This window comes from Pezoporus flaviventris, unplaced genomic scaffold (assembly GCF_033815535.1).
Source record: "Pezoporus flaviventris isolate CSIRO_AGI_PZ_B2104156 unplaced genomic scaffold, CSIRO_AGI_Pfla_v1 ptg000023l, whole genome shotgun sequence".
NCBI lineage: Eukaryota > Metazoa > Chordata > Aves > Psittaciformes > Psittacidae > Pezoporus > Pezoporus flaviventris.
This window is the reverse complement of record NW_026892571.1, coordinates 15,248,225-15,309,172: the sequence shown is the minus strand read 5'-3', so window position 1 is coordinate 15,309,172 and position 60,948 is coordinate 15,248,225. Positions and strand designations below refer to the sequence as shown.

Below are 60,948 nucleotides of genomic sequence, written 5' to 3'. Positions count from 1 at the left end.
ACTGAATAACTATGGGTTTAAATAGACAAATTTTTGTACAGGTCACTTCACTTGCACACATCCCACCAGGTCATTGACTCTGAACTACCAACACAAGATCTGAAGCAGTAAATTACCTAAGGCTGGCAAGATTAATGGCCCTGAGCTCACAAATACAAAGAATGTATTTAATGGCTTTCTGTTGCTGTGGTGAGCAAACAGTGTGCCTGGCACAGGAGGCAGCAAAGGTCCAGGCTCTTCCTGTGTTAATGCATTACCCTTAATTATTTGTAAAATAAAATGGAGACCAGTGGAGTCAAGGTACTCACCGTTCACTGCAGCCAAAAGACTCCCAGGGACTGTTACCTTCCCAAAGTCCTAATTAACAGGGAATTAAAGGAGAAAAAAGATCTGGTTCTGACTGTTGTAACCACAATCACACATGTCCTGAACCCATGGTTACACATAAGATCTTAGAGGAGAAAAAGAATGGAAAAGACTTATGGACACATGAAAAATCTACTTTAATCCTTCTTAGCCTCTGCAAAGGCTTCTGTGTTTGCAAGGGCCCTGAGCATCAAAGTTACTCAGCTCAAAGTCTTTACATCTGCTTCTTTTGCAACGTCACTGGTACCACTGCCCCACGGCACCTCTCATCCAACGCCCTGAGAACAGCTCCATACCTAATTAATCAAGCACATTGTTTTACAAAGGTTAAATTAACTAATCCCTCCCATACAGTGTTGTATGGCTGAGGAGCAAACTTCAAACACCAGCTCAGTGCAGAACACGTTACAGATTTGTCTTGGACAGTCGATGCGCTCAGCCGTGCTGGCAGAGATCACACACTGAACATTTATGGCCAGGAAACAGGGAAGGATTTTATCTTTTCCGAGAACATGTATGGAAATAAAAGTGTGGATAAATTTAATTAATAAATTACTGCACAAAATAGTATTTGATCAAGTGCAACATAAAGTTTGATTGCAGCAGAGACTTCATCAATAACTTCCCAGGCTTTCCTAAGCCTGTCACAGTTTGCTCTGAAAGCAAACCTCCACTGTGATGGCTTGGAAGCAGTCATTTCTATAAGCACTTTTACCCCAATTTTATCTGAAATAAATTGTGTTCAGCCAGCGTGCTGGAGCAGTAACTACCAGGGAATAGAAAGGCCAAGCCAGCAGCTATGTGAAGTAGAAAGGCAAAAGGTATTCAGAGAAAAAGCAAAAAGGGGAATAAGTTAACGGCAATCCAGGCTTCACAAATATTTCAAGGGCTCTTCCCTTACTTTCTATCTGCCATAAAGAGAAGAAAGAAACAATCTATGGGGAAATAAAAATGAGCAAAAGAAGAAAATCTCATGTGTGCTAAACCCATTTTCTTCAAAGCCCCGGTGGCATTTCTCTGCCACAGCACCCCACATCTACCCATAGGCTTGAGCCAGAGAGCGGATGCTGGGTTACTTCAATCTCATAGCATGAACTTGTACTCCTTGCTATTCTCAATCTGTCACATTCAACAATCACATGCAAAAATGACTCAGGCTGCCAGTTGTCTCAGTGTTGTGCTTGTTGAGCATTTGCCAGTTCCTCAGGAGCAGGCTCGATATTGAGAGCCACACTTCAGGAAACGTGATTTAGCCTGAGGCTGCTGCATTAGGCTCAAAGATTTTGACTTTTGTCCTACAGCTTTGTGTTCTCTTTTTTTAATCTCACAGCCCAACAGTTCTGGACATAGAGAAAACAACAGCGGGGCAGGCCGGTGGCTCGGCCAACCTGGCATTTTGACCTCTTGAAGGCATTTATTTTAAGTGTCTAGTGTTTCAGAAGGAGTGGAAAACCCCTTACTGCACCACACCAACCACCAGCTGCAAACGCTGGACAGATTTTCTCCCTGTCACCTGCAGCAATCACCTGAGAAGCAGGCAAGGATTTCCATCTTTCTCTGAGCAAATGCCATTCTGTGGTGCAGCCTTTTAGCCAGTGCAGCTCCAGACACTGAGTCACCCTCTCCCCTTTGCATCAGTGAATACCCTGCGTTCATTCAGCTCACTGAGGTCTCCTGGTGCTGGGAAACAAACCTCTTCCAGTTTCATAATCTCAGCTCCAATGCTTGCCTTCAAAGCCCCAAAAAGGAACCACAGCCCCAAGGATGTGTAGTTGTAGCCTCCACTAACTACAGGGTTAGCTTATGGTGAGCAGCTCACACACATATTTCCCTGTGCTTATTTAGGTGAATCCTACTCCTAGAGCAATGGAACCAGCTCTACATAACAGAAATGATCTAAGATGTAGCTCCATGAGAAGCTGCAGAGATTTAGCATGTAATCATTTTGGCTGTGTTGGGGTTTCATCCAATATTTTGTTGTGTCCCCCCTCTGCAAACCTAATGTCCTAAGGAATGAATTCTGTCAATGCAGATAACATAGAAACATCCACACGTAACTACTAGACTAATTTATCCAGTCATTTTGTATTTTTTGTAACTACCAATGGAAAAAAAATAATATTAGTGCCTGTAACAGCCTCATGATTAAAGTGTACTTTATAAATTCAGTGGAGGTTTTATTTCCCCATTAGAGACTGTACTCAGCCAAAACTCTTCAGATGAATATTCATTCAGCAATGAGGACATTTAACATATTGGAAATGTATAACAGGTAGCAAAAGGAAGGCTATTTATAACTGTAATTGGAAATTGCATGAAGTCACTCTTCTGTAAGTAAATTTGGGCCTAAGGTTTGATGCAAGAAATAAGAAAATTGAAGAGACTGATCCTAAAATCTTCACACAACCATTTTATGGTTATTCAAAGTTATTAAACTGAGTTACTCATTTACAAAAAGTACACAATAAATCACTCTTTCCGTCTCTCAAATATCAAAAAGTAAGGTCATGGGAATGACAAACAAACTTCTAATAATGTAGCAAATGGACTTTATATTCAAAAAGCCCCCATAACTTCTCCCAGTTGCATAGATAGCTGTCTGAAAGCATACGGTTTGTGTAAAGACTGCATATACCATATGCACATATCACTTCACTTGCCACTGAAACAGTTGTGTCATGGGTGGAATGTGGCAACTCTACCCACACACAGTAATGTGATACAACAGATGAAGATAGTGGAAAGCCGTGAAACTGCATGGAGAAATTTAAGTAGATTGAGTCCATCTCTACTTCAATGGGAATTAGATCAGGCCTCAAATGAGAATTTATGCATGACAGCTGGATTAACATATGTATTTCCTGAAAGACAGTACCTTTATAAACTGAAGAGTTCCCTAGTGTCACACTGGAGCATTTGCTCATTTTTTATTAAGAGAGAAACCATCATTTTGTAATTCATGGTAATTTCCTCCAGGACATAGGTCTCCTTCATTATCTCTTTTGAGCCCTGATCCTACTTAATTTGCAAGGTATGAGACTGCAGCGGGGACAGCTTAGTCTGTATTTGAGTTATAGTACCCATATATCCTGGTTCATGAGCAGGAAACAGTGCAAGTATGAGAAGACCCAATTAAGTTAAAAGTTCAGCAGTCTTCCATGTCACTGAACTATCACGCATCAAATGATTATAGTGTCACTGCATGTTCTTACACAAGAAAAACCACACACCCTCTTTTTATTAACGCCATGCCCAAGTGACAGTACCTTGCCCGTCTGATCCACAGTGTGGAATCCTGGCACTCCTGAAGGCTGGAGCTTCCGAGCAGTTGTACCAAACTAAATCAGACATACAGTGCCACGGCAGGGGGAAGCTTTACAATGCAGGAGCACAGATGGGATCAGCTTGCAAGTAAATATGTTTCTGTTGCTGGAGAAGCAAGACTGAATAAAGATGGGGAAATAAGATGCTGACAGAAGAAGGGAAAAAACCTGCCAAAATGGGTACAAAGAGGACACTTTAGAAAGGACCAAAAAGATGGATGGGTAGCTTGAGCAGCTGGCTTTCCACTAATGTGAATCCTTCCATCTTACATCAATAATGCCATTATTTGGCATTTATCCTCTCAGTTGTAACTCCATAACTGGGCATTCAATTGCTATTTCATAGCAATTTTCACTATTCACTCACATGCATAAAAGCTTGTGTCATGAAAGGCAAAGCTTTGTAAGCTCCTTTTGCAGTGCTCTGAAAGCAACCAAGAGCTCTGCCCATGTAATGAATGCACGCAGGTCGTACCTTCTACTTTTTCTTTCATATCATTAACTTAGTTTTAATATGAAAAGATGGTCATCCTCTTGGAGAAAGGTCACCAAGAGTTGGAGAGGTGATTCTAGAGATAAAAATGTGTAAGAATCAGCCTAAAAAATAACAATGAGGAAAACCACATCATAGTTCATGAGTCCAGCTTCTTAATAGTATTCAGATTTTAATATTTGATTAGGACAAGTAAGAATTATGGTCTTCTTAGATCTGTTACTTCACTACTACAGTATAGCACAAATGCACACACATTAATGACTAAATGCTCTATAGACCTGCAAGCTTAAGGCAGAGAACAGGATTCAGTACATATTTTAAACTGCTACCATCCTGATAACAGATCAAACATCTAAATAATTTTAACAGCCGTTTCAACATGGCACACAAGCACCTCAGGTGGTGGCAGAATAATAGCATCCATAAGTGGCAAATAGGAGTTAGAAATTCTTCTCTCACCATGGAAGTCTTCATACTAAATGCAAATATTTCCAGAAAGAAAGCTTTTGATCATATTCAACTTCTTTTTAAGTACTTAGACCATTTTTGTGTAACAATGCATATAAAAGTAACGCTAAGGCTGCAAAGCCCTTACCTACAAATTGTGCCATCCCAGGATTAAAATTCCTTAATTCAGCTCTGTTGTGGATATGCATAAGGGGAGTCTTCAATTATCTCTTTACATGCAAGTCTTCTGGAAACCACTGAACTCCATTCCATGCAGAGGAAAGCAGGAATATTAATTACCTCAATGCTTTTTGATGGGGCTTTCACTGTAGTTTTAATGCTCAATAAACATCAAAGATTTATTGTTACTATCTAACTGTGACAGAAGATGCTCTTACATTCACTCAGTAGATGGAGAACAGGCCATAAAACTTAAGGCTGAAATCATTAAGCATGCAATGATTTCAGATGTGCAATATGAGTGTTCCAATATGAGTGCTTCAAGCCCTCATTTTTCAAGCATACCTGTCATTGTAGGAATATCCCATGTTCAGTGCAGTGATCCCACTGCTCTCAATAGCTGTGGAAGTTCCCCTGCAGTTCAGTTCCTGCCTCTCTACCTGGATATATTGAACACGTAGACCATAGTTAAGTTCTGTCCTCCTACTGGGATGACTCTACTCCTGCCAGTTACTCCCTTCTTTCTTCCACATTATCTCCCCTGCTTTGCTATAACTCTGCTCTCCTCCCCTGCTTCATTTCTTGTCTCTCTTTACATTGGGCTTTTCACATTTCCAGAGGGAGCAGAGAGCACTGGGCCTTGCCTTGCTCACTTCTTCTGTAAGCCCAGACATGAGAGCTTTCACAAGCCATGACAGCTCTGTACCTACTCTCTCTCAGGACGGGTGATGTCTCTTCAGCTCACCCACCATGTATGAACCATGCAGGATGAAGACTACACCTTTTACCACAAAGAACTTAGAAGACAAATAAACCTCTCCTGCACAATCTTATGTAGGTATTTCCAGAGTGTGCCTTCACCAAATTTGGCAATTTAAACAAAGCAAAATGTACCATAGCTCAGCCACAAAGACAACTCTTTACCACAGGTTTCACATCCCTCTGTCAGCGCATGGTGGCAACAGGACCTCAAAACAGCTGTCAGCATTCATAAGGTGGACCAAGTACCCCTCCTCAAGCCCTCTGAGGCAAGTTGCAGCTCCTGACTTGGATGTATGCATGGAGGGGAGACACAAGGGTGCTAAGAGGTTTTAGCTACTCATAGCAAATACTCTATCTCCATGTGTAAAGGCAGGAAGGTTGTCCTTTTGTGGGACACAGGGTTGTGTGTCAAAATCAGCATTTGGCCCAGATGAAGCCTTACTGCACAGCACTAAAAGGTTTCAGGGTTAATGAATGAAAGCTTACACTCAGAGTATGGTAAATTTAACATTGTGTTTTAAGAGGTGACTTAATTTCTGCTCTGATTGCCTATAAGAGCAGGACTGTCCCGAACTTGGGATAATGGCACTCCACATAACACAGCAGCTCCTGAGATGTATGGAAACTGCCACAGGCAGGTAAAAAATTAATGGGAAGGGCTCTTCTTTTGATTGATGAATCTGTGACCTTGAGCAACAAGAGCACTTGCACCAAGTATATCTGCCATGTGAGACCTACAAAATGAAAGAGGCTCATGTTACACTCTCAGATCTCATTAAGCACACAGACCAGAAACACTGATACTGGCATTGGCCATCTGCTCCGCTGTTTGCCTGGTTACAGGTCTGATAACACTTTCAGGGAGCAAAAGTTAATCATACGTACAGATGAGCAGCAGCACTTCTGCACAGGAAACGCAGTGGAGCGTAACAGTTGCTAAATAAAACCCCCACATACCTGTTTTTGCTTTGCTCTGTTGTCTCAAACCACACAGGCAAGCTGGCAGCTCAAAGGAAACTGTTGACATAAAAAGCTGTATCTTTAGACTCCTCAAATATTGCTGGTTTCTTTAGAAATACCCTGTGAAGTTATCATAAAGTTAATTAACTTGAATCTGCCAAGTTGCTGTGCTCTCCTGTTAGTCTATATAATGGGCAATAATACAGAATTATGTTTTAATTGCTTTAAAATCATTTTCTCTAATGCTCTTTCTTGCTTATCTCAGTTATCTGGTATTTTCTGCCATTTGTTCTCCACTTGCAGGCCCCCACCAGTACACCCTTCCAAGTCTGCTGTAATATTACCCCAGCATCCATCCCTAAGGAATGAATTTTCCCTGCAAGCATTTTTCGAGACATCAAGAAAAATGATCAGCTGAATTTTCTTTGCTGAGCAGCAATTCCTGGAAAATCCTGCAACGTATTCAAAGACTTTCCTACTGCTTTTGGAGAATTAGCTCCGGGCAAAACGATAGAGTCTATTGAGGCCATATCTGACCTAGAAAGTATTAACTGAAGAATGTGGGGGACAGCTGGTTATCGGAAAGAAAAGACACGCAGCGCAGGAGCATGACATGTAGAGCTGCTTGAGTTAGTTCTGAATGACTGTCAGCTCTGCAGAGCCAGCCAAGCCTGGGAAGCAGATACGGCACTTCTGCCAGAGCCATGCCGCATCCCATAACGGAGCTAGCTCAGATATCTGTAGTGCAGGACTGCGCCATGCGGCGAGGGGATAGTTTATCATCCGAGAGCATTTCGGATATGTGATATGATAAGGTTGAACAGAAATCTGAAGTATAGCAGGATTATTTCCAACAAAGCGCCAAAGGGCTCAACCTTCTGACAGAGGACATTTTGCAGTTGCGTTTGGCACGGTATGTGCCAGGGTTATCTTTTTTAGAGCACTGCTCCTTATGCTTCTTGGTGTTGTTCCTCAGAAGTATGACCAGGTATCACCGTCCTTTTTAAATCACAGGCTGCTTTGGGTTGGAAGGAGCATTAAAGATCGTCTAGTTCCAAACCCCTGCCTGCCATTGCAGGGACACCTTCCACTAGACCAGGTTGCTCAAAGCCCCCTCCAGCCTGGCCTTGAACACGGCCAGGGATGGGGCAGCCATCACATTATGATGTTCAAAGAGAGCATGAGTGCCATTTATTTCCAGCTACGTATCTGGTTACAACTAAACAGATGAGGCCTCAATTCTTACTTAGCTTTTCCAGTTCAGAAATAGGGTTGTGTATGTGAGATAATGTCTTTATTATTCCTTTCGATGAGGTGGTGATAACCAAGCACACATTTGCTGCCACAACATTTTAACCCTGACAATCAGAGGAAACCCTTCATTTGGAAGTCACTATTAATGATTTTGGCCAGTACTACACCAGGGATGGCACTTCACCACCCATCACTTCACCTCGCATCTCTCATCTCACTGTAAAGTATCGCTGTACAGGGGCAGTAATAACAAACCAGGAACTTCCTTTATTCTTCCAAGTACCTTGGTACACATCCATTTATCGGTTCAAGGGAGAAGATGATGAGAGCCATACCCTGAGCTTCAGAGAGGCGCTGATGGCAATTCTGGTGGCCATTTCATGGTCAACACTGTTCTACTGATGTCATATTAAAGGCGCACACATACAAAAGAGACTCTCTTTCCTACAAAGCGTTGGTATCACACCTTCTGCATTTTCCCTGAGCACATCCCCTGCAAGTTCGACTTCCAGATCCAGACTTCTGCAGGAGAATTTAAAGTTCTTTCTCAAACAAGTGCCTATTTTAACCAGGCTTCCTCGGTCTCCTGCTGGAAACCGTTTCCCCGCGATACACCATTTATACCAGTTTCGCCTTTGACGATGCAGCTGGCGCGCTGCCTGCACCCACTTTCCTGCCTCCCCCGGACCTCGAGGTACCCCGAAACACCCTTCCATGGCCACCCCCAAGCCTTTATCCCCCCCCCATGGCCTCCCTGCACCTCCCGGCCCGCCCGAACCTCCGGCTCCCCTCCAGCCCGGTGCTCCCCACCGCGGCCGCGGAGCGTGCGCGGCCTGGGCAGGCGGGGCGGAGGGAGAGAAAGAGGAGGAGGGAGAGGGAGGGAGGAGGAGGGCCGGTCCGCCCGCCCGCAGCCGTCGCTAGCGCCGCCATGATGCTTGTTTGCTTTCAATGAGTGTGAGGAGGAGGCGGGGGGGAGCTGCTCTCCCGTCCGGCCCGCGGCAGGAAACAAAGAGCCAGGCAGGCGGCGGAGCGAGGGCGGCGGGGGGACGGGGATGCTGCAGCCACAGGTAGGGGCGGCCCCATCGCGGGGGGCGGCCTCGGAGCCTCGCCTGGAGGGGGGGGGACGGACACACACGACTCCGGCCCCGGGGGGGGGGGCAGCGCTCCTCGGGGGGAGCCGCTATGGGGGAAGGGAGCGGCAGCGTTACAACGGGGGGAGCCTCCCTCGGAGTTGGGCAGGGGGGGTGCGACCCCCGCCCCGCGTCGTTTGGGGGGTGTCATGGGGGGGTGAGGCCCCTCTGGGTGTGAAGGGGCTCCGGAGGGGATGGGGGGGGGGGGTTGGGGGGCACCGGAGGAACCGCTGAGCCCCAGGCAGTTGTTGCTGTGGGGACGCCCCGCTCCCGGGGGAAGCGGGTAGGAAACGCTTGGTATGGAAGGGGGGAGCGGCGGGGAAGGGGGGGCTCCGCCACCGGGAACTTGCCCGGCCTCGTACCCCGGCCGGAGGCCCGTAAACACCCACCCGGCGTGCGGGAGGGGGCCGGGCCGGGCGGCGCCGCGCAGGGAGCCCGGGTGTGTTTGCATCGGGAAGGCAATTAAGCGAAATTAGTGTGATGGCATCTGGAAGCCTGGAGTTTTTTGTGCTGTTTTGGGGTTTGTTTTTTGTTTTTTTTTTTTTCCCCTCACTGTGCAATTGAGTTTAAAATAATTAAACAAAGGCAGAGGGAAATGACATCAGGCTGGTTAGCTGCCCGTCCGCCCTCAGCGCACGGCTTCCAATCCCCCCCCCAGTCCGAAGGCCGCTCAGGCGCTCCCACAGCGCGGGCCGCGCTGCCTGTCAGCGGAGCTGCCGCCACCGGCGGCGGGAGCCGAGGCCGCGCTGGGGCCAGGAGCGGCCTTGGCTCGTTCCGGCGGAGGGAAACGGCGGCGCTGGCGTAAGGCGTGATTGTCAGCGCCGGCGGCCAATAGGAGAGCGCGGGAGGCGGGCCGCGCGCCGGCACGTGAGACCGCGGGACGGACGCATGCAGGGATAAACAGAGGGGAATTGGGGCGGGGGATGGCGGCGGGGAGCGAGAGGCAGGTACACGGTAATTAAGCTAATGAGGAAGAGGGGGATTTGTTGTTGTTGTGGTGGGTTTGTTCGGCTCGGATTGCTGAGCAGGGGCTGGAAGCCTGGAAGTGGTGCGGGATTCCTGTATCGCGTGCAGCCTGCGGGCGCTCCCGGCCCCCACATCTGCCGTCGTGCTCGCAGGACAAGCTTCTCTCCTTTAGAGTTTTATGGAGAATTTTAAGCCTGGGATCAGACAAGGCTTTAGGAAAGTAGGTAACTGTGCACCTGTCTCTCTCCTGATGTACGTGTGGATTGTGAGCGTGTGTTTTATCAGCGAGTTTTGCACAAACTAAGAGTCCGTGTGAAAGCTACTTCGCTTTGTGCGATATAAGGAATATATTCAGAACAAATACTGTAAAACAAAGGGTTTGAGGGTTCTTTTGTGTTAGTTTAGTTTGGTTTTGTGTTTTTTTTAATGCAAATACCTATTTCCACAAACACATAGAAAATTATTTTACTGAAATACACTGTGCATTGCTGAAAATAAGGTTCACAGTTTTGTTATTGAAAATACAGCTTCACAGAGGGGTGTTTGCTTAGCAAGGGGAGTTGCAGCTCATCTGGATTTTTTTCCTTTGACTTCTGGGGCTTATTTTCTTAATCTAGATTTCGCCACAATGGGCAAGTAATTCAGAATTCAGGGGATTAAGAAATACCTGTGGTATTTGTCTGGCTTAAACACGAAGATGTGCAAGTGTTGACTGGTAATTGTATTGTATCTTGCCCTTTTTTTTTTTTTTATTCTAGAGCAGGTCTCGTAATTGGGAATTTATCAGCATTTCCACTGGGGTAATTTTACAGGATTATCCACCCTCTGTTCTTCCTGCTGGTTCATCTGGACTCGGTGGAGTTTGCTGCTAGCAGTGAAGCCTTCCGTGGGGGTTTATTTATGCCATTACTGAAGTCCTTCGCATTTGGATTAACTCTTTGTTCCCTTGTCATCTGAATTGCTTGGATCAATCCATTTATAAAAAGGATACTACCATGCATGTCTTTTCTGTTTTCATTTTGAAGTTGAGCTCTGAATTCCGTCTTGATGTATTCAGGCCTTTTACTTTGCTTGAATTTTAGAGGAAGAGCTGAAATAGAAAGATGAGACTGTGATATTGCACGGGCAGGTAAATACTTTTGATGTTTTTTCATGTGAAGACTTGAGAACATTCTGTGCAGAGTCAAAAATTGAATGAGCAGAATACCTTTCAAGGTAAAAGTCAGTAAGATCAGGCTGTACTAGATATTAGGAAGACATTCTTCTAAGCAAGTGTAGTGGTCATAATGGAAACCACTGTCTTTAAAATGGTGTCGAGTGCTCCCAAGTCTGAACAAACTGAGAATTCTTTCCCAACAGATGAGCATAAGCATCTGTTTTTAAAAGCATGGCAGTATAAATAATAATGGGCCTGTTAGTCTAGCACCAAAAAGCCAAGTATTTTTGTTTAGTGCAGTGTGCCTTATTGCTTGAATTACCACCATGCCAGGGGGTGAACTAGAATTCAGTTGCAGAGGCCCTGGTTCTGTTTGCTGACAGACTTGAATTTTAAATTATTTTGTGCTTTTTGTCATGTAATTTTGGCTGTACACGTGTATATGTGCAGGCTGTACTATGACATCCCTGCCCCAAATGGTGCCATGTTAAACAAAGATTACATGCAGGCAGTATATGAATGAAGATGCCTTTCAGTCTTCAGAATTGAATGAGTATACAAGAAGTGTCACTTATTTCCACAGCTGGATTTTTTCTTGTTAGGAGGAATGTATAGTATTCAAAGGTTACAATTGTGTATGGTGATCTTGAAAAAGCTACCATTAAATCCACGAGAATAATCTCAGCAGACCCTACCTCTGTATTTTAGTCCTAGTTGCATGAGACAGAGGTTGAGCCTTGCCCTATTTATTGCATAAACCTATCTGGGTTTTTTTAATCTATATATTGAGATTTTACACTACTTCCAATGTCAAAATACGGATGTTACTGAATCCAGTCTAAATTTAGGCTTCTTCATGGTGTACTTTGGAAAGCTTTATACATAAATTGCTCAAACTGAGTCACTGCAGGATTTCGTCTGTTTTGTATTCCTTCTTCAGTGGCTTCACATTTGGAAGTGTGATTATTGTACAATATCTTGCAAGATTATTACCATTGTATTAAGTGACATAATTTATGTTCCTACATGAAAATCGGGTTGTAGAAGTCCACTCAGCAGGGAAGTTTGGCATAAGCTTGGGGACCTGCACTCATAATTCCTACCCTACAGCTGAAGTCTTGAAGAGTTTACAAATGCTTAGGCAGGTCCCATAGAAAAAAGCAGTTTAAATGCTTAACGTGTACTTTTGAGCTGCTAATTACACTTCCAAGATGGTGCTTATTTAAAGGAAAAAAAGTTGGCAACAAGTCAGTTTTTTCTTTTGTAAGACTGCAACATGAATCCTTTTGTTAATGCCTCCGAGGGCTTTTCTTGAAGTGAAGGAGTTAAGGTAGAGATGTAGTTGTTTACTTTAGAACTTGCTGTTAGTATTCCAGTTTATGCTGTGGTGGAGGTCTGCAAGAAGAGGCTGGGGTTTGGGTTGTTGTTTTTTTTAGACTTGGAAAGCTGTGGGGTATGTTATGGAAGCTGCCATCTCAGCGTTGTGATCACAGCCTTGATGTTTTGATAGCTCTCTTGTCCGTCTTACTTAATTTTCCTGATATGCAACCTTTACTCCTCAAGTAAAGTGGCTTCCCACCTTAAGGCTGTCCTAAAGTTTCTATACTGTTTTATAATACCAGTATCACCAAGGCCTCCTTCAGCTTTTGGAGCTTCCCCCTTTCCTTATCAAGGCAGCAGTTTCAGTCTGGAGACTTGGGGCTTCTAGAACATGCTGAAGCAATGTGAGTGATAGCTTATGTCATTAAGGTACAGCATCTTGCCATGGTTAGAAGACCATGAAGTATGACATAATTTAGTATACTGCATATTATAAATTATCTGTGCAGCTTTACTGCTTGAGCTATTTTGCAGTGTATTGATGAGTGAGGCGGGGATGCTGCAAGTTATTCTGACATAAATGGTGCTCCATAAAAGTATATCTCTGCATAGATCTGTTGGTAGAGTCAGGGATCAGGAAAAAAAACCTCAGCACTGGCTGTGCTTCAGAGACATTTAAATGCTTTTTAGAGCAAAACCCACATTGAACCAACACCTACAAAGACAGGAAGGCTTGAAACTAATGTAAAACACCACTAGGTTTGAGTGTGTGCTGTCTGTGTATCACCGGTCAGAACAACGCGATGGCATTGTAATGGCTAAATACTAAAAGTATTAAGATGCTTTGTGGAAAACTCTGATCATTAACACTCTTGATATTCTTTTAAAGAAGTTTTAACAGTTGCCCACCTAACAGAAGTGCTTTACCTGACCAAGCAAAGGTCCTGTGGGCTAATATGGTGGAGTTTCAGTGCTGCCTTAATCACAGTTCATCTGTAAATAAATAAGAGTACTTTCTGGAACAAATGATCTCTGTGTGTGAAGAATAATTAAGACTAGGAAGGCATCATTGCTTTGCTGAGCAACATCATGAAAGATTCACCTCTGGAGATTTGAGAGCCGATCATAAAGTAATTGTCAGTCATGGCATAGGTGCTTTTGGTGTAGGGAGCAATGGGCTAGATGACCCCGTGGTTTCTTGTGGTATAGGATGTTGTGACTTTTCTCTAGAGGCAGAACATGGAAAGCAGCTGTTTTGGTTGCTCATTAACTCCACATAATTGACATAAGTACAACTGTTGTTGGAGTAATGCTGGAAAACAACCAGTGACATGGCTGGAGTGGTGATACTTATTTTTGTTTTGTTTTCTTAAACCACCAACAGTATATAGCATTGGTTTTCAGCATCGTCTCACAAACAGCAGCATCAACACAACAGAGAGAGGTGATGAAGTGGTACGTGGGGACAGGAAAGAAATGTCAAGCTGGCTTTGCTGCACAAGCATGTGGTTGTGGAACACATTCTCAGGCTTGTTCATTTAATTTGAAGTAAAAACAATCTATGAATAGTCTGGTTGCTTCTATCAGGATGTGGCTAAATGGGTTAGAGCGTGAACTGCATGAACAAGTTCTTTAGTATCTTGAACTTCAGATAGTTTAGCAACTGTAACATTAACAAGCATTCAAATACCTAGAAATTGTTTTTTTTTTTAAAGCCCCCATTTCTGGGTTTAGATACTGACTTATCAAGCTCTTGTTCAGATCTATAGCAGGAATGCTGAAAATGAGCTCATGTCCAAACTTCATTTAAGGTAGCTAGGTTATCTCTTACTCCTAGGTTGTCTTGCAGGGCTGAGAAGGAGAAGAATGTTTGGTGTGGTGACTTCATGTTTTTACCCACAGAACAACAGAAATGTGGTTAAGTATTCTGCAGACGCATAAAGGAAGATGTGGTAAGGAACCTTGTGGTATATGTGCTGGTATTTAGAATAGCTTACTGAGCTGGCTCTAGATGAGAAATTGTGCAGTAGTTACTGTAAACAAGAATTAATGTTCCGTGTTTTGTGAAGAATCATAACTGTATTGTCAGGTACGATTTCTGGACACAACCAGTGGACTGAGAGTTGGTATGTATTAATGTTGTGACATGAAAGACCATTCTCATCTCTCCTAAAGCTTCTTGTAGGTGAAGCTTTACACCTTGGCCTTATTGTGTATCTGCATTTTTAAACCTTGAAGCTGTATTCTTTATGATAGAACTCTTCCTTTTAAAGTTGATCTCTTAGGTTCCATCTTATTTGTAGAGTATCTAGTTATGTAAAGCAAATAAATCCTTAAATTAGTGAACCTGACTGATCTTTTAATGTATTGGCATTTCAGCATACACTAAAATAGAAACTGCAAAAATGTGACTGTTGTGTAGTACTCGTTAGCTAGCCAAAGCGTTTCTAGGGATACCAGTTAAAGGTCAGCCTTTGCTTTGCCATTTGGTTTTGCGTTAATGTTTGTTTTGCATACAGCAGCCTTTTACTATAGGCATAATTACATACAATTGCTGATAATTAAGCACTGTTCTAATCGTCTAGACTGTGCCTATACTACACTGAGAACGTTTGGATATAGTATTTGTAATCATTAGATGTTGTGTAGGGTAAAGGTTGGGAATTTGAGTTCTTTATAATGAGTCAGATAGATCTACTTTATCTTGTAGGTCCGTCTAGGAGACGGAGCAGTCAAGGGTGTCTCTGATGGTTTATGCCTTTTGTAATCTGACCATTTCGTAGTCTCTTTTGAACCCCAAATGGTCTTTATAAAACTGAATGTGGAAGTGAAAACAGCTTCTTTGCCCTCCTGAAACTATGATAGATTCACGCCTGTCAAGGTTTAGGGCATTACATGTACACCATTAAGTATTGGGCTGCAGGTTGCTCATCTGATAGGAAATGGTGACTGCAAGTGGAGTGCAGGGGTGGAGAGCTGGGCAGGAGAAGTAGAGGTTTGGAAAATGGCAACCTCCCTGTTCCTACTCCACACCTTGTAACCATCCTGTTTGCATTTCTATGAACAAGTAGTTTAGAGGGACAAAGAAACCTTAATTATATTTGAAGTACCTCTAGGTCAGAACTTAATAATCTTAAAAATATTAACTGTTTTTTTGATTTAACAAAATGTAAAGCCTGATCTAGGCAGTGCTGTATAGCTCTGTATTCTGAGTTTTCCGGAGCTGGAAATGGCAAATACATCCTTTGACACTTATGGCCCAGTCGATCTGAACTGGGATACTTAGATTTCCTTAATTTTCAGGAGGGTTATGTCTCATTTTAGTCAGCTTTGGCTAGATTAAGGGAACTTCTACAGCTTGATAAATGTTTATCTTTTTAAAGAATATTAATGCATTTGTGAACTTCTGTAGTAGGACTTATATGTGCAAAATCAATCAACTCCTCTGATTAGTCATATTCCAGATATACTCGCATGAACTAATGCATATTGACTTAATCAGTGTCTTGTATTTATCATTGCTTATTTGTAATGCATGTTCACATCCCACTGCGTTATCTAAGTCAGAAAAAGAGGAAGGGTAACTTGTGGTTTTGTATTGGCAGTCATGTAAAATTCCAGTTTTAGAAGTCCTCAGAATACGATGAAGAAGCATTACTTCCCTGATGAAGCCATTAAATCTTAATACGCTAACAGCCACTAAAATGTGATCCTACCAAGTGAAGAAGCACTTGGAATGAATCAATTGACTTTGGGTTGACTCTACAGCATTTTTATTTTTTAATTTTTTAGATTATTCCAACGTCAAGCTATAAATCGGGTTAAAGGGATCTTGACACTTTCCCACATGTTATAGTTCAGTCTCTTGGGGATGAGGAGTGTTTCAGGAGTCATTCTTGCGCTGCTCCAGTTCTGCTGTACACACAGCTGTGATGCACCATCCCTTCCCACACTGGGTAAAAGGAGTTTTCCAATTCACAGCATGTATTCTGAGAAATTCAGGTGTTAATATTTAACTAATTTCCCAGTTGGATTTTCCTACTCTTACTTTTTCATTACTATGTCCTTGCTGTGAAAACAGCAAAAATTACTTGGGAGCAGCCTTTTTTAAAATGAAACACCAGGAGCGTTTGCACCAGTCAACAAATAATAGGTGTTTATACAACAGGCTTGATATTTACCTAAAAGTATGGTACTGGTAGGAAAATCTGTCTTTCCTTGCAACAGTGATGTTTTCTTTGCATATATTTCAATAGGGCAATCTCATTCACTTCTAGAAAGTCACTTCTAAGGTGGTATTTCAACAGATAGGCAAGTCCCCAAATCTCTGTTTGTTCAGTGTCAAAATACCTGTCATTTAGTTGTAGCGTGCTTTAGTATGGATTCCTCTATTTTGAGGAAGCTTTAATTTAATTAAAATTAAAGTTTAATCCTATCAATTTGTTTTCTTTTAGGTGATGGCTTACACCTACATTTCTGAGCTTTGCTGTATCTACTTGCACAGTTGTGTATTGTAGCAAAATACAACCAGAAGCTGTATTTCATAGCAGGATGCAAGTATTTTTTCATATTATGGTGTATACCTGCTAGTAGCTGGGAAATCCAGAACTGTGGGTGTATGTTAAGATTTATTGAAAACCCCGAAGTTATAATTTAGTATGTTTTGAATAAGACATTGATAGAAACAAGACTGATGTGAAATTGAGAAAGCTTAGTAGGAACAGCATCAGGCATACAGAAAGTTTATGTCTAAGGGGGGTGGTCCCAAATAATTTTAAGAGCTTTGCTGAAGTACATTAAAATTACATCATGTGGCACTTAAGATTTAGATAGGTTCTTGTTTGCTTCCTTTCCTCATTGTGGTATTTTGCCCATGAAAATTTTTTTCCATCATTTTTCAATATTAAGATCACTGTCTAGTTTGCCCGTGCGTGGTACAGACTGAAGATAAATAGAGTCATTGGCTCAACTGACGAGTGTAAATTGTGTAGGACTGACCTTTATCATAAGCGTGTTCAAGGTTCTGTTGCTTTCTGTGAGGAGGAAACAGATGTTGCTCCTTGTCACACCAGCCAGGGACAGCCTTTATGCAGGGTTGTTGCTTCACTTGCCTGTACTTGAGGCTGAAATGTAATTAAGTTCCCCTAGAAATACGTATCTTGGTGGGTAAAGTGCCACCAATGATAGGAGAGTAGAAGCAGTAAGCTTGATTCACTGTGGAAAAGCACTTGTTTAAAGAATGGGCAATGGGTCTTAGAGTGGAAATGAGCAAATCTTTAGTTTTATAGTAAAAAGCGAAATATACTACTATGAAATTAACTTAACGGCTTCTTTCCCAAAGCACAGTTTTTGTGCTTTGGGTGTACTGCTCCCTTTGAAGAGGGTCACTGTTTGGAGCTTAAAGCAGTAATTTCTTCCTAACAAAGCTCAACAGTAGAGATTAACTCTTTAAATACAGGCTGACATTTCTGATTAGCCTGTACATTGCTCGAAGTGCTACAACTTTAACTTATCTAAAAAGCAGTGTACTTTGCCTTCAGTTAGGATTTCAGACTTTGCCCAGTGTTACTATTTAACCGATGCATGGGTACTTGGAAGCAGGATTTTGCTTCCTGCTGTGTGAGAAGAGATTTCGGGGTAGGTGTGTCCAGAAACAATTATGTTGTTGTCCTGATTTTAATCCCATAAACAGCTGTGCTGCAAGTCCACACATACATTACAGCTATACAGGAATAATGATACAGGAAGCTAGGCACCCTCAACAGTTTTTCCCCCCTCCTCCCCCTTAGCTTTTGGCCAGTTTAATTCTCTTCAACAGCTCCTTTTGTTATCAGAGAAAAGTCAGTGCTGATGCAAGAGTGAAGTGGAAATACACAGTCCTGAGGAGGGAGGAACTGCAGCAGGGCCAGCTTAGTTCTGCTTCATGTGTTGTAAAACCACAGTGCATGTGGCTGGTGTTTGGGAGGTAGGTATGTGATGAGAATTCTGGATTAACTTTGAATTTGGGATATATCGGTCAATCTAAGAAACGCATTTGTGGGGGAACTCATCGGAACCCATTTTCAAATGAAACTTTGGATTGCATGGAAACAGCTAAAGGCACAAGATTACAAATGAATGGTCTGGGATGAGCTTCCCCTATTTGAAGAAAGAAAGAAAGAAAAAACCCTCTCATATGTGCTATCATTTTCTCATGGAATCTTTGAGTAACTTAATGGTTTATAATGACTAGAAAGTACTGTAGATTGCTTCCTGTCCTGCTACCCTTTCGTAGTGAAAAAGTCATTTATTTGGCAAGTTTATTTGTGCTGCATCAGTAAGTGGAAAATCTACTTCAATTAACTTGTTACTTCTAACTTTGTTAGCTCTAGATTTGTATAGTTTATTCACTGTTTTTAATTAAGGCAGCAAGAAGTTGGAGTAATTGTGCACTTGATTAAGTGTAGTGCTGCTTTGTTTACTTCCTCCTCCTGGCTATCTCCTGATCTACATTAGCTTATTAGTGATAAGTAATATCAAGTAAGGAGGGAGGGGAAGTCGAAAGAAGTCGTCAGCATGTGTCAAGAAGTTTCATCAGCAGAGTTGTAATGCTTCAGCATAGTGATCTTGAAGTATTTCTAAAGGTTCTTTGCATATTTGTAAATGGGATTTGTAGATGCTACTTAGTGAGTGTTGAAATAGGTATTTCAGAATAGTTGATTAGATGGGATAAAGTTGGGTCTGAACATTAACCCCTGCTGCTGTCACTTTTCATTGTTTTCTATGAAGTTTGGGAATTCAGGTTTTCTTTGCCTCATTTAAACTTTGCAATGGAGGAAGCTGATCTTAGGGGAGTTTTTTGGGGGGAAAATTTTATATCTACATATAGCAAAGCTAATACTGTAAAGGGTCGATGATACTTGGCCTGCAGGAGTTGTCTAATACATTCAGTTTTAAAACAGTTAGTTTATTTGTGGTATTATAGAATGCATTTCAGGAAATTAAGATCATCTGTGGTATTTCTGTTGGTGTTTTGTTTTTAAAAACAATCACCTTACTGCTTACTCGGAATACCTGCTCACCTGCCTGGTTTGGTTAATTCCTTCTCCCCATCATCTTCTAAATCACATGAAAAGAGGAGAAGGGAAGGACAGGAAAAACGTCACCATCTTTCCTGCTCTGTTACAGCAGACTATAATATCTCCACTTTGGAGGCATTATTTATTGGTTGTTTACTTAGTCATCTGGAGCATTAACTACCTTGTAGTCCAGCTTCCACTTCACACATGCCCATAGCCTGGGAGAGTTATCATTTCAAAAGTCTTGCCAGGCAGTTGTCTGAACTTCATTATTCTGTAGCTAGCAGTGCAATTGAACAGCTTGGCCTTTGAGCAGCTTCTACTCTATAGACCACCAGGTCCTCCTGATGCCATATCCCTAACAGCCCTGTTGCTGTTGGCATTCCTTTGAGGTAGAGCAACAGTCATCTTCTCATCATCATCATCCTTGCCCTGCATTTTTCCCCAGAGGGTCTTTTCTGCCCCTGCTCTCCTTTTCCCTTGGTACCTTTTGCACAAACAAGGGTTTAAAACTGTGTCTGCTTTGAGGACTCAAGGTCTAGTTCCCTGTGTCAGACCTGTTGCACTGTTGACCTCAATGGCTTCATTTAGCTCAGTTTCTTTGGGGTAAAGAGTGTTAATTCAGTGTTGGGACTCACTGACCAAGGTAGGAATGGGCAGCCACATGTGAACTCTCAAGCTCTTCTGTTTTCACAACCATTTAAATAACAACTTTAATAACCTGGTACAAGATAGTCAGCAATTTGCATTCAGACATATTTAAATGGCCTCTTCGTTAGAGTTACACAGGCTGGGGTGTGTTCTGGACATCCACGTCACATCTTTGTTTATAAAGTTTTTCTCCTTTACAAGCCAACTTGCTGTATGTGATAACAGCCTAATGCTCAGTGGTGCTTTCCACCATCTGCACTGTTGCAACTGAAAATTACAGGTGGTGTAAGCTCTTTCTAAAATGATTGTCATGGTAGTTTAAAGGTGCAGTTATCAATGGCTCCAGGGTTGTTCAACACCATTTTATGGGTCTTGCTAAAAATTGCTGGAGTCTGGCAAAACTGTTGCTTTATCTCATGTTTACTTCAGCTTTTAAGTGGAACTGTAGCCAGTAAGTTCAGATGTGGGGAGGTGGAGAAAGGAGGATTTGTAAAAGAGAGTGATTTTCTTGAGCTACTCCATGCTGTGAAGTTTTGAAATACAATTCAAGGTATTGTTCTTGTGTTTAATGATGACCTGTGAAATACAGCCTGAATTTAGCCTTGCTGTCAGATGCTGAGAAATACTGAGTGATGGACAAAGATGTGCTAACTCCTGGTATGATGGTATCCTTGGTGTCCTGATGTGGCTGATGTCAGTGATCTTGGTCATTGGCACCTCCTTCACCCAGGAGGTTCTCAAGCATTTGTCCACCCTGAAATGCAGGAGGTGAGGAGGGGAAACCATCAAAGGAAGGAACTTTAATGAGAGGTAGAGCAGTGCCATGGATAGACTGGGAGGGGAGGGGGGGGTCACCAGGATCCAGTGTTAAAACCTCAGATTCTTAAATCTCAAATTGTTTTAGCACACATTAACAAAACCCACTAGAAAAGTATGTCATCCTCTTCTGATAGTGAGGAGCACCACAGGATGGTAAGGCAAGGCTGTTAATTAGTGCATGTGATTGAGTGTGCTCTGGGGAACACTCGTGTTTCTGTGCTGAATGAGATCTCTGTCTCTACTATACCTGCTTCATTTCCTGAAAAATTGGAACATATTTGTTAATTCAGGGAGCTGCAAGAAGAGAAAGCATCAAATGCCTGAGGAAGGCAAATGTCTCCTGACAGAAACTAGAGCATTTCTATGTGGCATTGGTCTTTGTGAGTTACATATAATTGTATATAGCGATTTCGGAAGAGATGCTCTATATGACACTTTATGTATTATTGCGCTAGTTGCACAATTATTGCAGGGAGAAGTTCCTCTTTCACCTTTCTGGTAGTTACAATGCAGTCTTATCTCCTTTAATTAGCTTAGTTTGAAGAAGAAAGTGTTACACTTGGTGATTCCAGTACCCCAGGTACTCAAGTGCCTTCATTCTTTAAGGAGCTCCACCTAGCTCTATTTATAATCTCATCCTTTTACCCACAATTCATTTTTTAAAGGGGAATTTCTTTTCACTGCAGAAATTGGTTTTGAGCAGTGGTAGCAGTGGGAAGGGGAAGGAGGAGTATGAATTAGTCAGAGTTGTTGCATTAAAGTAAGCATGTTAGTATCTAAAAGCTTTATTTTAAGTAAGGTGCAGAATGAACTAAAAGTTGGGGGGGGGTATTCTATTGTTTTTTTTTAACACAACATTTTCCACTAAATTCAATAAACAGCTTCTTCTTTATTGAGTGTTTTTTGGGTAGTTATAATGCTGTAATGCATGAATAATATTCTGCATAATGAATAATATGAAGCATAATATTGCTTGTAATGTGTTTGTGAATGTGATTTGAGCCAGCATTGTTTGATTTCTTTATTTATATAAATAATTTTGTAGGTTGCTGCTTGTGCCCTTTTGTATGTATTTGGATGTGGCAGCTTTAGATGGTGAAATCTTAGCCCAAAAATCTCATAGATAGATGTGGGGCAATGCAAAAGCATTACCCTTATTTGTGATAAATGCAATTTATATTGGAAGGCCTATGTAACTTGAAAACATGGAGCTAATTTGTGTATCAATGTGCTTATGTAAAGTTTATATAAAGTGTTTTTCCTCTTAAACTGACTAAAACCCTGATGCATTTCACCTGGGACAGAGGAGAGCTAGCTCATGGTAGAGGGAGGGTTATGGCACAGGTCTTTATTATGGAGCCAGGAATTTCTCCATGGAGAGGAATTTTTGCCACTTCTCTCTCACGGTCCCTATTTGGGTATGGTAAAAATAAATAAGGAATTCATAGAATCATAGAATAGTTAGGGTTGGAAAGGACCTTAAGATCATCTAGTTCCAACTTTCGTGTGAACAGGAATGATGCAAGAGTGAGAGAACTGAAGTTAAATGTCAGTGCTAAACACCTGGGTGAAGTGTCTAGGTCAGGTATAATTTCAGACTGAAAAGAGTAGGATGAGATTTGGATTAAAAAGATGTCATTTTGCAGACTTAAGGAATTGAAGATCTTTTTGAAACCTTAATTCTTTTCTTGGATGCTGAATTGTGTGTAAAGTTGAGAATTGCAGTAAACCTGGAATTGATGCACAGTCGAGGTTATCAGCAAATGTTTTCTTTATGGTTTCTACGAGAGAGAATGTGGTGGTGATTGTCACTTTTTGAAGGTTCATTGTTGAAGAACGATGAGCCTGCAGTAGGATGGGTTGATCTTGAATCACACAGTGACATAGCCATGAAAGGTGGCAGGACGCAACCATTATGTTGGGTTAGAGATTTGGCTGAACTATTGAGTGGGAGGTTAGGTTGTCATCTGCCATTCTAGGAGCATGGGGAATCTGCGGTGGTTTAATTTTATAGCCTACTCAGTGTAGTTTGTGAACGGGCATAGGTTATCTTTATCTGAAGTTTGAAAAGTATTTGGAGTGAACATCCAACACAAAACTTAATTGAAACGGAAATTACCTTTTAAATACTTCTCAGTATATATTTATCTGTCTTTTTGTCTCAACAGGAATGCCCAAGGAAAAGTACGATCCACCTGATCCACGGAGGATGTACACAATTATGTCCTCAGAGGAAGCAGCCAACGGAAAGAAATCACACTGGGCAGAGTTGGAAATAAGTGGTAAGAAACTGAGAAATGGTCCCGTATTCTGAACTCATTGTAGGTTAAGAGTAGCCTACGTAGTAATGGCTTGGACGAGAAGTCTGGAGTGGAGTTACTTAGCTTGAAGTGAGCCAACATGCCAGCAGAGCAGCTGCCAGCTTCTGGATGTGCTGAGGGAAAAGGTTGGGTTGGGATAAAGTAGAGGGCTACAGGAGAGGTAAATTGTGAGCGAGGGGAATCCTAACATGGCACGTGGTTGGGGAGATGGATGTGAGGTCTTTGTGTTTTAAGAAGATGGAGCAGGTGGGAGCATGGGTTTAAGATCTGATTTGTCAAAGAGAAGAGGGTGAAGCTGGGGTTGATACACAGACATATCCTGTTACTTTAAAGTAATGTAACAACAATGTTGTACTAGTCCATGACACTGGAGTTTCTATTAAAGCGGAACTTTTCAGTTTAAAAGCAGTTGTAAATCTTTACTTTGTTTTTAAGATTTAAATTAGAAAAAATCAAAACCTCCAAGAACTGTACTAGATTTCAGATCATGTTTGACTTTTGGATCTTTCCTTGAAAATAAGATAATGCTCAGAATTCCTAAACATGAAGTCTAACTGGTGTGGGACACCAGTCTCTCTCGATTTGTAGAGTAAATTCGGATGTTGCTGTGTAAATTGTGTTTACAAGGAAATTCAAGCAGATATTTTAAAAATTAAAAAATTTTGTGATGTAAAAGTCAGCTTAAATTTTGCTTAAATATGGAGATTATTGGAGAGTCTGCAAAAATTGCCATGTGATGTTTCTGAGTGACTGTGCAATAGAGAAATTTATGGAAGGAGGAATACAAATAGAGTTCTTTGAATTGTGGAGAGTCTTTCCATCCAGATCATTGAATCCCTGTCTCGCTTCAAGTGCCACGTGCCTTAACACGTGAATAGCCTTCTTTACTTGAAGGTTACAGATGCAGAAACCTAGTTAAATGCTGCTTCAGGAGTCGGCATTATGTATCAGCATTAGGCTTGGATATCCACTTGGGCATCTGCTGCCTTTGCACAGGAAATGCATTAAGCAATGGCTCTTTCCTTTCATGCCTGGTAATCTTGCTATAGACTGATTCTAGCCAAGAGAGATGTAGGTAGTCCAGGGAATGGATCAGTGATGTTGATGGAAATCCTTTCAGCTACGAGGGTTTCTTTGATCACGGTCACCTTTTTGCACTGGGGTAAGGAGGAAGAGGTGTTTATTCAGTTTTAAAATGCAAAGAACTATTAAATTGTACTTAAAGCCTTTCAAAAGACTTCTTAATGAGCATTGCCATAGCATGAATCCTTTAAGAGCTGTATGCATTTGCCTCGCAAAATAAAATGCGACAGTATGTTTGTTAATGTTCACACTGACTTTTCCTTGCAAAATACTTGGTCATCTAGTACAGAAAGCCACAAATGTTTTAACTGCTCTTGTTTAAATCACTAGCCTTTTCACTGCAGGCTCTTTTATGCCACTCACTTTCTTATAGCATGCTGGAAATGATACCTGCATTAAACCTTTTGTTACCAGGGGTTGAGTCCCAGATATATGTGTATCAGTGTAGCTTTTCCTCAGGCACTAAATATGACTTTTGTTTTGAAGATAATAATTTAAGGAAAGGAATTGTAAAGAGTGTATTGGGATAATATTAACCAGACCATTCTTAATATTGGTGAGTCATGGTAGGGTTTTAAAGGCTGTCACAAGTAGCTTTTTGCCTTGGAGAAACTGGCATTGGTACTCTTCTTCTAATGCTTTTGGTACAATGAGATGACTTCTGTAAATGAAAAAGGATCTGCTCCTTTGGTGTTGGGGGTGAATCTTGGAGAGAAGAAATGTTTTGAGACCTTCTGATGATATCTCACATTCCTTGCGTGCAGCAGCATAAAAATCTTGATTCTGTCACACAAACCCATGTTTCCACCCTTCAGTTTATACAAAAATCATACAATTTTTTAAAATATCTGGCAATAGTTTTATGCAGCTTTTAGTTGAATGCCAGATGGATATCCATGTTCTCAACTAAGCATCTTAGTCACCCTAAATATAGTGCTTCTATCTGTTCTTGGCTGGATTAATGCCATAGAATAAAGATTTTTGGTTTGAAAGATGTTGCGCAGAAATAACGGGCAAACCAAAGCAGTGTCTTTGATCTTAAACATAAACTAGAATTGAGAAAAACCCTGTTTCTTACAATTCTGTTAATTACTGAATTCATGGACGGTGGTAAATATGTCTTGTTTTGTATGGAACTCGAGAATGACAGATGTTTAAACCTTTAAGTATGGATTGGGGAAAAGAAAACCAATCTAAGCATCCCTGTCAGAACCCTGTATCTTCTTACACAGTGCTGTTTTTTTTTTTATCTATAGAATTGGTGATTAATGGAATTTTCATTGAATAAAAATAATCATAGAACAGCTCCCCCTCAAGTGGTTCCACCCCTTACATCCTCACAAAACGTGTAGTTATTGCTAAACCTCTGTATTGAAAATGTTCAATCTTGTTTTGTTATCTTCCTTCTGCAGGGAAAGTGAGAAGCCTAAGTTCATCATTGTGGACACTGACCCATTTGACAGCTTTGCATCTCAGTGACAATTCCTTATCCCGTATTCCTTCAGACATTGCCAAGCTTCACAATCTGGTATATCTGGACCTGTCCTCTAATAAAATTCGCAGTTTACCAGCAGAGCTCGGAAACATGGTGTCACTCAGGTATGTAACAAGTTAAAATTGGTCCCTTAGTAGCTTTGTAGCAACGGTTTAAATTCAATATAATTTTTACATTCTAGTAAATGAAAAGCATAAGTGTATTCCCCCTTCCTCACTTCCTTTTATCTGTCTCCCTGAATATTTCGTATGGTCTGTGCAGCTATATTAGTGCTGGCTTGTCTGTGATCTCTCGTTGTGATGTATGACAGTATGGAATGAGCTTCAGAAGCACTCAGTTTGATGGCAATCACCCATTTTATATTTTTCCAAGTCAGGTTTTTCTCTCTTGAGCTTCTCTTTCAAGATTCACACACATTTTTATGGGGCATTTTCTCTACAGAGTACTGATGCACAAAACAAAATTGCTTTTAACTGATAGTAGGGTAGGAAAAAAGATGAAGCATTCGTAATCATGCTAACTACAGCTTTTCCATCTTTATTCATCTTTAGTAGTTCTTCTTAACAATAGTTTATATTCATTTTATTTTACAACACCTGCAACTTGTCTAATATTTCCTTCCCATTTCTACTGTTGTGCAGTTGCATTCCTGTGTAAACTAGGGAGGAGGAAAAAAAAACGTTCTAAATGCACCTTTTTTCCTTTCGATTTTACAGTGCTAAGGTGTGCAGAGTTTGCATGGAATGGTACCTCCTTTTGGAAGGGAAACATGAGTAGTGATGCTTAGATTACAATTAAAGCTGCAGCATTTCACTTTGAAACAAGTTATGTAAATATATAAATCATTTATTTAGGAGTAAATATTTACAGGCAACATCTTCTGCCCTTCACCCAAAGGAAGAGCCTTATTTTAGGTTTGTTAGGCTGTTACCAGTAATTGCCTTCATTGCTTTTAATTTTGAAGACATTTATGGGCAACTTTCTCAAATCCAGAAAACAGTCTAAAAGTAACAAGAACATTATTAGAATTAAAGAATGAGACAATAGAGAAATGGGCTGCCAGCACAGCTCTGATGAAACTGGAAGCAAAGCAAGTTTGCACATACAAATATCTGTCACTTCATTTTCCTCTACTTTAGGAAAGCCCACTCTGTTGGGGGGATTAAGCTAGCTGATTAAAGCGGCACTAAAAGCTCAAATTCCAAAGCAGTTGAAGTTTCAACCTTGGAGGCTGAGCAAAAGGACCTTGCCTTTTAGAGCATTATTGGCAGCTCTGTTTTGCAGTGTGTCGTGTAGCTATTTTCAGCTGCGAAGTAGTGTGTTCTAAAGAAAGCTTTGCATTACTATTTCAATTAAAAGCAGTTATTAGTAACAGGCTTGTTCCTTCCTTTATCCACTCACATTGTGAGCTGTCAGTCCAGATTTTACTGGAATGTTCTCAAATTTGTCTTTGTACTTCATTAGCATCGTTTTATTTTCATCAGTCTCTTTCATTTTAAAACATTTTAAACGTAATACGACATGGAGTTAGCTTAGCAGTGCATAGTCACCAGTACTATCAAAAGATGTTGCGCCCTCTTCCCAACACTTTTCCCAATTTATTCTGGCTGATTCTATGGAGTTGCAGCTCTTCAACATCCTAAGTCTCTTCTGTGTAGAAACAGCTAAATCTTGTGAATGTGAAATGTGTAGCTAAGGTCTAGGATCACACTAGTTTTCTGTTTATGACCTAAATGTAATACTTGAGCCCAGTTTCTAGATGTGAAAAGCTAGTGCACTAATCCACTGTGCTCTGTCTGTCCTCAGTAATTGCAGCTGATCCATGATTTCTTTTTACTGAGTGAAAGTGAATTAAAATCCATAAGTGCATCCTATGTAATAGTGCTCTGCAGGTCTCAGCTGTGCTGGAGTTTTATGTTTCAGGCTGGCTCTTACTGCAGACATTTCCCATAGCTTCTGGGAAGTTGTTCAAACTAATGGTAATTCAACACTGCGCATTGCTAATATCCTGAGCCACAGAAATCATTTGTGCTCTTACACTTGAGAATTGGTAACAGGTCTTCCAGCTCCCACATCTGGAGCTCTGGGTTTGGTCTTGCCTAAGGCTCCTTGCATCTCCCTTTTTACTGCAGGTACTTGAATAAAGAGGTGTCAGAGCAGTAAGGTTTCTGATCTTTGCAGAAGGGGGGGTGGGAAATGAACACTGTAATGTGTTATCTTTGGAAAGCTCAGCTGTAAAACAGATTCTGTTGATACGCTTGAAAGAACTTGAAGTGCACCTTCAGTAAATTTGCAGACAACACCAGTTTGGGTGGGAGTGTTGACTTGCTTGAGGGCAGGAAGGCTCTGCAGGGGGATCTGGACAGGCTGGATTGATGGACCGAGGCCAATTGTATGAGGTTCAACAGGGCTCAGTGTCAGATCCTGCATGTGGGTCAAAACAACCCCATGTAATGCTACAGGCTTGGGGGAAGAGTGGCTGGAAAGCTGCCCAGCAGAAAAGGACCTAGGGGTGTTGGCTGACAGTGGGCTGAACATGAGCCAGCTTGTGCCCAGGTGGACAAGAAGGCCAACAGCATCCTGGCCTGTATCAGCAATAATGTGGCCAACAGGATCAGGGAAGCGATCATCCCTCTGTAGTAGGCACTGGTATGGCTGTACCTTGAATCCTGTGCTCAGTGTTGGGCCCTCTCACAGCAAGAGAGATGCTGAGGGGCTGGAGCAGGTCCAGAGAAGAGCAACAGTGGTGGTGAGGAGTCTGGAGAGGAATGGCTGAGGGAACTGGGGTTGTATAGTTTGGTGAAAAGGATGCTGAGGAGAGACCTTATTGCTCTCTGCAGCTACCTGAAAGGAGGATGGAGAGAGGAGGTGGCTGGTCTCTTTTCCCAAGTAACAAGTGATAGGACTTGAGGAAACTGCCTCAAGTTGTGCAAGGGGAGGTTTAGATTGGATATTAGGAAAAATGTCTTCACTGAAAGGGTCATCTAGCATTGAAACAGGCTGCCCACAGAAGTGGTGGTGTCACTTTTAATACTCATGGCATCTGGGGACATGGTTTAGTGGTGGACTTGGCAGTAGTGAGTTTATGGTTGGACTGTCTGATCTTAAAGGTATTTTCCAACCTAAAAGATGCTATGGTTCTATGAACCAGTGGGGTTTGCTGTGATCCTCTTTGCTATGTAGAGGGGGTGGGTTCCACAGAGGCAAGGATTATTAGAGCAAGTAATTCTTTCATCCAAGAGAAAAATTGTGATGATACCAACTGCTGTGCTGTTCTTCCAGTTCAGTGTTTTTCCTATGGACTTCTTAGACTTCAGCAGTACTTTGAAAAACTCTTAGAGGAAAAAGTAGCTTCCTAAAGAATAAAATAGTAGCTTTATGATGTCATGTAGAATATCATTCCTAAAAGTAATAGTGATTTAAATCTCAAATGGCCATGGAAGTGCTGAGAACTAGTGGAGAAGTTGATTTTCATTTATTTATGTATTTTTAACTCCCCCATCCTCATTTCTACCTGCCACATGCCTCATTCATACTTAGCAACCCCAGAATGACACAGTGGGCTTCTGAGTTTCTCTCTAACGTACATGTGTTTGTCTAGATTGGAAAAAGCAAAACTCAGAGCTGGCTAGGTGTGCTATAGTTTGCAAACAGTTGAGAAGTAGCTTGGTGTTTCTATATAACCCAGTGAAATAAAAAGTATCCTGTTTTGGTGGATTGTCCCTAAAACAAGCCAGTGTATTTTACAGAGGTTTCTAAATATGCTGTGAAACAGAAACAGTTTCTTGAGAAGCCCTTGTTAGGGAAGGACCAGGCAGAGTTTACTTTTGAAAGGCAAGGTCAGAAGAAGAGTTGTATCTGTCTACTTCAAATGCTGTCTTGTAGAAATCTGAAAGAGCAAAGGTAACTCTTGACATCCAGGTTTCCTTTCTTTTCTCTTTCCCTTTTTTGTTGCCTAAAAATACTTTTCAAGTCTAGGCACCAAGTTGTAAACAATCTGAAGGAGCAACTTCATATTGAATATGGTGAGGAAAGTCTGCACTGCTTAGTTGGGAATACTTTTAAGAAAGGGAAAAGCTCCTACCAAGTCACTTTTCTCTGCCCAGTTTGTTGGGCTATCAGAATCCAGGACATGAATTGTGTCCCTGTCTGCATATTGGTTTTGTAAGATAAAAAGCAGGTATTTTTGTCTGAACGCTGTAATTACGGAAAAACCCAAGCCAACAGAAAATGACTATTGTAAATGACTATTACATGGTAATGCCATAGTTCTAATTGTACCACCATGATTCTGGATTTTTTGCTTGTTTGTTTCCTGAGATATAATTTCCCTTTATTTGGCCTTTAATCATAGCTAAACTGTTTCATGATCTGCTTTGTCAGAGTTGTTACTGCTCCATCACTTGGAGTTATTAAAGTATTTAATTATTGCTAATAGTTACAAAATCTGACTCTTTTAAGATGAACTCAACAAACATGCTTTTGTCTGTACTTCAGCTTAACGTGTTTTGTCTTGGTTTTGTCTGTATATTTGAGTATAGCAATATTTCCCCAACTATTGCTGTTCAGTCTTTGAGTTTTCCAATACTGTCATTTGCTGATACGTTGCTTCTGTTTTAGTTAAACTTTTGTACTCTACTGCTGAAGACAAATGCTGATTTATTTTCAGGCCTGTATGATTTTTGCTCTGTCTACAGGGAACTACATTTAAATAACAACCTGTTACGAGTTTTACCTTTTGAGCTGGGGAAACTGTTCCAGTTACAGACTTTGGGTCTGAAAGGTATTCCTGCTTTTTCTTGGTATCCGTGCTTCTTTAATGAGAACGCTTCTGAGATGTAATGGCTGTAGTCTTGCTAATTCATCAGATGTTAGTGAATAGCAATCCCAGATGTAGCTACTCCACATGTATAAATATTGTTATTTGGGGATTATTTAAAGCTAAGGAAAAGAATGAGTTTGGCAAAACACTCCATAAATAAAGAAGTTTGCTTCTCTTTCTGCAGAGTGAGCAGAATGTGAATGGTCCATGAAAACTTTTACAATCTGCGTGTGTGTTTGGATGGTAGGACTGCTCATATATGACTGGCAAATAAGCTGATGGATGTTTTGCTCATGTCAGGCGAAGTGAGCAGTAGTGGCTCCTGTGTTTGGCCTCATCTGTCTTGTACCATGCCAGTTCTTCACTGTTGTTAGACCCAGTGACCACCCTTGGGGTGGTTAATCTGAAGGCAGATGTAGGATGGAATGAGGCTAACTTCACTTCCAGTGTTTTGTGGGATTGAAGACCTGACATCTGAAACCTCTGAGTAGTGCATAGTAGATGCATTATCTGTTCTCAGAAATGCCAGCTTTCAACACTGATACGCAAGTTCATATTGGCTCTATATATTTTCTTCATTATATCTGTAAATCTGTTTGCAGGAAATCCACTTACACAGGATATTCTGAACCTGTATCAGGAACCAGATGGGACGAGAAGGCTACTGAACTATTTGCTTGATAATTTGGCAGGTACTGCAAAAAGAAGTAAGTGCTCATTCTTAAAACATTTCTTTCTGCTGTGTGCAATAAATGTGATTATCACTTGTTGCATCTCTCCTTTAAAATGTTCCCATAGTTTCAACTGAACAACCACCTCCAAGATCTTGGATTATGTTGCAAGAACCAGACCGTACAAGACCAACAGGTACTGTAATGCTTGAAGGATTTTTCCTTCTCTTTTTTTGCTTTTCTGTTGATCTTTACTATCTTCTGAAAAATAAATGCTTAAATTGACCAATCATCTGTGCAGTGCTGACTGGCCAGGTGAAGTAGATCTCTCAATTGGAAAACCTGTTACAGATTTACCCATTTCTTACTAGAAAGTAGTTTCTTTTGAATTAACACTCTCCTCGGCAGAATTGAAACTGTTGTCCTCAACTAATGAAATAGTTGAATTGCAACAGGCTTAACTGAATGTTTGCTGAAGAATAAAATAAAGAATTCCCCCAAAATGGAGAATTCTTTTAAGTAACAAATACATGATCTTTGACTCAGCACTTCTCTTCTTGTGGGATTCGGGCCATGTTTTATTATTTACTAATTTTTTTTCTGCATAAATTGTCTAAAATACAGCCTCTTCTGTTTGCCTGCACACCAAAAAATTTAGTGTATTTCTCAGTTATTGCAGTCTTCCAGACTGATGTACATTGCCCCAACAAAACCTGAAGTCCATGCTGTTGGATTACCTGTCAGGTTGCCCCAAAGTGTCTCATTATCACTCCTGTTCCAAATTCAGAGAGTAGGTGTTTCTTGTCTTTACACCTGAAGTGTAGGTTTTTTGAGGTGCAAACGCTTGGGGGTTTATTTTGTCTATCCTTTTTCACTGTGCAAAGGAATCCATTGTGCCTATGGATCTGTTACAGCTCAAGGTGGTAATAAAGTAGATTTTAAATAATCTATTTGAAGAGTTTGCAAACCTTTATACAGCTAGCAAATGTTAAGTGCTCAAATACACTTAACTTTGGTTTAGGCTTCTCACAGTAGCACAGCACTTAGCATAAAGTGCATTTGTATGCTATTTACTGCATTAAAGGGGATTTTGGTTTTTGTTTTCCAGTTAAAAGCTAGAACACAGCTGTCGTATGTGCAGACCTGTAATTTATCTTTGTAGAAAGACTTACCAGTTTTTAATACAGATCCATGTGCTGTGTTTTGGTACTAAAGCAAGAATTGATAAATTTGCAGAAGACAGAAGTGAAGAGCATAATTTTGTATATGTGTACATATATTTGTTTAATATATCACTGTGTAAGTAAACTTCTTGTTCTGCAGCCTTGTTCTCTGTCATGTGTTACAACGTACTCTGTGATAAATACGCTACCCGGCAGCTGTATGGCTATTGTCCATCTTGGGCCTTGAACTGGGAATACAGAAAAAAAGCCATTATGCAGGAAATCCTGAGCTGCAATGCTGACATCATAAGTCTTCAGGTAAAAGATGTACCATGATTTCTTTCCCTTTTCTATTCCCCTGTGCTGGTTTCTCCACACTAAATGTATTTACAGTAAACGGTGTGTTTTCAAAACCTGAAAGCAAAAGCAGAAAAAGAAGTGGTGTTTAGAACATTATTTATTGCTTGACATCAAAAGAATGCTTTTCAGCCCACACTGTTGGAATGCGAACCAGCAGCTGCTGATCAAAGAAGGGTACGTGGGGGTGTCTGTGTTCCTCTGTGTGTGTATAGGGCTGTAATTGATGTATTTTCAAATAAAAAGCTTGAGATAATCATAACTCTGGGGATTACAGAAATTCATTTATATTTTCTTAAAATAGGGATATTGCTCTGAAATTTGCAATCTCTGATGTACTTCATTCTTACTTTTTTTTCCCCTTAAATCTAATTTGAAAGTGATTTACACTTCTGAAGATTCTAAATAATATCTGCCTTCTGTATTTTGCCAATAGTACATTCATACTGTGCTGTCTGATAACTTTGTAGGAAGTTGAAACAGAGCAGTACTACAGTTTTTTCCTGGTAGAATTGAAAGAACGTGGCTACAATGGATTCTTCAGTCCAAAATCTAGAGCTAGGACAATGTCCGAACAGGAAAGGAAACATGTTGATGGTTGTGCAATATTTTTCAAAACAGAAAAGTAAGTGATGTGTTTTGCAAAGCCTTCTCCTATATCTTGCTCTCTTTCATATAATTTCTCTGGTCATTCTATAGCTCAAGCATCTTTGAACTAGAAAATACCGCAGAATGAGAAACATGAGCTACATTTCTATAGTTATCCTCTCCCATTAATTGAAACTAAGGCAGTAAAAAGTACATAAAAATTGCTAGGAGAGCTATATCCTGTGAGTTCAGTTTAGCATTTTATGGAATTACATTGTTGACTGAGATTTTTCACACCATGGATGCGTTTGAGCTTTAATTAAAAACTTACCTGCAACATTTCCTTTTGTATCTGGCTGCTGATAAAAACACGTATGATGTTTCTCTTTCAGATTTACTTTGGTTCAAAAACACACTGTTGAGTTCAATCAGCTAGCAATGGCAAACTCGGAAGGTTCAGAAGCAATGCTGAACAGAGTTATGACAAAAGATAACATTGGAGTTGCTGTATTGTTAGAACTGCGAAAGGAATTGATAGAAATGTCATGTAAGTCCTGTTTAGTTTCTTAGTAGATTTTCTTTCATTAACAAAATACAGTTACTTTTGTGATGGCAAACTAGAAAAAGTAGGTTCTGCTGATTAATATAACTTTGCACATCGTGTGTTCAGACAAATTATTTCCAAAGAGAATTTGGGAATAAGTCATACTGCTTAAATGCTGGAGATACTTATTTTTTTCCAGTTACGCCTCTTTGCTTGAAGTGGTTTTTTTGCCTGAAGTTACAGGTATGAAAAAAATCAGTGGTTGTTAGCCATGTATTTCTGGATCATAAATCTGCATCGTTTTAGCTTGTTACTTTCTTCACTCTCATGCTCATACAACCTGTTTGTTCTGCCCTGTCACTCTTAATTTAGGAAATGTAAATTGGCTTTCAAGTATCGCAGTGGGTACCTACTCAACCTGTGTGATATTTACCCAAATGATATTTTATTAATTCAGATTCTAACAAGCTTTTTAAGAAGCACTTCTAGCAAGAGAGGTAACTTAGAATGTGGGTAACTTAAAATTCAGAGCTCATCACCTGATAAGGTATGAGCTGTGCCTGTTTACTATCACAACCTGAGGAAAACCATTGTAGTTTTTTAGAACAACACTATTTGCCTGTTATTTATATTAATTCACAGTATTCTTACCTACATAAACATTACCTGTAACAAGCTAGTCTATCTGTTAATGATCTTGAATGTGAAACAATTACTGCTAATGCTTTGCATCAACTAAAACACATAGTAGATATAACAGGAGTTGTATGACCCTCTTAAATGGTATTAACCCTGTTCCAGTTATACTGGTATTTTATTTTTGCCTCCCCTCAGACATCTTGTTTAAAATTCAATAATAGTGTTTTGTGTTGCTGACCATGTAAGGTAAATAACTGGTTTTAAATTTTAGCTGGAAAGCCACACCTTGGGATGGAGAAGCAGCTAGTTCTTGTAGCTAATGCACATATGCATTGGGACCCAGATTATTCTGATGTGAAGCTGGTTCAAACTATGATGTTCCTGTCCGAGGTAAAGAACATTATTGATAAAGCTTCTCGTAGTCTCAAACCTGGCGTTTCGGGAGAGCTTGGAACCATTCCACTTGTACTGTGTGCAGATCTCAATTCCCTACCAGACTCTGGTAAGAGTTCTCTAATTTACTTTTTTAGACTCTTTCAAGTGTGTAATAATTTAAATTCTAAGGTCTTGCTTCTTTAAAGGAGTTTTCAACTTAGAGAATACATTGTTTGATATAAGCTCTAAAGGTACTATTAAAATAAAAGGAAGAGAGAAAAGATAGAACTGGTTCTTTTGTACATGTCCTTATTGCCTGTGCAGTAGTGTAGCTATGTCTGGTCTTTCAGAAGTGTTCTCATTGTTATCTTACAATGCAAGAATGGAAAGGAAGACTCTATCTTCCAAAAATAACTGGAAGCATGAGTATGTTGCTGATAATTGTGGTTTTTTTTAATTTCAAGTGTGACAAGATAGGGTCTTCTCTTTAAAGTTGCCACCATAGACTCATTTTCTGCAGCTCAATTATTTTAGGACTTCCAAAGTTTAATACATTTCCTACTAGAAAGGAATTCTTCAGAGCACTTTACTAAATGCAACTTTTTTTTTGCCTTGGTGGCAACTTTATAAAGTGCAAGAAATTAACAGTGATGGCCTTCTTGGCTTTCTCAGGTACCTAGCTGAAGTGCTGAACTCAAGCCATCCTTTCTTCTTGTTGCTAGTTGTCCAATATAATAATCTCCATTCCTGGTCTCCCTTCTGGCCACTGCTTTTCAACTCTTAACATCTGTTAGGGTTGATAGAGGCAGTTACTGCTCTACAGTACTGGAAACTTGATTCTTTTTGATCCCAGGAAGTCAAGTATCACTAGTGGCTATTGCAGTAGCCACTTCATGTGTCTGATTGTGTCTTTAGAGGAACTAATAGCTGCTTTTTCCTTCTAGAACTTTAACACAGCTATTCTGAAATTAAAAGGCATGATCATTGACAAATCTTGTCAATTTGGCTTTGCAGCCTCTGTAATTTTACTTGAAGTAGTGGTACAGAAGTTGGCTTTTTACAACATTTTAGCTGAAGAATGTTGAAAGCCAAGACTTGAGCATAGATAAGAGGAAGCTGACTGCCTAGCATCTGTGGAACTTTATTTCTACTTTTGTCATTTCCCTCCCCAGTCTGTTCTTTACTAACCTTCTTGTTTTTATTAAAGAAAGATGTCTCTGTTCTAGGTGACATTTACTCTTGATATGCATATACATTGTCTTGCAATATTGTAAAAAAACTGCTGCTGACTATTATATATGTTTTAAGGTTTTGCTTATATAAAGCGTATATAAGCTTTAGTTGCAAGACTCAAGGTACCTACACGCCCCTATTTGCTGAATGCTTGTTAATACCGTCTTGTCTGTGTGCCTCTCTAATAGGTGTTGTTGAGTACTTGAGCACTGGTGGCGTGGAAACAAACCACAAAGATTTTAAGGAACTGAGATACAATGAAAGTCTTACTAACTTCAGCTGTAATGGAAAAAATGGAACAACAAATGGAAGAATTACACATGGTTTCAAGTTGAAGAGTGCCTATGAGAATGGTCTAATGCCTTATACAAATTACACATTTGACTTCAAGGTAAGGCCTTGGCTGATATTTTGGGCACGTTTTCCTTTTTGGGTTTTAACTAATGTGTTTGCTGTACAAAAATGTTTAACAAGTAAGTTAATCCGTTTGGGGAGCTAACGCTAAATTCACCAAGTTTATATTTAAAACATAGCAAACTAGAGTGTTCAACACTTCAGTCTCATAGAAATCAGACTTTCCTTGTTAATAACTTGTAATAGATTCACAAGAGTTGGGGTGCTGTTAACCTTTCTCGTAAACATGGAAGATCTTATATATTAATACTCAAAGCTAAATGAAATAACTCAACAGGGGCACTGAAGCTGTCAACTTCAAGGAAGTACTCTCTGTTGCTACTGGAAAAATCTTATTGCTCTGTGACTTGGGGGAAACAAGACTGCTCTTTTCTTCTTCGCGATCAGATAAATGTGATTTGGAGCTATGTAGGAGGCTGGAAATTGTAACCCATAAAAGCATAACAGAAGTGATACGGGGTAGACTTGACTTTTGTTTTCCTAATCTATATTGAGCAAATCAAGGGATATAGAAAGTAGAATTGTCCTAAGTTGATACTGTAAAGAAAGAGTGGTAGCATTTTGCTTACTCATAGGACTGACCTCATCTTTTGTTTGGAAGAATAACTTGAGTCAATAATATATACTAATAATTTTATTTCTTCTCTTGTTTTAGGGTATTATTGACTACATCTTCTACTCTAAACCTCAGCTAAACATACTTGGCATTCTTGGACCTTTGGATCATCATTGGTTAATAGAGAACAATATAAGTGGTTGTCCACATCCACTCATCCCTTCTGACCACTTCTCACTTTTTGCACAACTGGAGCTTTTGCTGCCTTTCCTGCCTCCTGTAAACGGAATCCATCTCCCTGGCAGGAGGTAGTCAAGTACATTTGAGAGGGCAACCTCAATCTAACTTGTACAATTGTAAAATCTGAATATAGAGGAGTGAGGTATGGCCAACAGGGATTTTTTTTTTTCTTAATAATGTTAATCTTAAATCTAATTATTTGCTAAAGACATAGTAAAAGCCAGGTGCTATCAACAGACACAATTCTGAGCCCAATATACTTTGTATACTGTTCGACAGCGATCGGTGCATTTGCACCTTTCTTTAATACGTTACAATTAACCTTCCTGTTTCTTTTATCCAACGTGACATTTTCATGCCTTGAAATAGGGAATTGTTATACAGTATATTCTCTTTGCACAGTTATCTGTAGCACTACTTTTTTGAGGCCAGTAGGAACATCCACAGAACATTCTTCCGTACTTCACTCCCTCCTTTTTCAGACTTGTTTGTAAAATATAGAATTTGAATTTAGCCTTTATTGATTGTATATGAACAACAGAAAACCTGATTTATGAGATTTTGTACTTTAAAAGAAAAAAAAAGAAAAATCAGATTTGGAAAATGATTGTATTGTAAACTAAGGCTAAATTTTTATCTGTTTTCATGTGTTATAAAGGCCAGCTTGTAAAAGAGGTTGTCACAGGTTTTCTCTGCTAACGATTTGCACTGTTAGGGTTTCGTTAGCCCTTTTGTACTACTTTTTATGTTCAGTTGAGGACGTTGCTTTTAAAATCCAAACGTATAAAACCACATCATCTTACAGAGATAACAAAGTACATTCTGTTTATTTCTGACTTAAAGAGAAAAGCATAGAGTTCTCGCAGAACAGATAAGCTAAGCAGTGAATCTGAGTAGACCTGTAAGGATGGAAAGCTATTGCTGACGTGTATAGGCTCAGATCTTTTTCTCATCTCTAACTTTTAAAGTAAAATTTAGGAATACTCGTGTACAGCTTCTTCATTTCTGTTTTAAATAATTGTCCTATCTCCACTGTGCCTGCTTCGATTTGTTCTCAACTAGCACTGCCTGTGCATGCAGAGAGATCCTGTGCATCCTCTTTTATTTTTTTAATAATGTTAACACTTGTGAAAATTTTATGAAGATACTTTTGTATAAGCTGTGGCATCTTCTTTTCCTTTGTGAAGCATTGGATATCACACTTGGAACATGTTCAGGTTATGGGTACACAGTTTCTAGCTTCGAATACCCATGCACTGCTTCTTTCAGTGTCATTGCACAGTGCTGTTTTTCCCACTAAGAATTACTATCATGTGAATTCTCTTTTCGTTTAAGTGTGTTCCTCAGTTTCAGAAAGTATAATTCCTTGAAGAATAAAACCCAACCTTACATTTTCTACCGATGAAGCAGTGTAAAATAGATGCATTTTCAGTCCAGGTCCCAAAGACAATTCTTCAGATCATTTTTTTTAAAGTGACCAAGTCTTTGTTTTAAAGTGTCAAACAAGACTGAAGTTATAGCATACCCTCAGTGCCATTTGTGTCATGAAGCCAAGTCTGTAACAGCTTACAAATTTAACTTGTCTGTTTGTATCCTAAAAGGGAGAGAGTTTATCATCTCCTTAAGCTAATACAACTTGAATAATCAGTGTAAAAAGAAGTAAAGGATAGAGAGCTTGGTCTTAAACAGCTTTTGTTTCAGCTGCGGGCAGGGAAGCAAAAGGACACTGAGCATTAAGAGAAAACTTTCTAAATATTGTGAATTTTTATATATAAAGAGAGTGGATTGGTAATAATGAGTCAAAATTTTATTGAGTAGTCAGCACGTGAGTGTGCTCCGACCGTTCTGTTTGAAGCTGAAAGTCAAAACTGACAAACAGTTCGGGGGTGTAAAATGTACATTTTAAAATTGCAATAGGAGAAATTTTGATCTTGAATCCTTGTCTGGGACCTGATCTCTTGGGGTTATTTTGGTTTTGGTTTTAGTTGTGAAAACACCAAACCTGTCCAGTTTATAATCAGTACATTGAAATGCTGGTAGTGTTGCTGTAGTAGACTTAATGCGTAGTGTTATTATTTTTTTTCTGTTTGTTTTTTTGGGTTTTTTTTTGTAAAGTGTGAATAAAAAGGTGTTTTACTCATGTTTCCTTAATGATGTCTTGGTAATGTACATCATGACCATTTCCAGTGATGATGAGCCAGTTTAGCTTGTCAAACTAAGCAAACTATTGTTTCTTTTTTTGATTCTCTGGATTGTGTAAATGAGTCCAGAAAGCTTTACAGAAGGGGAAGGGAAGCACTTACTCATTTTGTATTTTTTTAGAGGGGGATAATTTACTTTAATAGATGCTGGAGCTTGAGTGCACTTGTTAGATTCTGAAGGTTTGAGCTTTATCCGATACGTGTTCTCCTCTATTAGGTAGTCTTAAAAAACTATTTGAATTTATGACAGCATGTTAAAATATGGCCCCTTTGTGCTTTTGGAGACACAACTGTTCCTGCATAGTCACCTCACAGTTGAAGGGTTCACTTAAGTAACTGTTTCCTCCAGCTTTTATACTAGTCCAACAGGTCCCAATCAAAAACCCACTGAACACACTGAAGACACTCCTTTGACTTCACTGGGTTTTAACTGGGCTGCAGCTGTGACTCGGGGGCTGAAGGAAGGAGAAATGTTTAGAGTTTAGGGAAAGACCAGATGGCACCAAAACAGTTGAGAGAAACTTTGTCAAACAATCCTTCAAAGAAAATAGATCCCTGTGTCAAACAAATCTAACTCAGAAGTCTCAATTTCCAGCTATAACATAGAATAAGGCAATAAACAGTGTCTTCGCAAAATGAAAATGTTTCCTTCATAGTTTTTAACACAAGAATGGTTAATTGCAATGTTTTTGTTTGAGGTGGTTTTGGGTGTTGCCATAATGTACCTTCAGTGTTCTTGTCGTAAAAGCACATAGAGCAAAAGTCACAGAACGTCCTTGGGGTTGAAAGGATTTGTTTAGGTTAGACCAGGCTTTTTTTTCCACTTAAAGTACAGTCAGCCATATCTTGTCTGCTTTTATTTACCTTTACCAAGAGTTCTTGGGTGTCAAAGTGTAAATTGAAATATACCTTTAACTAAAAGAACGGATTAGAGTACAAGACTAATACCACGAGTTACCGCTTTTAACATTACACAGGGGGGGAAGAGCATATAAGTCAGTGCGTGTTGTAATTATTTTGTCCTTTTAGCAGCTTTAAAAAGTCCAATTTGGCTAGTATTTGACAAAGTTGGCTGTAAGAACATTCTATGTCAGCATTTTGGATGTAACTAGCAAATCTCAAAGGGTTTTTTAGAACAGAATCAGAAGATAGTTTATGGTTTGCTTTTGCGACCACACAAAAGCTTTAAGAAAGGCAAAATAATTACAGCACCATTGGGGAGAAAGAAAAAACCAAACTAATTACACTGTAAAACTTAAAAGATTGAGTTAACTGCTTAAGTAGCAAGCCTTTCTCATCCAGCCAGACACAGTATTTTTTAGTATGTTAACTGCTATTCTTTTCCTTTGGTTGCATAAATTTGTAACACTTTAAGTGTCTTGGTATGTTTAAGTAGTGTCTAAAATAGGATATCTTAGTCTTTATTCACAGTACTTCTGTATAATGTGTAATGCACTGGACTAACTCTTGTTTACCATTCATGTAACAAAAACCAGCACATTATCTGCACTAAGCTCAAAGAATGTTGCATTTGTCTATAGGCAGCTCTTCAATAAGATAAATGGGAAACTGAATATGGTCTGATGGTAAACAAGGGCTTTTACTGTTCTCTTCAGTGGAACTTTCTTCTTGGTCAAATTTTAACTAGTTAGTATTATATTTATATACAGGGTCTTCTTTTTCTTTACCAATGTATTTTCCTACTCATAGCTGACCAATAAATCCAATATCTGTTTCAAAGCTTCTTGAAGTCTAATTCATATTTTAATTCCTAAAGCTTTTCCTGAAGACTTGCACGTACAGCGAAGTGAGGGAAGTGGGTAAAATGTAGGAAACTTGATAATCCCCAGAAGACTTTCCCATACTTTGTTACTTTATGGATCTGCAGATCAGAAAGCTGCTTGAATCATTTGGGTTTGGATTGTGAAGACCCAACTAGTAATGCCTCCAAACCCATGTCCAAACCTACTCCAGTCTCTGCTCCATGTCTTCATTATCTGGCCATCCTCTGATCTTCCCAAGTCAGTTAATAAGGTCAGTTGTGCAGTGCAGGATCCACAGGTTTTGTCTGGGTCCTGTAGACCCTGCTCTTTCCTTCCTCTTCCCTTGCCACACCAGAAAGCCTACAGTACATTTGGTCTGGCAGCAGGAAAGGATTCAAAGATGCCATTAATTTGCCATCAGAAGGAAGCAAAGTAGAGATATTTCTTGCATTTAATTTTCCCTCAGGAACACGATTCAGCCAGCTTGTGTTCTGTTGGGAGAGATGTCATCTTTATCAGAGCGCATGTGTAACAGTGGAGGCTCATGTTTTACATGATGGTCCTATCACTAACAGGAGAAAGCATCTGAGCACACTTGCTGTGCAAAGCCCTGAAGCATGCAAGACTCCTCACTGGCATCCCTGTGTCTCTTCAGAACTCAGGTGCAGCATGCTGGCACTGCCTTCCTTTGAATTAAATGGTCTAGCTCGGTGTTTCCATGAATACCACATGCCCCAGAGTGTTCAGCTTGTTTGTAGTTTTAAATCTGCTGTCTGGAAGCAGCTGCAAGTCCCCAACAGGGTGATGAGTCCATCCCAGACTTCAGCAATGAGTGTTTTGGTTCTGTCTCATGGCTGAGGGTTTAATTCCCATCATCGCGTCTGCAGTCTGGCCACTAGATGGTGTGGGTAACACAGGCATCGTGTACGAAGTGCGACTGTATTTGAGTGCCGCCCGAAAGTGTGGCTTGTAGAATTCTCCTTAGGAGTATTTGTGGGAATTCTGGCTCAGGAATGCGCCTTTTCTGATGGCAGCAGTTGGTTTGGTAACATCCATGCCAATTAAATACTGTCTTTATAGATCCAGATAGGAATAGAAGAGGACCTACTTGGTCCTCAATGGTAAAATCAATCTAGGGCCTTTGCTTACTGCATTTAATCTGTTTAGTGCTGTGTTTTGAATCCAGTTGTTACGTGGTTCCACATTGGAGTTCATGAGCTCTTAAACAGTATCTGCTAACCTGGCATGTAGGTGTTGAGAGATCTATCTGTAGGGAAACTGTGCCAAAATTAATGGAGAGCCTGGTGTCCTGTCCAGAGCGTGAGTATGGAAAACAGCATCTCTCACTCGAAGGATGGAGTTGAGCTGGTGTCCTGTGGTCCTAAGCCAGGTAGGACAAAATTCGGCTTTCCTTAGCTTGCAGTACAGTAACTACAGCTACTTCAATACAATTGCACATACAAATCACTCTGGCCAGACTCTGAGTTACTGGACCTTCATACCCCATATTTGCTGGCTCTTAGGTGGTAGCACAAAGTTGGGTTTGTGCATTATAGGGTGGAAATTGCCCAAATCAGTGCAGGTGACTGCATTTCTTTCTACTGACATGGGTAGAGCAGAGGAGCCTTGAGCAGAGGAGCCTTAAAACATCTGGAGTTGAGCCAAGAGAGAGGGAGGGAGGAGAAACAGAGACAAAGATATGTGGAACACACAAGACTATGCAAGGTACATGGGGTGACCTTTTGGAAGAAGCTGTACTTCATTAAAGGTGAGTGTTCTGGTTATTTTCTTGCTTTTCATGTTCCCCTCCTAACCTAGAGGCACTAATTGTTCGCTCTCCAAATGTTCCCCTACTCTCTTTGCATGGAAAACAGTAAAGCTAATTAAGCTACAGGGACCTTTGGTGCATTTGAAAGTTTTCTCATTCCAAAATAAGCCTAGTACTCTCACAGATCATCAGTTTTTAAAAGGTACCAAGGTATGTTCCGGTTAAACCTTCCAGTGCATTAGTGGGCAGTATTCCTTTTAAAAATGCTTAAAGATTATTGTGCAAAAGCGTACATTACAGAAGATAAAAACATACACACTGGCTGGGTTTTAATGACCACAAGGATTAAATTGTTCCCAGTTAGTTTTGGTTTTTTTTCTAGGTTTTTCCTGTTTTGTTTTTTTTTTTCTAGTGCCAGGCACAGGCTGCTCTCTTTGCTATAGTGACCTAACAGTTTCTCAGCTGTGGTTAATGGTCTTGATAGCTCTTTGGAGGCTGGATTTCTTGCTTTTATTTCCCTTCTTCCTTTTCAAACCATAGTGCACCAGGTGACAGTCTGCTTTTTGGCCAAGAGGGCTAAGACCTGTTGCATCTAAAGACCCAAACCAAGCTGTGGGTTGGTTTTGCTGACCCTGGTAGCAGGACACCACCAAGACACAGATTGGATGGGGGAAAGCCACAGATGTGCACGGATTGGTTTTGGCTCTCCCCTCTCACCTCCTGGATAAAGCAGTGGGAGAAGGGAGTGTTAGGAATCACATACAAACTGATTGTGAGCAGCGTGGGTGAAGCATCCTGTCTGAATCGTGTCTGGGGTACTCCCCATGGCAGGGCTGTTGCTTCTAACACATCAGTCATTTGACAGAGCTCCACCTTTTCTTCTCTCATTTAGCTGTTGGGGTGCTGCAAACCAAGTTCTTGTTTCACGTGTGCACTCACACGGGTCGTGGGGTGCATAAGGTGCGCTCCATGCAGGAGCTGCTGCTGAAGTCGCAGCAATATGAATTAGAGGTTCTGTGCAAAGGAAGCCAACAGAGATATTTAATACCTGTGTCTTGGTTAACACCTCTGAAGACTGAGCTTCCTTTGTCTCAGTGTGGTTATGAGTTTTCCAGTGAACAATAGCAACTCTAGCCAGTAAAGAGTGTACACGTATTGCCCAGTGAGAGATGAGCAAGTCAAACACCCTTCAGACTGCAGTCTGATTTTCTGTTCTCACTTCATTAATTTATGTGTTTTCATCCCCTTTGCAATGTTTTCAGGCTGTGTGTAAAGCAGCTGAAGGTTTATACTGCCCTAGCTGCTCTCTGGGAGGCTGTACCCCTGTAGTGGTGTGGGCTATTCCTGCAAATGCTTGCATGTTTTGAACCAGAAACATTTCTGGTGTAGGGTTAGGTAATGGACTACAGGAAGGGCTGAGATTGCTCTGTGTAACATATTCTCCCTTAGCTGGGATCCTTCATCCAGACACTAGTGAGTGAAGAGGGAGATGAACAAAAGGTAGAAAACTGGGATTTGGGCCAAGATGGCCCAAAAGTTTTCTATTACATCACTGGGAAAAGAGATATTCAGGAGTACAAGAAGTGAAGGTACCACATGTGCGTGTAGAACAGACTGTCTTCCCTAAGACCTGTCCTAACCCACCAAACCACTGCAGGCAGGAGTGCGAGTCTCTGACTTGCAGCACTGAACATGGGAATTCACATCCTACTGAGCCGGGTTTACCCTTTTTGCTGGGTCCAGCCTTAAGTCTTTGGTCTGGCTGTACAACTTGATTAAGCTTTCCCATCTGACAGTGTGAAAACTCTGCTTTCACCTGGTTACATCATCTTCAGCAGCCAGCCAGCCTTTCCATTACCTTTGTCTTTGCATTACTCATGTCCTGTAGGAGCTATTGAAGTGAATGAAGAGAAAGAACTCGCCCAGTGCTGCAGCATGTGCTCTTCTTTTACCCCTGTGATTCTTTGCTGGCTATGAAGTTTCTATATAATTACCTTTTCTTGTAGGTTTGGCTGATCTTACAAATCCTCCTCCTTCCCCTAAATAAGAATAATTCCCATTCCACAGACAGCAAGAAGTACCTCAAAAAGCCAGAGTGCCTTCATTCTGCTAGGTGGGTTGGTTCCTTTCTCTGTCCCCAGTAAAAGAAATCCATGCAGTGCAGTGCTTTGTTTTCATAGTGATTAAAGATACTGCCATTGTGGAACATGTTGTACAAGGTTCTGAAAGTGATGGCTCCTTAACTGTGTCTGCAAAGGCCCTGATCCATAAAGATACATGTTGTCTGTTGGACAGCAGAGCTGAAATAGCTTGGGAGTTGGTGTGCATCCGGGATGGGAGTGCTTGTACCAGTTGCAGTAAAATCTTGTAGTTCGACTGTTGTATTATGATCCAAACCAGAAACACCTCTTCAGGAAAAAAGAAGTGTATATAATGTGACAAACTGCCATGTAAGCACAGCCCTTGATACTGGCAATGAAAAGAAAGAATTCCAATAGAACATTCTGTCTGATAGCTGGGTCCCTGTGGCCCTGTTGTGTCTCAGAGCCTGACAAAGTTGTCACAGACCAGATTAAGTGTTGCTATTCCTGGAGAAGCAGGAAAATGGAAAGCACGATACAGCTTTGCAGAACGTTTTGAACTTCATTTTGAGATGGAATAGTGAGAATGGACCAAACAGCACAGGATGTGGCAGAATTTGGTGGGGAGGTCTGGGGAGGCTTTGTTTCCTTGGCAATTTTGGCTGTGGTTGTTTTCATCCTGATTTTCAAACAGCAAAATTTCCAAGGCAATGGGCATGCCTCTGCCGAGCCTGATGGGACAGCATTTAAATGTTGATGTGATTTCCTTTCTGTCCCTTATGGTTTACAATGGGTCGTAGGAAGAAGCTTTTGTCTTTGGGCACAGAATCAGAAGGCTTCTGATGTTACCAAGCGATTTTCTGTTGCCAGCATTAGCCTTAGTGAGACCTTTCAAAGGCAGTGAAACCCAATGAAGTGAACTGCTGAGCTCCGAGTGGGTTGTGCTTCCCTTGCTGTCACACACAGTGCATTGTGCCTTCTGGCCAGTTGTGCCAGGAGCGTTTTTACAGTGTCAGAAAGATGTGCAGAGTCCGTTGGGTTTTGTCAGCATCTTCCTAATGGAAAAGACAATTTTGGGAAAAAAAGATCCTTGCTGCCCCACCTACTAACCCCATGGTAGTGACCTCCATGGAGCAGCCAGTGGGCATCTGCCTGCCTGGAGAGTGAAGTCTGTGTTTCACACAGGATTTTGCTGCTTTGCTTACGTGCAGCAAGACATGATTTCTCCTCCTCTCTTGTGGTAGAAACCATCGCTCCCATTAGCCCCATGACAGCTACCACTAGTGCTGCCTTTTGCATTCAGCTATTATCACAGAATCATAGAACAGTTAGGGTTGGAAAGGACCTTAAGATCATCCAGCTCCAACCCCCCTGCCATGGGCAGGGACACCTCACACTAAACCATCTCACCCAAGGCCTCGTCCAACCTGGCCTTGAACACTGCCAGGGATGGAGCATTCACAACCTCCCTGGGCAACCCATTCCAGTGCCTCACCACCCTCACAGGAAAGAATTTCCTCCTTAGATCCAATCTAAACTTCCCCTGTTTAAGTTTGAACCCATTACCCCTTGTCCTGTCACTACAGTCCCTAATGAAGAGTTTTTCTGGTTGATGCTATCACACAGTTAAATAACTAATTTATTAAATGGAAGGTACAACTTCTGTTTCCTGTCTTTAAAATGATGAGGAGAGGGTTTCCCCACACACCATAGCACGGACCAGTTGTCACGGTGGTTCTCCAGGACTTCCCAGAGCAAGCGATGCTTTATTATTCTAAGGAAAGAGAAGGCACTGCAATAGGTCCTGCTATTTACTTGTTGCTAAAAAAAAGGTTGGGAAGGGGAGGTGTGGAGGAATCTGCTTCAAATCCAGCTGGTACCAGCTCAGCCCTTCAGGAAAGCATGACACTTCATTTCTCTTGTGTTTCTTTGACCCAGTTAGCATTGCAGAAACGTTCCTGCTCACAGGACTGTCTAATCCTCTCTTGAATCCTGCTAAATTTTATCCCGTTGACATCCTGCAGCAATTAATTGCGGGAGATGACCCTGCACAGCAAGAAGGCCTCACGCCTTCTCTCTGAATCATCTACTTTTCGTTTTCTGTCCTCGTACCCTTGTTCCAGCAACCAGGTCTGAGCAGAGGCAGCACACGTGTCACCCTGTAGAAGTGATGCTGCAGATGTTTCAGGGAGCGCTGCAGCACGTGCAGCTCGTCCTTACCTGCTCTTCCTGGTCAGGACCAGTAATATCTGCAACAATATCTGTACTACCAACTTGCTGCTGACTACAAAGCCACTCAGCCACGTGTCCTTAAATTCCAGGTCCTGCTCAGGACCTGGATGTTTCTGGATTCAAAACTGGACATCATCGAGCCTGTGCTTTTATTTGCTTCCCCTAAAGCAATATTGGTCACTAATAGCGATGTCTCTGCTGGAACCATGCGCAGGTTCCTCTGCTCGTCATGCAAATTATTCTTGATCCGACACATCCACCTCATCTCACTAATGATGGTTCATAGGCTCACAAGTCAGGGATGGATGCTCTCCATGCATTCATACAGCACCCAGCTGGACAGGACCTGCTGGGTAGTTGGCATTGCTGACCCAGGAAGGGCAGCTGTGAGCAAACATCACCATGTTTTCTAGTTTGATGCTTCTATAGCATGAGCTGAGGGGGAACGTGGAGAGCATCTCAAGCAAAGCTGTTGTTTCTTGTGCAATTGCTTTGGAGCCTGGGATGCGGCATCTCCCTTTCCTGAAGCTGAGCCACGAGCCTGTTTAGTTTCCCCCCTCAGTGCCCCACTGAGTGACTTGGGAAGACAAAAATCTGCAGCCCAGCACCTCTGGTATAAACCAGAGGCCATTTTCAATCCTACACGCTTGTGCCCAAGGGGACAATAGCAAAACGTTCTGCTAAGCTCAGCAGACTTGTGGGTGTTTATGATTTATCATATTCCGCCATCAGATGAGATGTGGCAGCGTCCCCGCTGGCTGATTCTGCTTCCACCTTGCCTGACCATCCTGCCTTGCAGAACAGATGACAGAGGGGAAAAGCGACTGCGATGTGGGTGAAGAGCAGGCAGATCAAACCTTGTGGTCAGCACAGTTTGCTAAGCACACAGCAGGCTGATGGGCCTTCCGCTGGATTAACTTAAAAGCAAAGACAAGCAATGGTTGACAAAATGCAAATACACACAGATAAATACACTCATAATTTGATTTCCCTCATCAGCTGCTACTAGAAATCTATGCTTTAAATGCAGCAGAAAATTATTCCCATTACAAGGCCATTCCGCAGCCCTTACAGGCTCCCTTTGATTTCAAATGGCATTTGGTCAAACATTATGTAGCAACTAGACGGCATTCCAAAAACGCTCAGTTTGTCTTCAGCTCTTCACAACAGTCCTTGGAAGTGTTGCCTCCAGGAGCATTAATTCCAGGAAGGCTGCAATTGCCAGGAACATTGTATCTGTATTTACACAACATGCATTTTGCATCAGCCCGAGCTCATGCCAGGCAAATTAAATGAGACTTCCAGAACATGGGAAAAGGCCACGAGCCCAAGATGTGGCTCTTCAGAGGTCATCACTGCTGTCAACTGTGGCCCACTTGAGTGATGCCAGCCACAAAACCACGTGTGGGCTCTGGTGAGCAGGGCACAGAGCTGTGCTTCGGTGATCTGACTCTTCAAACACAAGCAGAGAAGCTTTCAGCCATCGTTGCAGGTCTCTCTTCTGCCCAGGGTAACAGCTGCAAATGCAGAACGCTTTGCCATTAATCGTGCTGCTAATGGCACAGGCAAGGTTTTCCTTCAAAGCGAAGGGATTCCTGCTTAGTCACTAAATGCAGTTTAACTTCAGGTGCACCATTTATCATTATTCTCCACTTAGGAAAGCTCAAAGTTAATTAAAATATGCCCTCAACAAGCAATTAGGCCCAATTGCAGACACTTCAGGGCACGGGGAAAGCCTGATGCACTACCCACAAAGCCCCAGCTTTAAGCAGTGGGATGCTGTGTTCTGCCTCAGGCTTGGGTCTGATCCCCTGAAATTAAGCCCCATGTTTTCTCTTGTAGCTTTAAGATTTCTTAAAACAGAAATAGCTGCTTTTATCCTCACTTCGGCGTTAAAGACCGTTCTAGAAACCACTTTTGCTAACCCCAGTCACACACCTCCTGCATCTACCTGTTTGTGTGCAGCCCTTAAATCTGCTCCAGCTCGTCTCAGGTCCTTATAATCCCTTGCTGGGAGACAGGTTGGTGCCTTATCCCTGTCTGTAATCACATTGCACTGGCCCATATTTTAGCTTCTGATGGACCTGTGTCTTCCTGGGTGTCTGTGTTGGTATGGAAAAGCTTCTCCCGGGTGGATAGGGGTCTCTGTGGGAGGTTTTGAGCTGATTCTGCACTGCACAGGTCTAATCACCAAATCCCATTAGCGAGGCTCATGGAGCTGCTGCTTCCTCGCCTTTGGTTTGAGCTGATCAATACCTTTGTCATTTAAAAGACAAGCATAGGAGGAAAGAGCAGGGCAGCTTTGTTTCTGCCTCACCAGCCCTGGTTTGTAAATCCTGGTCATGGTTTTCTGTCTCCAAATGCATTTAACGTTTGCAGTAGGAAGAGGCCCCATGATCATGGAAGCAAAACCGCACGTTAGCCCAAAGAGTGCTTGCGAGCTGGTTGTGAAGGCTGAGACTGAAAGCTGCCGGTGGGATCTGGATACCAATTCCCCATTCAAATTAATCCAAATCCCTTTGGCAGTTGTGATATCTCCATAAATGAGATTTTGCTGCCAGTGACTTCAAATGCAGAGCCTGCCATGGAGCTGGCCATGGATGCAGCGCAGCTTCTATCTCACTGTGACCTAAATTCCTAGGTAAGGTTTTCCTTCTTTTCTGGAACAGGCTGCAACTTCTGCAGGTTTATCATGAGTGTCAATTCTTCATCTGCTGTTTTGTGTAGAGGACAAAAGGGAGAGCATTCCCAATAGCCCCAGATGTATGTCCATGGGCAGTATGGTCACCAAAGGGAAGAACTGGGAGAAAAGTGCTAGATAACTACGTGCTGCATCACCTCATCAGACAGCATTTGATTTATCTTCCTCTGGTAACACTGCATGCTCGCTGTCAGCAGCCTGGGGAGTGCTCAGTGTTACAGCAGCCAATGCTGGCTGCTATAATGCACCCAATGCTGTGGGGTGAAGGGGCTGCCCCACACCCCAGTTCCTCACCAAACCAGCCCAAAACTTATCCAGGGACCTGTTGTGATTTCATGGGGGCCAACGTGCTCATCTCCAGCAGAGATGGTGAAGAAAGTGAGGGCTGTGCTTTCCAAACCAGGATTTATCTGAACCTGGTAGAAACAACCCTCCTTATCTGCTGTTTCTGTGCTATGTAAACCAGGTTTCTCTTTCTCACCTCAGTCACAGCCTTTACTGCACAGCTTGAATCCCCTCCATCTCAAGGCTCCCAGCCCACTGGCATCCCACTCCTGCTGCTGTCACCCCCATGACCCCCATTTCCCTGTGCTTCTGTTTGTCCCCATCTTTGCTGCATCCCAGCATCTTTGTTTGCTCCTCTTGCAAAACTCTCTAGTAGAACCTTGGTTTCCACTAAAGGAATAGTACACACCAGAAGAAGCCAGTTCACCCCAAAGCTTCATTCCTGAAAGCCTTTCTGCACCTAACACCAAACACCTAGTGCTCCATGTAGCTTTGCAAGGCTTTGAATGGCAGGGGGTGGAAGAGCCTGGGAGCTGGTTCTGTTGGTGACCTGGTGGGGTGAGAAGGCATTGGTGTGGCGAGCCACAAGCCCATGTGCTGTGGACCAGCCCTGCGCTGGAAATAATCACCCGTGTTCTACAGTGATGGAAACAGCAAGTGGATGTCATGATTTTATTTGTTTTCTCTGTGGAAAGCAGGGCACATGCAGCTCAAGGCACAGGACAAGGCGTTGGTGTCATAAATATTCACGTGGAGAGAAAGCAAAATGTCAGCAGGGCAATGAGGACAAGCATCACTTCGGAAGGAAAGGAAAGAGGAGGAGGAGGCAGAGCCGGCTGGCACCCCCCCAATCCAAATCTCTCCATCAGCTATAATAAATGCTGGAGCCACCTTCACTTTTGTTCTTGCTGTGTGGTTGGTTCAAAAACCAGGCTGAGAGGCAGTTCATGCTAATGAGTTTCAACAGGAGAAAAACTATTTGAGGTAAGAGATGTGAAAATGAAACCTCAAATATGCTCACCTTTTGATCCTGGGGCATATTTACCCTCCTGTTGGCACTGAGCAGAAGTTGCCTTCTGATTTAATCTGCCCGAGGGAGGTTTAGGAATTGTTTGTGAGCATTTTTATAATTGCAGCTTTCCAATGGTGTTTCCCATCTTGGCTGCTGCTGAGCAAACAGCCTGGTCCCTGTGCTCTTCTCTGTGCCAAAAGAGTTATTCCTAGTAGTAGTAGCAGTAGTAGTAATTAATCTAGTGTTGCTTTGCAGTTTTCTCACCTACTGCTCTTGGGTGACTACAGAGACTGTGGTACTAAACACAGGTACACAAGGATGCTCTGACTGCAGGAGAAAGCACCAATGAGAGACAGTTTGAACAGTGAAGCCCAGCAGCTAGGGATGACCTGACGCTCACCACAGCACACCTGATGCAGATGTGACAGTGCAGGGACCAGCGGGATACCTGTTTTACAGCTGGCATCACAGGTTGGTACAGCTCCAGGAGAGCTGCAGCACTGGCATGGCAATGCCCACCAATGCTCCTCGCTCAAGGGTACATCAAGGAGTAAAGATAATAGGGATGTGCCAGGGAAAGCAACAGGGATACCCCCACCCGGAGGAGCTGATATTCTTCATGCTGCCCTTTAGCAAATCCTCACAAAAGACTTTTAAAAGCTATTTCTTTATGCTACTGCACTAAGAGGTGACCTATCCAGTGGTATTCCAGTTGTTGACACAGTGATCTCTGAAGGGTCTCCTAGTAAATGTGTATGTCAGAGAGAGCGCATTTAGTACTGTCCAAGCGTTGGTCAAAATGTTCCTTTCAGAGTAACAGTACCCGAGTGTGAGCTACATCTGGCTGCCTGGCATTTGCTGGAAAACATCAGGAGTTTGATGTTCCTGAAAGTCACTTTTCCTCCAGAGCAAATGGGCTTTGGACTCTCTCCAGCTTTTCTTCATGCTCAGGGCAGTTCCAGGCAATAGGTGGGGGGAGATGCTCTATGGACTATTGCCTGTCCAAAATGAGAACTGATTGCTTGTTTCCTTAGCGGATGAGACTCTGAATCATCCCTTTGCCCACTACTGAGGGATACAATGGGTCACAAAGGTCTGCCTGACTTGCATGCACATTCAAGCCATGTTTTCTGTGTAAGAACTCCAGGGGACTGCTTCTAGAGCACAGGGTGGTTATATCTTGTGAATAAAAGTACTCCTAGCAGCTACCTCTTCACACTTCAGCAATGGCTGGGAGCAAACAAGCTTTTATCTTTGCTTCTTTCCAGATGCATCTGTGCTCTGAAATCCAGTTGTGAATCATGGCTTTTTTAGGTACCTGGAAATATCTCTGCTTGCTGGGAATATCGCCCGCTTCGTTTTTGTGGTCACAGTGAGAAGTTTCTCTCCCTTCTTGCTCATCAGTGCCTGTTGTATTGAACAAGCAGCTTCTGCCTGAGCAGCGCAAGGCTGGGTTTCCAACCAGCTTCCCTCTGGCTGAAGATGGAGATAGCTCTTCACCACTGACGAACATGGGGCCGTTTTCTTTCTGACTGTGGTTACTCCCTAAAACTGTTCCCTCATCTCTTCTGAGATACTTCATCTCTGAGCAGACTGCTTCTTTCTGCACTGGTCTTGGGGAGGGAAGCCTTGGAAAACTGAACACTCGTGGAAAAGTGGGTTTCCCTGTGGCTTTTCCTTTCATGGCTGGAGGATGAAGTTCACTGTTCAGGCAGGAAGAGTTGCACTGTGCGTATTCAGTGCTGGAGCTTTTGCTGTACAAAGAAGCCTTGGAGGAGCAGAGCTTTCCTGCATGGGTGTAGATCTGAGCCAGGGGGTCCTCTCTGGACCAGAGCTCGGTTTCTGCAGGATCAACCTTTCCCAGCGGCACCACGTTTGAGATGAAATTGGTTAATTTACATTTTGACATTTCCTGCTGTATCCCCCCAGGGGATGGAGACCATGAAATGTCTTCAATGGTCTTCAGGGTCCTCCTGTCCTGGCCCTTGTGGCTGCTTTCAGGAAGGCCCAGGAATGTGGGTCTGGCGAGGTGGCAAATGGACTGGATGTAATCGTCACTGGAGTACGAGTCCGGGCTGGCTGCAGCGCTTCCAGTGCACTTCGGGTTGGTGCTTGAGTCTTCCATCGCCTCCTCGTGGGTTTCACGTATGGTTGGGAGAGGCTTTGAAAGGCTTAATCTTACCCGGGGTGCCATGGCTGCAAAGAACAAACCAGACATGGTCAGCGTCAAAGGCAGCTGCCCTAAAGGAATTCTGGGCTTGCTGCTTTGAAGTCCATGCTCCCTGAGACACCTGATGTTTTCTTGTGGCAAACGGTGGTGTTTACAGAAACTGCACTTGAAAAGCCTGATGGGAAAGTATTCTTATATCCCTGGCTTCATAAAGAGCCCATGGGTACCAAAGAAGCCAAGTGATTACGTGCAGTAGGAAATGAAAGGAACTTTAAATGAGATCAGAAATGATGCTCCCTTCTGAAGCAACACAAGGGCTCAGCAGCTGAAGCAGCATGGTGCAGGTGCACCAGCTCACCTCACCGTCCGTGTTGTAGCAGTGAGGGACAAACTCCTCTCCTTATTTAATACTCCACTGGTCTGCTCACTCTACAAGGGCTCTGCGTTCACGGTGTGTCCTAACAGGCTAGGGCTGATCTCAACAGGGATGTAATTCATGTCTTCTCTATTCAAATGGTTATCCTCAACCCTTTTAAGGATGGATTCCCATCCAGCTGCTCCCACTAGCCAGGTAAACCTGTCCTTTACAAGTATTTCATGTTGCAGCATTTGCTAACTGTACTGGTGAGTTTTTTGTCTCTCAAAACACTCTCCCTGTGCTTTGCTTTATCCCTTTCTGGCAGAAATGACCACATAGCCTGGATCCATTTTATTTGATTTTTTACTATCCCCCCCCCCCCCCCTCCCCCCAGTGGAATTTATATGTGAATAACCTGCCAGCACAATATAGCTTTGCTGTGTGATTAACAACAAAAGTGCTTTGCTAGTTATTTTAACACTGCTTGTCATTGCTGGAAATAAATTAGGCTTTGTTGAACCTCCCTGTGAGCCGTGGATCACATATGGAGCTCAGCTCCTGCTGAGCCCGGGGTGGAGCTAATGGGTTATCCATCCCCACCCTGAGCTGCTGCTGGCTTTTACTGGTTTCCATCTCAGGTACTCCCGATAAAGTCAGACTGGGAGTAGGAGATGCTTCCTGTAAATGTTATGGCCTGTTTATTCCCTTTCTTTATGCTGTCTGCTCCTTCCTTCTCATTTCTTTAAGCATTAAGAAAGCGACTTGCTCCTTTGCCTTTCATCTCACCCCTTGCCCCAGCTCAGCAGCATCAGCATCTGGGCCTGCTCTGACCCCAGCACTGAGGAGGGCAGCCGGATGCCCCAGCTAATGGGCACACATGTGTCACGTTAACTTACGATAGCACTAATCATTAACAGAGTCCTGTTAACGTGCCCTTTCTCCGGAAGGAAATTAAATTACCTATTCACAGCAAAACTGTTCCGCTGGGGTGGATCAGTTCCAGCCCGGATACGATCCCTTCGCCCTGGGCACTGCACCAGCATCCAAGCCAAGGTCCCCTTCCATCAGCACTCAGCAGTCCCCAGAGAGCACAGCCCCTGCCCTGCAGCTTCCCCTCCATCCACACCGCAGCATCCGCAGCTGCAGTCCCCGGGGTCCTCCCCAGCAACACCCAGGACACAGCCCAGATCCAGACCCAGCTCCTGCAGCACCCAGCCCTTACCTGCCCTGCTGTTGGTGCGGAGAGGTGGGCGGCTTTCCTCTCCCCTGGCTCCCACGTCTCTCCCCCGCTGTGTCCCTCCCTGTTTTCAGTACAGAGTATGTGCTGTCTACAACTAACCCATGCATCAGGCTCCCTGCCTCCAGTCAGCTGATTCTGCTGCCTGTTTTGTTGCTGTAGCTAAATATAGCCCTCTGGCTGCCTGCCTGCCCTGACAGGAGCCTGCATCTCACAAACGCCACGTGCCGCTGGGACAGCAAACGGGCACCAGGGAGGCACAGCCAGCCCGACCCAGCAGGATGCTCCACGACAAATCCCTGCCGGCCGACTGCCTTGTTCTGTTTTCCCGTGTGAAATGCGAGCGTGGTGCCGCAGGAGGGGCTGCTCTGGTTTGTACCGTTGTATTTCATTGCTGAAAGGGGGAGTCCCAAGATTTCAGGCTGCTTTTGCGCCTTCTCTGCTTGTATTTCATGAGCAAATTCATGCCACTGTGCCAGGTTGATCCAAGGCGGGGCGCCTGCAGCATCCTTGTCACTGCTCTCCTCCCTCTCAGTTCCGTGCTTAGCTGTGTACTCACTGCAGAGGTACAGCACAGCCAGCCCTGCCACTGCACTGACAGCTTTATCCCTCCCCAGCCCGCACAGCATCACCCTTTTGTCCTCTGCTGAGCTGGCAAAGACCAACCACACACTTGCCAGGAGGACTGGCAGCATCCAGGTCTGTGGGCAGCAAGGATGTGTCTTTGTTTCATGGCTTATTGACATGCTGCAACCTGATTGCAATTCTAGTGCAATTCTGGTGTCCCTCGCACTTCCAGTGTCCCTCTCTTGCAGCATCACATTGGGTGGGGAGGTGAATAGTTATTCTGCAGCAGAACCTTCCTTCTGCTTTTATTTCCCAATAGTCCTCAGAGGGAGCTTTAATAGACACTGTTCACTACTGGGGAATAGCCCCACTGCACAACACCCCTGTGTGAGCAAGCAGTGTGTGACTGTGTTTCTGCACCTTGCTGCTCCCCAAACAACCTGCCCTGAACTGCTGGCAGAGATGAGACTAAAGTAAACCCCTAGATTAAAGATGACTGCTTTAGTTTTAATGCAAATATTCTCAGCATTGGGCTGGAATTGGCTTTGTTGATTTCATCCCCCAAGTCCATGCTCATCATCCAGGGTCTGTCTTTATCTCCGGTGGCAAAAAATAAGCAGCTCAAAAGACTTATGCATCCCTTCAGGAGGATATGGTTCAAAGCAGAGATTGTTTGCTCTCTGAAATAGACATTGTTTAGTACTTAAATATAAAAGGTGTGCAAACTTACACTGTTTGTCTGGATTTCTGATGCCAAACAGCTGAAGTTGGCTGAAATGACCCTTAAACTTCATGCACTGAATGTGCAATGACCAGCTGGGATCATGCTGTAGTAACAACTTACAGCTTCTATTTTTTCTTGCTTGCAGGCACCATAATGACCATCAAATCAAAAACCAAAACCTCAGACCCCAGCTACTCTCAGCAGCTGCAGAATAAAGCTTGGGAAAGCCATTTCATGAGGAAAATCACTGATCTGGAAAAAATCCCATCCCCATCTGCAGATGTGCACAGATACATTCTCTTCATAGCATGCTTCAGGATCATTCCCTTCCCTGGAAAATCCCTCCTCCCAGCTGGAGATGTCTCCTTCTCAAAGGCCACATGATCTGATGGAGCAAGTAGAAATGGGGCTGTGCAAGGTGCCAGGCTGGCCATGGCCAACCCTCACCCTGCCCTGAGAGCAGCCGAGTTAGGCTCAGTGTTGGGTTATCAGGTGTTTGACAGCGTCAAGGCTCATCCTGGTGCTTTGCCATATCTCTTTGGCGGTGGCCATATCATGGCTTTGGTGGTGCCTAGGGGACATGGCGGCCTCCCCTAGGAGGATGGGGCAGCAGAGACACACACCCTGCAATGAGAAGTTACCCAAAAGCCTCTAAAGTGAGCGAAGTCCTCACTAAATGTGATTAGGTAAGGTGTTTCTTTAGGAAACCACACTAAAAGTATGGATTTGCAATACAAGTCCCTTAGATCTGTTGAAATCAGTTTCTTCCCAGTGTTTTGCATTACTTTAGGAAAATCACATTTATTAGAATCACTGTTATTGGAATTAACCCCATTATAAGTGATTTGTTCTCTATCATTGTTTTTACATTCTTGGTGATACAAAAATTACACTGTAAATTTCCAAACACCAGGTGCAGTGTAATCAGTAGCTATCATTTACCAAATACCATTTACAGCAATACCTCTGCTTTCTTTACCTCAACCCCAGCCGTTCGGTTTCCTCCTCTATCAAGTGGTTGCTCAAAACCTGGGAATTAGGAAAACCAGAAGAAGCACCTTTGAACCCTTGTGTGTCACTTTGCAAGGTTTTTCCCAAGCACTTCTGAGGGCAGCTCTGGTTAAACCATCCCAGTCTCCTGTATTTATACTCCCCTAGGAGAGAACGGTGGTTCAGCATTCCTGAGTGCATGAAAACAGTAACCAAATGGGATTAGTAACCAAATGGGATTAAAAACCAAATGGGAAAGAAAACAGCAACAGCAGTGCTGAGGCAAACAGGAGGTATTAGTTCTGCAAGGCTTGGCTGAGTGATTGACACCTTCGTGCTACGGAGTGACTTTTTTGTTTGGTTGTTTATCCATTAGCTCTATATTTTGAATGCTTCCAGTTTTGGGGAAGGTTTTGTATTCCAGCGGCTTAGCAGAGTTGCACAAGTGTAACAGGCTGCTCTCCTTTGGGCATTTCTGAAGCTTGTTGATGTTTGGACAAACAAACCCATTAATCTTTGGGAGCATTAAATGGATACCACAGTCAATTCCCATTTTGGGTTTTCTCAGGAAAAATGCTCTTAATGCCAAGCAGGGGCTTTGGGCCGGCTCCAGCACTGCTGGCTAAAGGCAGTGTCCCCTCAGTGGGGCACCAGCAGTGCCAAGGCTGCTCCATGACTAACTTTGGCTTTGGAATATTGCAAGAAATATTTCTTTTTTTGGGGGAAAAATATCACATTATGCTTTCCAAAGTGAAAAATCCACACAGAAAAGGTAGAAGAGGAAAAGCTCCTCCCGTCTGGATTGGCTCACGGATATCCATATGGATGCGAGGAGCTGGGCAGCGTGTTGAGCTCCCTGGCTGGATTCGGGCCGGACCTGGTGGCACCGATGTGATAGCTCAGTGATGCCACATGGCTGCTCTGCTCCTGCCTGTGATGCCCCAGCTGAGCCTGGGCTTTGGCACTGGCAGCACTGCCCTGGGCTGCAGCAATCCCAGTTTGAAAGAAATCCCAGTTTTCCAGCTCCTCACTGGGAGGCTGTGCTGGGAGGCACTGAGCTGAAGGTGCATTGCCTTTACTTTCTGATCACAAGGTCTCCAAGGGACATTCAGGGTCCCAGATTCAAGCTTTCCCAGTAACCACTAGAACTGTAAATTCACTTTTTTTTCTTATTATTAAGCCTTTTTCACCCTGATGAACATCTCTTTGCCTCTGCTCGCTTCTGCCCTCTCTTCCTCCTGGGGCACCTGCAGCACCCAAAAGGACTAGCATCACAAAGAGACTGCCATCAGCCAGCACACACCCTCCTGCCTTGGAAAGGAGGCTCTTTGGTAAACCAGCAAATACTGTGACTGGTTCATGGTTGGGCGATGCTGCCACTCTGGTTCCTGCACTGGAGCTGGTATGTAAAACCATGTCAGAGTGTGAGGAAGGGAGCAGAGTGAGTGCCAGGGGACAGGGTCAGCATGACCCTGGGCATCGCCAAGCCTCGGTGCAGCCAGCTGCTTCCCTCCTGCATGTTTGTTGTTAAAAGGCCAGGAAAGGAAAACAGTTTGACCTGATTTGAGCCAGATTCCACATGATTTGTGCTCCCTAATTATACCCCTCATCCCATTAACCTCCTGTGCATTACAGCGAGCAGCTGCCACGGTACACGGTGAGGATATTCCCGTGAAACATTAATGAGCTGGTTTTGTATTAACCAGACAGAGCTGGGTTAGAAATGTGGCACCCAGAGCTGTTGCCTTGACTGCAGCTCACGCAGTAACCGGTGGCAGCTCCTTGTACAGACACTGCCACTGCTGCACACAGATGTTCTGGAAATTACCAGGTATTTCTTGTCTCTTGCAAGGAGGAACCGGTTGCTGCGAGGGCTGAGCTGCTGCAGCCCATCACAAGGGTTGTTTGCTGAGCTCTCCATCCAGCTGGGAACACAGGTGGAGCCCTTTCAGGAGGCTTTAAGAAGGCTCACAGTGGGTTAGGCACTCATTTTCCTTAGGATTTCAATTAAGCTTGGAAAATGACTCCAGGGAGTCTTTGCTGCTTCCTAAGTGATGCTGGTGCAATGGGTTCATCTGCCTGGCTCCCACTGGTGCTGGCTGCCCACAGCTCAGTGCTGGTACAGGCTGGTTTTAAAGTAATTGGAGGCCTCACAAAGTGCAAACCGCGGTGGCTGCTGGCTGGAGCTCCCCAGGGAATCCAAGGTATTTACTTGAAATAACACAAATATTTTTCATTTGTATTATTACTGGCCTGCAAAGGTTGCATTGTGCATTTGTGCACTTGCCTTTTCACTGAATCATAGAATCCCAGACCGGTTTGGGTTGGAAGGGACCTTAAAGCTCATCCAGCTCCAACCCCTGTCACGGGCAGGGACACCTTCCACTAGAGCAGCTTGCTCCAAGCCCCTGTGTCCAACCTGGTCTTGAACACTGCCAGGGATGGGGCAGCCACAGCTTCTCTGGGCACCCTGTGCCAGCGCCTCAGCACCCTCACAGGGAGGAGCTTCTTCATAAAATCTAATGTCAATCTACTCGCTTTCAGCTTAAAACCATTCCCTCATGTCCCTTGTCACTGCACGCCCCTGTTAAAGGGGCATGGGGGTCTAAACATGCTGTGCTGCTGATCCACATCCCCTCATGCTGAAAACAAACCCTGATGGACTCTGTTTGCAGTACAAACGTGTTGTGCAGAAGAATGGGTGAGTGCTCAGCTTCCAGGAAACCCCTTTTGCTTCCCTTTGCTCTGAAGACCTCAGCTACACAGAAGTCCAGCTTCCATTTTTTTCAGGCCCTTTCAATACAGCTCTCAATTTTGGTTTAGAAGCAGTACCCATCATTCCTGCAGAGCCCCCAGCACAGCTTGGAAAGGACCCAAACCATTCCAGTAAACCTGCCATAAATGACTTGTTGCAGTGAGAGATTCTTTAATCAAAAACAGCACCAGGAACATCCAGTCACTTTACACCAGAAAACGGATCCTGTTTTGCTGAATTAATGATTTATTACAAATTGCTCAGCATTTGGCTGCTAGTCCAAGCTGGCAGCTCACCTGAAACAGGTTGGTCTTCCCATAGCTGATGTGTTTCTTTAATAGTAGAGCTTTGCCTGATTAAAACAATTGCAAGACCAATTAATGATAACTGTCAGTGGAAAACCCCGTAATGGTGTTATCCTCTAAACTTTGTTATCAGGCGTAGTTTAGGTATCAGCTGGGTTGTGTTTAGATGACTGAAGAGCTAACACTCCCAGAAAATAGCTTAATTATTGAACTGCTTTGTGTCATTTGGGTGCTGGGGGCTGATCATGGCTCTTTCTCCACTGCTGCTGTTGGATCTGTTTCTTCCTCACAGGCTTCATGCCTGTTCTTCAGCAAGGCACAGCCAGCGTACAACAGCATCTTCAAACACCTCCACGCTGTGCTGGGGACTGAGTTGAGCAGGTTTTACTCCATCTGGTCCTTCCTGCAGC

The 60,948-nt window shown here is 42.5% G+C and overlaps 2 protein-coding genes and 1 long non-coding RNA gene across 9 annotated transcripts; 1 reads left to right on the top strand and 2 right to left on the bottom strand.

The window, feature by feature from the left end:
- Positions 1-2,757: 2,757 nt before the first annotated feature.
- Positions 2,758-9,817, bottom strand: LOC133271126 (uncharacterized). 2 transcript variants are annotated; one of them, XR_009744003.1, is made up of 4 exons: positions 9,308-9,817; positions 6,532-6,654; positions 4,781-4,972; positions 2,758-3,795 (listed from the first exon to the last, which is right to left on the bottom strand). It is a non-coding gene; the product is annotated as an uncharacterized LOC133271126 (long non-coding RNA). The 2 variants fall into 2 exon arrangements; XR_009744002.1 differs by lacking the exon at positions 9,308-9,817 and adding an exon at positions 8,255-8,387.
- CNOT6 (CCR4-NOT transcription complex subunit 6) lies at positions 8,332-41,334 on the top strand. Of its 6 annotated transcripts, XM_061456961.1 has the most exons (13): positions 9,902-10,104; positions 10,648-11,013; positions 23,057-23,170; positions 25,705-25,891; positions 30,485-30,570; positions 31,212-31,316; positions 31,408-31,476; positions 32,604-32,761; positions 33,271-33,425; positions 33,781-33,935; positions 34,843-35,073; positions 36,368-36,570; positions 37,249-41,334. In XM_061456961.1, the coding sequence occupies exons 3-13, from the start codon at positions 23,059-23,061 to the stop codon at positions 37,459-37,461; spliced, it is 1,674 nt and encodes a 557-aa protein (XP_061312945.1). In that variant the 5' UTR covers positions 9,902-10,104; positions 10,648-11,013; positions 23,057-23,058; the 3' UTR covers positions 37,462-41,334. The 6 variants fall into 6 exon arrangements, with proteins under 6 accessions (XP_061312946.1, XP_061312947.1, XP_061312940.1 ...); XM_061456962.1 differs by lacking the exons at positions 9,902-10,104; positions 10,648-11,013 and adding an exon at positions 8,332-8,482; XM_061456963.1 differs by lacking the exons at positions 9,902-10,104; positions 10,648-11,013 and adding an exon at positions 8,675-8,855 and having other exon boundaries at positions 31,212-31,301.
- A 9,887-nt stretch (positions 41,335-51,221) lies between these two features.
- Positions 51,222-55,543, bottom strand: LOC133271127 (uncharacterized). The gene is made up of 2 exons (XM_061456964.1): positions 55,183-55,543; positions 51,222-53,628 (listed from the first exon to the last, which is right to left on the bottom strand). Exon 2 carries the CDS (start codon positions 53,624-53,626, stop codon positions 52,646-52,648), a length of 981 nt encoding a protein of 326 aa, XP_061312948.1. The 5' UTR covers positions 53,627-53,628; positions 55,183-55,543; the 3' UTR covers positions 51,222-52,645.
- Between the last annotated feature and the right edge of the window lie 5,405 nt (positions 55,544-60,948).

Excerpts from the sequence above, each read along its gene's own strand:
- CNOT6 (XM_061456962.1), top strand. The coding sequence starts at position 23,059 with ATGCCCAAGGAAAAGTACGATCCACCTGATCCACGGAGGATGTACACA. Across the intron at positions 25,892-30,484 it reads GGAAACATGGTGTCACTCAG|GGAACTACATTTAAATAACA; the intron begins GTATGTAACAAG and ends CTCTGTCTACAG. Across the intron at positions 31,317-31,407 it reads GGCAGGTACTGCAAAAAGAA|TTTCAACTGAACAACCACCT; the intron begins GTAAGTGCTCAT and ends ATGTTCCCATAG.
- LOC133271127 (XM_061456964.1), bottom strand. The coding sequence starts at position 53,626 with ATGGCACCCCGGGTAAGATTAAGCCTTTCAAAGCCTCTCCCAACCATA.